General features: G+C 30.8%; 4 protein-coding genes across 5 annotated transcripts; all 4 read left to right on the forward strand.

Moving 5' to 3' along the window:
• The first annotated feature begins 3,357 nt into the window (after nt 1-3,357).
• Nucleotides 3,358-4,441, forward strand: LOC127263392 (uncharacterized). Of its 2 annotated transcripts, none has more exons than XM_051292388.1 (2): nt 3,358-3,456; nt 3,556-4,441. In XM_051292388.1, the coding sequence occupies exon 2, from the start codon at nt 3,571-3,573 to the stop codon at nt 4,414-4,416; it is 846 nt and encodes a 281-aa protein (XP_051148345.1). In that variant the 5' UTR covers nt 3,358-3,456; nt 3,556-3,570; the 3' UTR covers nt 4,417-4,441. The 2 variants fall into 2 exon arrangements, with proteins under 2 accessions (XP_051148345.1, XP_051148344.1); XM_051292387.1 differs by having other exon boundaries at nt 3,373-3,456; nt 3,543-4,441.
• Nucleotides 4,442-7,191: 2,750 nt separating this feature from the next.
• Nucleotides 7,192-12,436, forward strand: LOC127263825 (exocyst complex component EXO70A1-like). The gene is made up of 11 exons (XM_051293062.1): nt 7,192-7,526; nt 7,687-7,782; nt 8,508-8,716; nt 9,409-9,651; nt 10,310-10,448; nt 10,558-10,770; nt 11,031-11,236; nt 11,397-11,594; nt 11,689-11,788; nt 11,893-12,119; nt 12,224-12,436. The coding sequence occupies exons 1-11, from the start codon at nt 7,365-7,367 to the stop codon at nt 12,321-12,323; spliced, it is 1,893 nt and encodes a 630-aa protein (XP_051149019.1). The 5' UTR covers nt 7,192-7,364; the 3' UTR covers nt 12,324-12,436.
• A 25,089-nt stretch (nt 12,437-37,525) lies between these two features.
• LOC127263597 (uncharacterized) lies at nt 37,526-38,335 on the forward strand. Its single transcript, XM_051292701.1, has one exon. The coding sequence runs from the start codon at nt 37,526-37,528 to the stop codon at nt 38,333-38,335; it is 810 nt and encodes a 269-aa protein (XP_051148658.1).
• Nucleotides 38,336-47,584: 9,249 nt separating this feature from the next.
• On the forward strand, nt 47,585-48,467 carry LOC127263759 (NDR1/HIN1-like protein 1). The gene has a single exon (XM_051292961.1). It carries the CDS (start codon nt 47,639-47,641, stop codon nt 48,269-48,271), a length of 633 nt encoding a protein of 210 aa, XP_051148918.1. The 5' UTR covers nt 47,585-47,638; the 3' UTR covers nt 48,272-48,467.
• Nucleotides 48,468-55,464: the final 6,997 nt, after the last annotated feature.

Consider the following 55,464-nt stretch of genomic DNA (forward strand, 5'->3'; position numbering starts at 1 on the left):
AAGATTTTTTTGTATTGGGCTCAGCCCACGACCTTCTAAGACCCAAAGCCCATCTTTGATATATACTCCCTCTTTCCACACATAAAATATATAATTACTTTTGACGCAGTGTTTAAGAAATAATAGTATTTTAATTATAGTAGATAGTCAAAAGTAGTGTAATGACATTTTTGTCCTTACTTTTGGTGTAAAAGTAATGATATGATGTAAAATAAGGGTATTTATATAAAAATAAATGAGGTATTTAATAAAATATTTATTTTGTAATTAAACATTGTAAAATAAAAAAAAATATATATTTTAGTTTGAGAGAATTATATAAATATATTCGAGTATCCAAGCTCAATCCAATGTCCAAATTCAAATTTTCATTTACTACAATTGAACCACAAATTCAATATAAAGTTGAGTGGGGTAGATTGTATTTACAATGCGGAATACTTTCTATTTGTTTTGTCATTTTTTTTTTTATTATTATTTTTTTCATAATGCACACCAACGAAAATATCCTTTTAGTTTTGGGTAAACTATTTTTTTAATCCCGTAATTGGACCCTCTTATCATTTTAGTCCCGTAAATGGAGCATGTTACAAACTAGTCTCATAAGTAAAAAAATTTCGCTGTTTTAGTCCTCCGGCGCCGGAGACGCCCGCGTGGCTCGCCGGATGTGACGTGTCCGCCAAGTCAGCGACACCTGGCGGACACGTGGATTTTTATTTTTTATTTTTCATTTTTTTAAAACTTATTTTTAATTTTATTTGTAATTTTTTTATTTGGTCCAATTAAAAAAATGAAAAAAATAAAATAAATAAAAATAAAATAAAATAAATCCACGTGTCCGCCAGGTGTCGCTGACCTGGCGGGACACCTGGCGGACACATCACCTCCGGCGAGCCACGCGGGCGTCTCCGGCGCCGGAGGACTAAAACAACGAAAATTTTTCACTTACGGGACTAGTTTGCAACAGGCTCCACTTACGAGACTAAAATGATAAAAGGGTCCAATTACGAGACTAAAAAAACAGTTTATCCTTAATTTTTAGTTTGTTTGGTATAATATTTTAAATGAAAATATATATCGAATATGGTATTTTCTTAAAATAAAACTATTAACAAATATTGTGAAACGAAAATAGAAATAAATAGTTTACTTTTTTAAGCGTATATTTTTGTTTGAAATATTTTAGCTAGAAATGATAAACAAAATATATATAATAATAATAATAATAATAATAATAATGATGATGGTAAAAAAAAAAATCAATATCTAAATAAAGATAAATTAGAAAGGTGTATAATCATTCCAAATACGAAAGAAGGTTATGTGTGTTTGTGTTTTGTATTTGTATAGTAATTTGATTTGAGATTTTTTTAAAGAGAATAATTCATTTATTTTTAATATAAAATTAATTTTAAATATAATATAAAAAAAAAATTTTGATTTACTATTTTTGATTTTTTTTTTTTTAATAAATAGTAGAAATTTGTTAAAGTTTTATGATAGAACACACTCATAGTGATAAAAGGAAAAAAGGTTGCTAAAACAACATATTAGGATAAATGTGTTTGTTTTGTATTTTTATTTAGGGTAAATTGTTTTTTAGTCCCGTAACTGAACCCTTTATTATTTTACTCCCGTAAGTGGAGCCTATCGCAAATTAGTGCCATAAGTGGAAAATTTTCGTTGTTTTAGTCCTCCGGCGCCGGAGATGTCCGCGTGGCTTGACGGAAGTGACGTATCTGCCAGGTGTCCCGCCAGGTTAGCGACACTGGACGGACACGTGGATTTATTTATTTATTTTTCATTTTTTTTAATTTTTTTAAAAATTGGACTAAATAAAAAAATAAAAAAATGCAAATAAAATTTAAAAAAATTAAAAATAAGTTTTTAAAAAAATAAAAAAAATAAAAAAATCCACGTGCACGTCACCTCCGGCGAGCCACGCGGTGTCTCCGGCTCCGGAGGACTAAAACAACGAAAAGTTTTTACTTATGAGACTAGTTTGCGACAGGCTTCACTTACGAAACTAAAATGATAAAAGGGGTACAGTTACAAGATTAAAAAACAGTTTACCATTTTATTTAAAATATGAGAAAATACGTTGTTATTTAAAAAATAATACATTTCCGTCCCGAGCGAAAATATATACTTGGATTTTTGCAGTAAATTTAAAATTAATAATATTTTATTAGTTATTAAATGTGTTACGATGACTTTAATATTTTTGCACTTTGTATTATATAACTATGTATAATGATATGTTTGCAATTTATATAAAAATTAAAAAATAATTTGAAATCAATGCGATTTTTTGTACCATAATAAAAATTAATACTACATTTTAGTGAAATATATAAAAATGACAGTTAAAACAAAAAGAGTTAACAAATAAATAAGGAGTGAAAAATGTATGCATTTAAACTATTAGAAGATTATTAAACGTTTATCCTTTTTTTGTCATTTAAATTTAAATTTTTTTTTTGGTCAAAAAACATATTTTTTGTTTCTTTTTCTCTTTGGTAAAAAAATTATATTACTTTTTTTATATTATTTTTTAAAAAATAAAAATTATTATCCACTGTTATTAAATTTATGTCTAAAACATTAAAGCACATATGTTGATAACAGATAAAAGTATTTATTTAAGCTTTTTAAGTTTTACTATTTGAATGTTAAATTTTTCAACAAATATACCCCCTATTGTAACTAAATATTTATTTATTTTTTGAATGTTGAATTTTAAATATTAATATTATATTAATATATAATACAAAGAGAAAAAAAATAAAAATATTTTTATTATAGTATAATACAAATGTAATAATATTTGTATAAAATATTATCCTCTCCGTCTCTACTATCATGCTTCATTTATTGTAGACACGTAAAATTTAGAAGAGGTATAATTAATAAATAATTAAGGATATATTAATTTAATTTAAATTAACATTTTAAAAAATTAAAATGTATAATTATTTTTTTAAAAAATAAAAAATAAAATGAGACATACGAAAATAAAAAAATAACATAATAAAAAAATATAAATATAATAATATTTTATTATAAAATTGAATGACGCAAAAAAAATAATAAATAATTTAAGCGACGAAGGATATATATATTTTCTGTTAATAAATATCTAATCAAATTTTATTTTAATATAAAGTCCAAACTAAATTTTCGAGTACCAAATCAAAAAAAGCGCAACCAAATTAATTGTAAATTGAGTGGGTGCGGCAACCCTTTGAAAGGTCCTAGGACCCGAGAGCCAAAACAATCCAGCGTGTTCACGCGTGGGGCCCACGCGCTGTGAGAGTCCAATGAACTACCAAGAGTTAACACTATTTATTTTATGTTATGTGTGGAACAACTGACAGAGCGCCTTTTGCTTGGGCGCCAAGTTAATCCCAAAAACATCCTCTCGAAGCTACCCCGCAATATCTGCACAATAAACTTGTAAATTTCATCCCAAATTACTTTATTAATTTTCCATATATGTATATATATAAAAATCTGCGTGCTTAAATTGATGCTGTTTCCAGTTTTTTGGTGTAGTTGGCGGTGACTGACATGGAGGAAGAAGGCGGAGGTGCTACGGCGTTTCCGGTGCTGTTCTACGACGGCGAGAGGGAGTTAGACATCGGAGATGTGGAAATTAGTCCGATGTTGGAGTACAAACCTTTTCAGCAAATGCTAAGCCAGAAGATCGGGATCTCACCCAACCAGATTTCCACATATCTCGTCAATCGAGGAAGGAACCACAAATCGGCGTTCGCTGAGGACCGACGGAGGTTTCCGATTACAGGTAAGGTCAACTTTGCGTCAATATGTCGCCAGAGGGGGTGTAGCTTCCTCGTAGTGCTGAAGAGGTCGCGGAAGTCGAGAAATCGAAGGGAGAGGATGCTAAGCGACGCTGAGATCTCCGATTACTCGCCGGAAAACGAGTTTTCTCCGAATCCAGCGATTCCTGTGCCGGCGAATCTGATTCTGCTGCGGAGGAGTCCAGCGGCGCCGTTCTATGACCATATTTCACAGTCAGAGCTCGATGATCTGAACGGTCGTCTACAGCTGCGGGATTTGAACGGTCGTCTGCAGAGTTTGTGGATTCAAAATGAGAAATACCAAAAGGCGATTGCGAAGGAAAACGTGAATTCACCAAATTTCTATTCGAAGACTGGATTCGATTCGAATGCGTATCTCGATTCGTTTCCGGCGATCGAAGACTTGTACCGTGTGGATTCAACAATTCCGGCGACGAAGACTGAAGCAGGGAAGGCTTTCTGCGAAGAGTGCTGGAACAACGCGAAGAACAACAGCGACACGACGTCGTTTCATCACTGCGTTAACGACAAGGTAATTACTCGAATCACTACTAGGCTACCTCCGATTAGTCGGCCGGCCAAACCTCTCGCCTGAATTTCTTTTTCCGGTCAAAAAATCACCGAAATAGGGATTTAATCTGGTGTAGCGCGGTACACCGTAAGCGCGTAGGGATATAGACTAGTAGTACTTACTAGCCTTTAGGCTCTTCATCTACGCCATGGCGTTTGAAATTTGATGGGCAATTTCGTAAATAGACAATTTGTTAGTATATAAGACTCTTAAATAAAGAGCTTTTTTGGATGGGCAAATTCGTAAATTCAGAGTTTGTTGTTTGCAGTTCAAAATTTATTGGCACGCTGTTTGTTTTGCATCACTGTTTCGCTCTATTTCCAACACTATCAAATTCAATACCACATAATTGATTAGTTAAATATATTTTTATTTATATTTATGATTAAAAATTTAGGGTATGTTTGTTGATGATTTTAAATTAAATTATGCATTCTTTAATATTGTATTATCTAGTTAATTAATTTATGTAATATTTGTAATAAAGTGTAATTTTAAATATTTTTTATTTAATAAAATAGTAAAATAAAAATAATTTTTTTTTTATTCTAATTTTTTTATTATTGAGTAAATGTACTATAAATCATTATTATTATTTTTAAACTATTGTAATAATTGAAAATACAATTAGATAACAAAAAGTATAAATGAACTTTAATAATTTAAATTCCATAAACGCAACAAAAAAATGTTGTAATAGTTAGTACCAACAATACATCAAAAAATTTTAATTTGGTTGTTGATAGGGAGGATTGGTATGACATATTAAAATTTATATAATTACGAATTTTTGGTACGATATTTTAATATACTAATCATTTGGTATATCAAATTTACATATAAAAAAATATCGAATTATCAAATAACATGTATATCATAACAAAAAAATGTCAAAAATTCTAAAAATAATTTGGTAAGATATATTACCATATCAAACAATTTCAGTATGATAATGATATATAGTTTGATATTTTCAGTATATACCGAAGTTTAAATTTTTCTGAAATTTTGGTATATACGGAATTTTCGGTATATTTTTTTAACATACCAAATAATTTGATACGATATACAATATGGTTTGGTATTTTCGGTATACTGTACCAAATCATCTTTAACCAAATTCATGTACATTATTAGAATATATTCATTCAGCTCCAACTGAAAGTATATTTTTATTATTATCGTTTGTCCAACTCAAAAATATTAATTTTTATTATAATAAAAAGTAATCAAACACTAATAGCAAAATACAATTAATTTTTACATAAATTACAAAGATGTTGTTACACGTATACATAAAATACAAATGACAAAATATCAAAATTATCATACACTTTCACTAACCAATAAAATATTAGAGTATTATTTCTTAATATACTACAAAAACTCAAATGGATACTTTCATCAAGGACGGAGGAGTAATGTTTTACGCCGACATATCGAAATTTAAAATAATTTTATAATTTTTTAAGAACATTAAAAGTTTAATAATTTTAGTATCAATATATATATATATATCAAATTATTTACATATACTACTATATTGAATACTAAACTATAAAAATTGTACTTCTTTTGTCCGGTGGTAAATTTTTCATTTGACTTTTACATGTAAATTCAAATATAATTTCGAATTTGATTTTTTGGACCTGAGAAAATAGATCTCTAAGCACCGAAATAAACTAAGTAAACAAGGAGGTAAAATTACATAAGCAAATAAAAGTGGTGATCATTAATAAATAAATAAATAATAAGTATTTTTTTATTTAATTATAATATATAAAATTTTATTCTCTTTTAAAATGATATCTATATTTAAAGTGAGCAATAATAAGACAAGTTTCCAAAATCTGATTTGAAGCTGTCACGAAAAAATTGCACTAAATCTAAAAATAGTAGCTTAACCCAACTTGATTTTTAAATTAAATATGATTTTAAAAGTAATTTTATAAATATATTAACAAATGTATTTTGAAAATTTCTTGTCTTGTAAATCAAAAATGAAAAATACGTCTAACAGTTATGGATATGAAAAGTACCAAAAAAAATAAATAAATAAAAAAAATATTCGTAGTATTTATATAAAATATCATCATTTTAAAGTAATATTAAATCAAATACGAGTTTCATTTTATAAAGTAATCTATTAAATATTTTCTCTCTTAACAATCTATCTATTTTTTCATTTTGGTCCGTCCCATAACAAATTATCCATTTTTTTTAAAAGTAATTATACCATCTACCTAATATTACAAATAACATGTTAATTTAATATTTTTATCTTTATTTCTATTTTATCATAACATAATACTAATATTTCTAAAATTTACATGCAAAAAACAAATGGATATATAGATAGATATGAGACGGAGGGAGCATAATTTTTATTATTTTCAAAATTTAAAACTCAAACAACTTCCAAAAGTGACGCATTATACCTTTTATCTTGACACAAAATTTTCATAATAATAAATTTAAAAATTATTAATTGTGAAAAATTCGTATTAGCAGGGGCTTCGATAATGTGGAACTTGCAAAAATATTTTCAAGATAATTATAAATATAAATATATATATATTTTTTTAAGTGTTTTTTCGGTACAAAATTAGCAAAGATAAAATTAGTAAACATGACACAATCGAAAAAAATTTAAATTAAAATTAAAATGAATGTGACAATTAAAAGAAATTTCTATTCCAATTGAGTAAGCATCCGCCGTTTACCTAATCATAGTATCATATTAATACTGTGTCCAGGTCACGCACCGTGCACGTGACAAGATACCGCCCCGCCCAACCGCAGTCTGTAGACGACGACTGGTAACCGTATATATATATAAAGCGACCATTTGCTTCAAGGTCGAAGTCAATTTTCCGTCGCTTAGTCCACATTTTCAGAGCAGAAAATCTTGAGGCGATTCGGAATGATCTCCGCTCCGATACTGTGAATTCCGACGAGATTATCGTTCGGGAATGGAGGAACCAATCGCGGGAATCGAAGCCCTAAGCGAGCGGACCGCGACGTTGAGAGAATCGTTGCAGAAAGTTGAGGCCATTACTAGTAACATGGTGTCGATTCTCGGCTCCTTCGACCACCGCCTCTCCGCTCTCGAGACCGCCATGCGTCCTACACAGGTAGTCAGTCCTTCTTGTGTTTTCCTTTTCGTACTACTTGCTCTCTGTGATTGGTGGATAATGTTAGCATCGCATTGAGTGCATGTGTATTGTTTCGATTTAGTCGAATCGCACAGTTGGTTGTTCAGCTTTGTGAACTTTGCGAGTGGTTTTTGTTTAGATGAAAACGCGTTCAATAAAGAAGGCGCATGAGAATATAGACAAGACGATCAAGGTTGTGGAAGTCATTCTTGGGCAATTCGATCTCGCACGTCAGGTCTCGTTCTTGCTCCTTTTTTTCTTTTCTTCTGCCTTTTCCTTTTCCTTTTTCATTGTTTTCTTGTTTTAAACTAATTATTGCAAATTTTATTTTTGGTTCTTGTGCACAAACATGCGACTTTCTTGCTAAAAGTATTGCTGGATTTAACGTTCAATAATTGAAGTTAAAAACGAAATTGTGTGTTGAGGTACTGCAATAAGGAAAATTCATCGGAATATTTGCAAACCCATAATTAGGAAGGAAACACGCCTGGATGATTCAACAACAGGTCTTTCCCAAAATTTTTCAGTTTTTTATTAATCTAATTGCTATAAGTGTATGCAAATATTACATTAAATAGAATTAATTAATAAAAGAGAGAGCAATTGAACGTGGAGACTCCAGCTTTGTATTTGATTGTCAGCCTGGTTAATCTCAGAGTATGATTTTTGATGAATTGAAATCGCATCATAAAAGTCTATGGTAGTCAATAAGCTTGGAAACTAGCTTATATGCATTGCAGAGACCATCATTGTATCTCAAGTTTTTGTTTCGAAATTCTTGATTATATGCATTCTAGAGATCATGATTCTGTTCACATCATCGATTGGGTAACAAACTAAAGGAAATGCGAGCATACATTTCACATGCTTACTATAATTGACCATGGTGGTACTAGATTAAAGATTATGCATTTTTTGTTTAGTTTGCTCCCAACTGAATACAATTAAAACAACTTTCAGGCAGAGGCTAAGATATTGAGGGGTCCTCATGACGATTTGGAAAGTTACCTTGAAACAGTAGAGGAATTAAAGAGCATTGTCACTTTTTTAAGTGGTGGAAAAAATTCCCTTAAGAGTAGCATTGGGGTGATCAGCCAAGCCAAAAACTTACTTGGAAAGGCAATCATCAAACTTGAAGAAGAGTTTGGACAGCTTGTCACCAGATACAGGTTTGACCATCCACTGAACACAACTACTTAGCTGTTTTTATTTACTTAATATAATTTCAAGAAAAATGGGAAGTCTTATTGTTGTGCCTCTAATCCTTGTAGGTGTATATTGGTGCCTTACTGGTGTAGCCTTTTAACTTCTTGCCTTTGACCAGTATTTCTAAGTATATTTATATATATTTGTGTGCTTTTTTGTATATATCAGCATCCAAACTTGTGCTTCAGCAAACACACCTTTTCGATTTTAAACATGGATCCTGCATTTTTGACCACGCATTGAACTAGTTGATCTATCATGAATTACTATGATTTTAATCCATGTTCAGAATACAGTTGACCAACTTTTTGAAAGAGATGTGGCATGGAAATTAAATGCATACTGAACTCGAATCATTCCCTTTGATTTTTATTGATGTGCTCAATCCTGTATTTGCGATGCTCTGTTTTGCAACTGGTGTGAATTAACAAAAAGATTTATTTGTTACAAAATCCGTGCGCATATCTTAATGCACATATATCCAACTTGTAAAATGTGTGCTTAGATCCATATATAACATGTTAATCAATCAAAAGTGCTAGAGTTGGTTCTATTTAGAATGAAATTTCACTTTCATACTTACATGAAGAGTTTTCCTTCTATGGCTATAAAACTTAAGAACTTATCTGGTAAGCACAGTTGCGTTTATTTTCAGCAAAGCTGCCGAACCTGATCGTCTTTATGATTGCCTGCCAAGCTTTATGAGGCCGTCAATGGGATCATCTCATGCTAGTGAAGCATACACAATAAAAAGATCTGATTACCACAATAGAAGTTCTGAAACACACGTGTTTCAACTACCAGTTCTAATTCCTCCTAGAATTGTGCCTTTGCTGCTAAAGATAGCTCAGCAAATGATTGAGGCTGGTCACCACAACCAGGTCTTTGTTTTGTACAGGTAAGTTTGTGGCCCTTGCATTTAATTTTCATATGATTTTAGATAATGCTGTGGCTTCTATAATTGTGACATTCATATGGAAGTTAGCTCTCAGGAATTGTAGAGGATGACATTTTAGCAAATTTGCTAGCTATCAGATAATTTGGTAAACTCTTCTTTTCAGTTCTCTCATATTATATGCCATGCTCTTCACATTGAATTCTTGAATCCAGAAATATAAGATTATAGTTAGCTAAATTAAAAATTTGCCTCTATACTCTGGAAGTTTTCTTTGTGGATTTTGTAGGTATTCTAGAAAAGTTTTATGACTTATCTAAATAGTCATCCATGTGTGTTGTTCATGATTTGTTATGACTTATGACCATACAAAAAATCAACGCAATTGTTTGGTCTTTCAAAGGCAGTAAAAGTGTATACCTAGGCATCTTAATATCCTTCTGATTTAAATGATGAATGTTTTATGGGGAATTGGGATGCAATATGACACAATCAAACCAAATAATGAGCAAGAAAGCCTTCTTATATGTTGTGTGTGTGTGTGTGTTTTGAGTTGTGATGGCTACTTGGAGACAAGTCTGGACTGGTATGGTTTCTACTTTATAAATCTTGGCTGCAACCTGGTTGATGATGTCACTGTTTTCGTAATCTTTCAATTAAGGGAGGCCCGATTTTCGGCAATGGAGCAAACTCTCACGAAGCTAGGCGTTGAAAGACTTAGTAAAGAGGATGTGCAAAGGATGCAATGGGAAGTTCTAGAGCTGAAGATTAAACTCTGGACACTTAATATGCGAACTTCTGTAAGAATTTAATCATATTTTACATGTTTAGTTTCCATATTATTTATTTATACATTTATTTTTTGAGCTTTTTAATTTCTTAACCTGAACCTATGCTGTCATGGCAAAGTTCAAGGTTCTGTTTCCTGGTGAAAAGAAAGTCTGTGATCAGATTTTCGAGGGTAATGAGGATATTGGAGATAAGTGTTTTGCTGAAGTCACAGCCAATGGTGTAGCTATGCTCTTCAGTTTAGGAGAAGCTGTTTCTAGGAGCAAAAGATTACCTGAGAAGCTGTTTGTTCTTTTGGACATGTATGACATAATGCGAGAGATCCGACCTGAGGTATGGGGTAATTAATCATTTGTAGAAGTAATTCAGCCCCCGCTCTTCAATTGAGATTTTCAGCTTCTTTTCCTTTTCTGTATTTTTTCCTTGTATGGAAATTCTCACTAAAAGTGCTTTGATAAATTCAATAGACACAATAATATCAAATTTAAATCCATGAAGTGTTCAAGTGCATTTGAAAATTGATAAGCACTTCCTGCTACAAGTGTTTTCTTATATTTTACTTTTTTACCCGATTTATCTTATTACATTTGCAGATGGTTTCTTTATTTGGAAGCAATTTATGTCAGGAAGTGCGGGACTCTGCAGCAGCACTCACAAAACGACTTGCTCAGACTGGTCGAGAAATGTTTGTAGACTTTCGCGAGATAATTGAGAAAGATACCTCAAAAACTTCTGCCCTTGATGGAACCACCCACCCTTTAACCACCTATGTCATCAACTATGTGAACTTTCTCGTTGAGTAAGATCGCCTCGACAAACTTCTAAATTTGCTCTTTCCTTGCCTGTGTTGTTCACTTTATGCTTTACTTGAGTTTTTCTTTGCTTATGAGAATTCATGCAATATCAAATTAACTTACTCAGCTGAAGGATCTCTTTCTTTCTTGCTTTGATACTTTCAGGTATCGCCTGACTCTACTGAAACTGTTTAAAGAGTTGCACGATAATAATGCCGAGGAGCAGCTGACAAACATAACGACAAGGATCATTCAGGCTCTGCAGACTAATCTTGAAGGGAAAGCAAAGCAGTATAAAGATCCTGCTTTCTCCCACATATTTCTAATGAATAATATGCATCAGCTTGTTAGAACCGTGCGCAGGTGCGCGATTCTTGTTGTTTATATATAATTATATGCACATGTGCCTTACTGTTCTTGGGATCACGGTAATTTTTCTTCATGTTTTGTCGTCCAGGTCAGATGCAAAAGATTTATTAGGCAACGATTGGGTGCAAATACATCGGCGAGTTGTCCAGCAGCATGCTAATCAGTACAGGAGAGTTGCTTGGGCTAAGGTACATCATCATCATCATTTTTTAAATTCTATTCGACTTTAAGATCATAAAATGATCTTTTGTTCTCTTATGATTGGATTGATAAAAACATGACAATGGTGCAGATTCTGCAATGCCTCACCATTCAGGGCATCCAATCGAGCGGAGATATCAGCAACGTCTCGAAATCAATGGTGAAAGACAGGTTCAAAACCTTCAACATTCTCTTCGAGGAGATGCACCTGAGGCAATCACAGTGGGTAGTTGGCGATTCCGAGCTGCGCGAATCTCTGAGGCTCGCAGTCGCCGAGATCCTACTGCCTGCATACAGATCTTTCCTCAGACGTTTCGGGTACACGCAAAAATATTTAACACCAATGATTAATCGATCTCTATGCACGTTACTATACTAAACATGTAAATGTTTTGAATTATTGCGAGCGATTTGATGAACAGGCCTATGATCCAGAGTGGCAAAAGTCCGCAAAAGTACATCAAATATACTCCGGAAGATCTCGAAAGAATGTTGGGTGAGTTCTTTGAAGGAAGACCTTAGAACTTGAAAATGCATCACTGCAGATATTAACTCTAATATGTGTAGCTTTGTTTCAATATCTGTAAAATTAATAATCATTTTTTTACCTAACATCATGATGAAGGTTTTTCCTTTTATCTGGCTGTTTCACATTCTTTATACTCCCCTGTTTCACGTACCATGTTCACGTTGCCGTTCTGTCCCATATTCCATGTCATTTTTCTTTTTTGGAAATAATTAAACTTTTTAATTTATTATTTTTAATTTTAATTAAACTAATTAGTTATCTTAATCTTAATTTATAATTATTTATATTATAGGATAAACTAATATATTCTTAATTATCTACTACTTATTTTTAATTTGAGTCATGAAAATCCAACCAAATTAATTCCACATTTTATGTATTTATGTTATCATATTTACATTCTTATTCCAAGTATATTTGTTCCTTTTTAGTCTTCACACAAGTTTTCAATTATGTTTTTCCAAAAATATGTATATTCTTTTTGAAATGATTTTCCGAAAATAAAATATACTTTACACTTTATTAAATTTGATTTATTTCATTTTATTTAATTATAGTCATGTTATAAAATAATGTGCATTTTGAAGAGATTCAGAATTTTATTGACTCTATTTATGTATCTTCTTACAAATATAATCGAAAATATTATCAATGTCTAATTCATCACAAAACACATTAAAAATGCCTTTATATATATATATATATATATGTTCAATATATTTATAACACGATCCAACAAAATTTTTATAGTGTTCAAATATAGGTCAAAAATATATTTATTATTGTTCAAACATAGTTCAGTAAAATTCTTTTATAAACCGACTGAATCATTTTATTATGGGCGTGTTTGGCAACTGGTTTGACTAGTCGAATTGATTATTTGTTTGTATTAAAATATTTAGTAAAACAACTGTTTCATATTAGCCGTTTCTACGGAAAATGATAATTAAGAATATTTTTATTTTATTTTTTTCTAATTTAAATACTCGTGTATATATTTATTAGGTTAAGTTTTCATTATATTTATAATTATCGATAAATTTAATTTATTTTTAGTATAATATTTATATAAGGTAATTTTAATATAAAAATAAATTATTAATATTTATATTTTATATTTTGTGTTTATTTTAATAAATTTATATATTTTACAATTAAAATAATTTATATATAAAAATTAATTATTTTAAATTTATATAAGTAAAACTATAATATAATAAAATATTATAATATAATTATAAATAATCCAAATAAATGTAAAATGCATACTAAATTTTTAAGGACAAGAATAAAAAAACTTAAATTGAAAAAGCTATTTGGGTAAATTTCAGAAATTAGCTTTTTGATCCAAAAATTAATTTAAAAAGCTAATTTACCAAAAATCTAAATTAGTTTAGATACAGTTTTATATTGCTGTGTTTGTTTTGCAATTTTTTTTACTATTGTTTTTTTTTTCTCAAATTTATCAATCAAATAATATTTTTTTTCTTTTTTATATTATACTAAAAATTATTTTTACATTCATATTTATTTATATCACATCCAAAAACAACTCAAAATTCAAATTTTTATTATTCATATTAAATATATTTTTTATCTCGTAAAATATTAAATCAAGAAGTAATTATTTAATTTTTTTTCAACCTTCAAACTCCAAAGTTTCTAAACACTTCTGTCTAACTGAGTGCAATAATCCACAAACAAACACATCCAAAAGAAATTGAAAATGGCGGTTTTTTGAAGGATTTTATACCCCCCATCCCCCCGGTTTCGTCCCCACAGCTACAAAAACCCTAACACTACACGCTGTTCTCCTCCTTTCTGACGTCATCAATGGCAGACGCCACCGATCCCACGTGTACTCTCCTCGCCCTCGCCTCTCTCCTTTATAAACCCCCTCTCACTTTCCCTCTCGATCCCCTCACTCCCAATTTCAGCCCCAATTCCAAACCCTAACCAAGCGCCATGAATCCCGCAGCCGCAGAAAGAGCAGAGCAGCCGGCGGTGGTTGCCGACAACCAACAGGTCGGCGATGCGAATCCTCCTCCTGCCCGAGCGAGGGCCGGCCGGCAGCCCAACGGGCTGCCCGATCTGGCGGTGGAGCATCTCCGTCACAACAATCCGCCGGCGCCGGTCTACGCCGACGAGATGCACCGCCGTCAGCCCTGGTGGACGGTCTTCTTCGAGGGACCGAACGCGTGGTTTTACCAGTCGTTCGTCGTCGGAATCCTCTTCTTCGTCCTGATCTCGTCCTTCGCCGTCGTCGGCTGGATGCTCCTCCACCCCGTCTTCCCTCAGTTGCACGTCGCCGACGCCGCGTTGGCCGCCGTCAAATTCTCCGGCACGCGGGCGACGGGGAGTTGCCGCATCACGGTTTTTGTGGACAACAACAATCCCCATCTGACAACCATTTTTGAGAGCATCGAAATCTCGCTGATCTATCCCTCCACCGGAACCCTCCTGTCGGAATCCTACCCATTTCCGTTTGCTCAGGCGGGCCTCAATCGGACAGCCATTAGAGCCAATCTGAGCTTCTCCGGCGTGGATCTTGGAGCCGACGGGGTGAGATCCATGAAGCAGGATATAGATCGAGGGAGCTTGACTCTTGGGGTATGGATTAGGGCAGAGGTTAAGTATCGGTATTGGAAATGGAGGGTTGGATCGATCGCCATGGATGGGTACTGCGGTGGTCTGAGCTTCGAGTTTACTTCCGGCGACGATCACGGGATGTTTTTGAATCCTTATTTACTATGCTACACTTATATATCTGGTTAGTGAGTTTGTATTTGTACTACTATATTTTTGAGAGAGTTTATATCAGGGTTCTGTAAAAAGGTAGGATATATATATAGATTCATAAACTCAAATAATAACAATATAAACTCAAATAATAAAAATTTAATCTAATAATAACGACATAATTTAGATAATTGAAATCGTATTTAAATCATATATTACTTATCTAAAATATCCTAATACATGTATTATGTGTTCAATGGATTGATGGATCCCTCTGGTTGGAGGATGGAGATGGAGATATATGGAGATGAAGATGGAAGTGAAAGGGAAATTTAAGGTTGTAATGTAAGAGTTACGAAGAAGAAGAACTCAAATCATTTGGTGACTGTGTGTTTGTTACTTAGTTTTATTACTTCATTGCTTTGTAATTATTTTGATAATTATATGTGTCGAATTCTAATTCGAAATATGTAATGTAGAAGTGAGGGTTTTTTCTTTTCTCTTTCTCTTTCGTTATCATGAATCTTTTTGAATATGTTTATGGTTGATTTGTTTTGTGAATATTTGAAATATATTAATTAGTTCTAGAGCATTCTTTGTTAATAAAAATATTGGATTTGTATCTTTGTTTTGAAAACAAAAGCATGAAATTAAGGAATAAGGAAGGAAAAATGTGATTTAAAGTAATAATTTAGGGCAGAAAGAAAATCATCCATTATATATTATATATGTACATGAAACTCTTGATGACATCCACTTTGATAGCATAACAAAATTTTATGAATATACACACAAAGGCTGGTAAATAAACCTTTATGCTCAATGATTCATGATAAATTTTAAAAAATAAAATAAAATAAAAATTATCAATCTATGACATATTAGAGAATATGGTTGTGAACTATGTTACAAGCTAGTGTAAATTATTATCCTTCTTTGTACATTTTTTGCTAATAAATAAAGGCTTCTTTTTCATTTAATTCCATTTATTTATATTCGATGCAATTGAGACAAACAATGGATTTTGTGTTGGATATTTTCGTGTGCTTTGAAAATATGATCATTGCCCTATTCGCCACAAATTTAGTTCTGTTAAAGCATTAATAATATTGAATTTATTCCCTTGTCATGACACTGTCTGAATTATTCCCCGAATTATTGCACTTTGTAACGCTTCCTCCTATAATTCTAGAGAAGAACAAAATTCTTTTCACGTGTTACGTTGTCGCTATATGCCTAATCCCATCAGCCTTTATCGATCTATCCACCTATGTTATCATTCTCGAGATTTCCGGATTACAAATAATTATTTGGTTTGGTAAAAACAACTTTTCATATCACCTACTAAAAATATCACTTTTCTCCCTTGAGCTAATTATGTTAACCTTCATGAAAAGTGTTCATTGAGAATCAATAAGCACGATTGATGATCTTCGGATCATATACGGGAATGCTTGTAAGAAGTTGTGAATAATCTTCAAGAAAAGTCATATTACTAAGAGTTTAATTTTGTGTATCAAATGAAAAGGGCCAAAATTCTTTCTAAGGCTCGAACTTGCTCCAACTCAATCGAATAGTGTCATATCTAACATTCCATTTGTTGAAGGGTCTTTATTTCCTTTCTAAATTCTTTGTCATGGGCTCTCTTTAATTTAGAGTTTTTATTTGAACATAACACAAAATTATGATTTGAAGCTAAGTTCTAATTGATTCATGCGATAATGGTTTAATTTCACCATTGAGGTTTTTGGCTTTATTTCTTTAAGATCTACTTCTGATATTGTATTATTCATAAAAAAATTTCCTCTAAGATTGTCACATTAACTATCATTTTTTATTAAACATATTACAAAAAGCAATATTTTCATTCAAAATATTTCTATTATCTTTTATATCAGATCAACATCATTTTTGTTTATCTTTTAACATATAGTTTTAAAGTTTCCGTTTGTGATTTTTTTTCCATATATTGTTTATTCTTGTTTTCAAAAGAAATGACAACAATTCATGAATGCAATTTTTATGGAACTACATTAGAAGTATAGAAAACCAAAAAAGGACCCTCTTCTATGAAGAACAAGGTCTGTTTGGACAACAAAGTTTGTTTGTTTGTTTTTGCTTTTTTTTTTTTGGATTGTGCAAATTTCAAGTAATTGAATTTATACTTAAGAGTTATCGTTTAGAAGGCCAATGTTATATAGAGCTGATTGGATGGCTTAAACTCCGATGTCAAGCGATTCAACGAAAATTTTATATTGTTCAAATATAGGTCAAAGTATATTTATTATTGTTCAAACATAGTTCAATAAATTTCGAATATAATTCAACGAATCATTTTAGAATTATTTTATACAGTTCAATATATTTTGTCTTTTTTTCTTTTTTTTGAATGACGTAAAAATCGGCAGCCGCTATCCGAAAGTACGCATTGGGTAAAACCCGGCCGAACCTAATACCCTGCAAACTAGGCCCAACAGAAAAGTTACACTAAACAAACCATGTGTGGCAGGTAAACTGAGGTCGTCGGGATTTGTACCCATAACCTCAAAGTTCAATATATTTTGTCTTCTTAGTTTAATGGCTTGTGTGTGTTAGTTTCTTCTTTGATTTTATTTTAATTTTTATTTAAAAAAAAAAGAGAAAGAAAGTATCAGTTTGATTATGGCGGTTTTTTTGAAGGATTTTTTACCCTCCCCGGTTTTTTTTAACCCTCCCCCGGTTTCGTCTTCAGAGCTACGGAACCCTAACTCTACCCATTATTTTCCTCCTTTCTGACGTCATCAATGGCAGATGCCATCCATCTCACGTGTACTCTCCTCACCCTCGCTACTCTCCTTTATAAACCCCCCTTCACTTTCCCCCTCTTCTCACTCTACTCTCTCGATCCCCTCACTCCCAATTTCACTCTAATTTCACCGCCAATTCCAAACCCTAACCAATTAGCGCCATGAATCCCGCAGCCGCAGGAAGAGCTGAGCAGCCGGCGGTGGTTGCCGACAACAGACAGGTCGGCGCGGCGAATCCTCCTCCTGCCCGAGCGAGGGCCGGACGGCAGCCCAACGGGATTCCAGATCCGGCCGCGGAGCCGCTCGGTCACAACAATCCGCCGGCGCCGGTTTACGCCGACGAGATGCACCGCCGTCCGCCCTGCTGGACGGTCTTCTTCGAAGGACCGAACGCGTGGATTTATCAGTCGTTCGTTGTCGGAATCCTCTTCTTCCTCCTGATCTCGTCCTTCGTAGTCATCGGCTGGATGCTCCTCCACCCCGCCTTCCCTCGATTGCACGTCGCCGACGCCGCGTTGGCTGCCGTCAAATTCTCCGGCACGCGGGCGACGGGGACCTGCCGGGTCACGGTTTTTGTGGACAACAACAATGCCCATCAGACAACCATTTTTGAGAGCATCGAAATCTCGCTGATCTATCCCTCCACCGGAACCCTCCTGTCGGAATCGTACCCGTTTCCGTTTGCTCAGGCGGGCATCAATCGAACCGCCATTAGAGCCGATCTGAGCTTCTCCGGCGTGGATCTGGGAGCCGACGGGGTGAGATCCATGAAGCAGGATATAGATGGAGGGAGGTTGACTCTTGGGGTGTGGATTAGGGCAGAGATTACATATCGGAACTGGAAATGGAGGGTTGGATCGATTGCCATAGATGGGTACTGCAGTGGCCTGAGCTTCGAGTTTACTTCCGGCGACGATCACGGAATGTTTTTGAATCCTTATTTACTCTGCTACACTTATATATTTCGGAAGTGAACATTTTTTATACTCGTATTTGTATTTGTATTTTGTGTTTGACTCTGGTTGGGGGATGGAGATGGAGATGGAGATGGAAGTGAATGGAAATTTTAATGTTGTAATGTAAGTTATGAAAAAGAACTCAAATCATTTGGTGACTGTGTGTTTGTTTTTTTATTACTTGGTCGCTTCATAATTATTTTGATTATTATATGCATCGAACCCTAATTCGAGATATGTTGAAATGAAAGTTTTTCTTTATAATTTCATGTATTTTTTTTTAATATTGATTTGCTTTGTGAATATTTGAGATACATTAATTCTAGAGCATTCTTTGTAAGATATTTGAAAACAAAAACATGAATTATGGAACAAGGAACTATGTGATTTAAAGTGCAGATTTAGGGGGGAAAACATACATTTTATATATATTTATATATATATATATCCATTACGCAAAAATGTGGTAGTTTTCTTTGTAAGAACATCCATTATATATATATATATTACTTTCATTTTGCATGATGGAAGAAGTACATAAAATCTTGATAAAATTCATTGTGATCCCATTATAAATTTGATGAATATGCACAAAAGGGCATATAGAAAAACTTTCATGTCCAAAGACTAATATATATGTATATATAATTAGCCACAATAAAAAAATCATTTGATAAAATTTATCGATTTATGGATTATTAGTGAATATGGAACTTTGTTATTAGCTAGTGCAAATTCTTATCCTTTATTGTACAATCTTTACTAACAAACGAAGGCTTCTCTTTGCATTTAATTTCATTTATTTGTATACAAGATCCGAGATGCACGTAGTTGAGACAAGCAACGACTTTTTTGTTGGATGTTTTGTCTGTGTTTTGAGAATATGATCATTGTCTAAAAAGCCACAAAATTAGTTACATTAAAACATTGAGGATATCAAATATATTCCCTTGTCACGATGATGTCTGAAGTAACTTGAAACACACTCATTAATTACTTAATCCAATTCTTGAAAAGAACAAAATTATTTCCACATGGTAAGTTGTCGCTATACGCCTAACCTCATCAATGTTTATCGATCTATCCTCTATGTTATCACTCTCCAAATAATTAAACATGTGTTGAAGAAGTAAATGTGTGAGTTCCCTTTGAATTATTATGAAAGATTTGACGAACAAGCTTATGATTCTGCTTGTGCATCTTCAGGCTGTTTGGATCAACCTTCTGCTCTGGATACTGTTAAGACTCATATTCAAGCTTCCAGTTCGACTCTTATGGTGGAGAACGGGGATCAATGGCCTTTGGAACAAAATGGTGAACTGAAGCAGGGGAAAGACTTTTGGACCTATTTGATTTCCTAAATGAAAAGAAAAATGCTCAGATGGCAGTCACTCAAAATGACAAAGGCAAAGGAATTGCTCTGGAAGCTGATGATCTATGAAATGTATTGATTGGGAAAAAAAACAATCTGATCAACCAATTGTGCCAAGAAGTTCCCCATCTTATAAAAATTCTCAGTCCCTTCTCTAGTTCGACTGTGTCGGCAAAAGCATCATATCTTCTTTCATTTTGCGAAGGAGGCTTTGGATTTTTTTCGAATCGCAATAATCTTCTGGGGCTGAAGCTTCGGCAGAGGAGGTAACAGACTCGGATTCGGATTCGGATTCGGATTATTTGGGAGATTTCCCCGGTGCTTCATGATAGCTCGCCTTCCCCGACTCCTGTTGAGAGATTATTGAATATTGTCCCACATTGCTAAATGTCTGGAACTCTCCTACTATATAAGGGTGAAGGGCCACTCTACCTATTACCAGTTGGTTTTAGATTGAAAGCCCAGATCAAAATCATGGGTTTGAATCCTATATGGATTTACTCTTGATCAATCGGTGGTTTGACGTCGTTGATTGTAATTCTTTTTTATGGTATATAAATTTTACTTAAAAAAAACATCTAATATGTATAATTTTATTTAAATTCCTGTAAAATTAATAATCATTTTACAAAATATCATGAGGAGACTTTCCTTTTCTCTGTCTGTCTCACATTCATTATATTTTGTCTCACATTCATTATATTTGCATGCATCAAATGTTAGACTAAGTCACTATAACTACATCACTAATAGGAGTGGGATTATATTTTTTGGGATTTGAATTGAAAATATTAGATTTGAATGTTATATTTAAATAATATTTGATATGATATTTTATTAAAAAAAATTATATATTTTGAAAAATGTCAAATTTAAATAGTAAAAAGTTGACAATTGTAATATTCATTTTTTGTAATGATGTAAATTTTACTACGTATAAGAATAAAAAAAATAATATTTTAGATTTACTGTTTTAATTGAAAATTACAATGTATATTTATAGAATATAATAATATTACTAAAATATTATGAAAATAGAATTTACAATACCAACGGATATAATTATAAAAATATGATTTACAATACAAACAAATGCCTTTATAATAATAATAATAAAATCATATGATAAAGTTTATCAATTTATCACTAAAAATACCTATATGACTAGCTAGTGCAAATTCTTATTCTTTTTTTGTACAATCTTTGCTAATAAATGAGGACTTCTCTTTGCATTTTATTTCATTTATTTGTATATGAGATCGGAGATGAGCGGCACAGTTGAGACAAGCAACGGCTTTTTATTGTGTTTTGAGAATAGGATCACTGTCTTATTCGCCGTAAAGTTGGTTTAATTATGACATTGAGGATATCGAATTTATTCCCTTGTCATAACGACGTCTGAATTATTCTCCGACATTATTGCACATAACATGAAATACACTTATTAATTACTTTCTATAAATTTTGAAATGAACAAAATATTTTCCACATGATAAGCTATCGTTATGCGCCTTAATCTAATCAGACTTTATTAATCTATCCATCTATTTTATCACCCTCCTACTAAACATGTGTTGAAGAAGTAAACTTTTTGAATTTCCTTTTGAATTATTGTGAGAAATTGATGAACAAACCTATGATCCAATTGGTAAAAGTCCATAAAAGTACATCGAGTATACTGCATAAGATCTTGAAAGAATAATGAGGAAGAATTGGAAAGCACACAGTGTAGATAGCTCTAATATATGTAATTTTGTTTCAATTTTTGTAAAAAATAATAATATTTGCATTATTAAATGTTAGACTAAGTTACTAAACTATATCAATGTGTGTGTATTTCTTGGGATTATTAATTGAGAATATTTGGTTTGGGACTAATATTTAAATAATAATTAATGTGATATTTTATTAGAAAAAAATATAATTTTTGAAAAAAGTCGACTCTAAATAGTAAAAAGTGGAATAATATACATTTTTTAAAAATGAAAGTAAATCTTACTACGTATTACAAGAATAAGAGTAAGAAAAAAATATTTTAGGTGTAATGTTTTAACTAAAAATTATAATGTATGTTGATAGAATATAATAATATTACTAAAATATATTGGGTGTGTTTGTTTTGTAAGATCGTTGAAGAAAGAATTTTTTTTATGTGAAATATGTAGAATTGCGTAGAAAATATAAAAATAGTGAATATAGGGCTAGTGTATATATATCATTTACAATACAATACAAAGAAATATGATTGCCAATTGGTAAGTGAAGGATACTTTTTAATTTGAATTATGAAAATCCAAACCAAGTAATTCCACATTTTATGTATTTATGTTATCTTATTTGCATTTTTATTTCAAGCATGTTTGTTTCTATATTTACGTGAAAATATATATTTTGAAACACAATATATGCTCTATTAGATAGAAATTAATTTGACCAAATCAACAAATTCTCTTTCTACAAATCTATAGAAATATTAATGATGTCTATAATAAGTTATAAAATACATACACAAAAATGTCTCTAATTATCGTATCGAAGTTATGATTCAATGAAAACTTTATATTGTTCAAATATAGTTCAAAACATATATTATTGTTCAAACATAGTTCAATAAATTTCTTATATAATTCAACGAATTATTTCATTAATTCTTATATACAGTTGTATATATTTCTTCTTCACAGCTACGAAAACCCTAATTCTACCCTTTCGATCCACTCACTCCCAATTTCATCCCCAATTCCAAACCCTAACCAATTAGCGCCATGAATCCCGCAGCCGCAGAAAGAGCTGAGCAGCCGGCGGTGGTTGCCGACAACCAACAGGTCGGCGTTGCGAATCCTCCTCCTGCCCCAGCGAGGGCCGGCCGGCAGCCCAACGGAATTCCAGATCCGCCGGCGGAACCCTCCTGTCGGAATCCTACCCATTAGACAACCATTTTTTAGAGCATCGAAATCTCGCTGATCTATCCCTCCACCGGAACCCTCCTGTCGGAATCCTACCCATTAGAGCCAATCTGAGCTTCTCCGGCGTGGATCTGGGAGCCGACGGGGTGAGATCCATGAAGCAGGATATAGATGGAGGGAGGTTGAATCTTGGGGTGTGGATTAAGACAGAGGGTAAGTTTCGGAACTGGAAATGGAGGGTTGGATCGATTGCCATGGATGGGTACTGCCGTGGCCTGAGCTTCGAGTTTACTTCCGGCGACGATCACGGAATGTTTTTGAATCCTTATTTACTCTGCAATACTTATATATCTCCGAAATGAACATTTTTTGTACTTGTAATTTGTATTTGTATTATGTATTCGAATTATCTAAAATTTATCAATTTATCACTTATTAGTGAATATTGAACTATGTTACTAGCTAGTGCAAATTCTTACCCTTCTTCGTACAATCTTTGCTAATATACAAAGGTTTCGGTATGCATTTAATTCAATTTATTTGTATCCGAGATCTCAGATACGCGCAATTGAGACAAGCAACAACTTTTTTGTTGAATATTTTGTCAATGTTTTGAGAATATAATCATTGTCTTATTTTCCGTAAAGTTAGATCTATTACAACATCGATGATATTGAAATTTATTACCTTGTTACGCTGATGTCTGAATTATTTCTCGACTTTATTGGATATCTGAATTATTCCCCGACTTTAAGAGATTCAAAATAAGAGATTCATTTTAGAAGAGATTCAAAATTTCATTGAATCAATTATTTATCTACAATACAAATTCTCTTCGTGCAAAAATAAGAAAAATGTTAAAAACACACAAAAATGTCTTTATATATCGAAGTTATGATTTAATGAAAATTTTATATTGTTAAAATATAGTTCAAAAATATATTATTATTGTTCAAACATAGTTTAATAAATTTCTTATACTCCCTTTCTTCCAAATTCAAAATACTATTTGTACTATTTTCGATTATCACTTAAAAAGTTATTCTTCTTTTTTATTTTTTTATTTTTATTTTTTTAAATAATCATATACTATACCAAGGTTAATCTATTCTAGAAACCCGAAAAGTTCCTTTGATTTACTATGAAGAGAGTATAATTTAACGAATCATTTCATGAATTCTTATATACAGTTCCATATATTTCTTCTTAATTCACAGCTATGAAAGCCTTAACTCTACCCATTGTATTCCTCCTTTCTGACGTCATCAATGGCAGACGCCGTCCATCCCACGTGTAATCTCCTCCCCCTCATCACTTTCCTTTATAACCCCCGTCAGTTTCCCCCTCTTCTCACTCTACCCTCTCGATCCCCTCACTCCCAATTTCATCCCCAATTTCAAAACCCTAACCTAGCGCCATGAATCCCGCAGCCGCAGAAAGAGCTGAGCAGCCGGCGGTGGTTGCCGACAACGAACAAGTCGGCGCTGCGAATCCTCCTCCTGCTCGAGCGAGGGTCGGCCGGCAGCCCAACAGAATCCCAGATCCGGCGGCGGAGCCTCTCCGTCTCAACAATCCGCCGGCGCCGGTTTACGCCGACGGGATGGACCGCCGTCGGCCCTGGTGGACGGTCTTCATCGAGGGACCGAACGTGTGGTTTTACCGGTCGTTTGTTGTCGGAATCCTCTTCTTCTGTCTGATCTCGTCCATCGCAGTCACCTGCTGGATGATCCTCCACCCCGCATTCCCTCAATTTCACGTTGCCAACGCCGCGTTGGACGCCGTCAAATTCTCCGGCACGCGGGCGACGGGGATCTGCCGCGTCACTGTTTTTGTGGACAACATCAGTCCCCGTCAGACAACCATTTTTGAGAGCATCGAAATCTCGCTGATCTATCCCTCCACCGGAACCCTCCTGTCGGAATCGTACACGTTTCCGTTTGCTCAGGGGGGCATCAATCGGACCGCCATTAGAGCCAACCTGAGCTTCTCCGGCGTGGATCTGGGAGCCGACGGGATGAGATCCATGAAGCAGGATATAGATCGAGGGAGCTTGACTCTTGGGGTCTGGATTAAGGCAGAACTTAAGTTTCGGAACTGGAAATGGAGGGTTGGATCGATTGCCATGGATGGGTACTGCGGAGGCCTGAGCTTTGAATTTACTTCCGGCGACGATCACGGGATGTTTTTGAATCCTTATTTACTCTGCAACACTTATATATCTCGGAAATGAACATTTTTTGCATTTGTAGTTGTAATTGTATTATGTATTAAAATTATCTAAAATTTATAAGTTTATCGTCTGCTAATATGTGACAGCTTCTCTTAGCAATTAATTCTATTTATTGTATCCGAGATCCGAGATACTTGAATATTTTGTTGCAATTTGAGAATTATATGATCATTGTGTTATTCGCCGCAAAGTTAAATTCATTAAAACATTGTGGATATCGAATTTATTCTCTTGTTACAATGATCTTTGAATTATTCCCCAACTTCATTGCATGTAATATGAAACACGCTTATTAATTACTTTCTACAATTTTTGCAAAGAATAATTTTATTTTTTTTTCCACGTGGTAAGCTATCGCTATGCGCCTAATCTCATCAGCCTTTATTAATCTATCCACCTATGTTATTACCCCAAACTAAATATGTTGAAGAAGTAAATGTTTGAATTTCCTTTTGAATTATTGTGAGAGATTTGATGAATAGGCCTATCATCCAAATTGCAAACGTCGACAAAAGTTCATCGAGTATACTCTAGAAGATCTTGAAAGAATAATGGAGGAGAACTAGAAAACAAAGACCGTAGATAACTCTAATATGTGTAGTTTTGTTTCAATTTCTGTAAAAATTAGTACTCCCTCCGTCCCATAACTAAATATTCATTTGCTTTTTGCATGTAGTTTTAAAAATATTAGTATTATATTTGAATGTAGTAAGAATAACGTTTAAATGACTAAAATAACCTTATTAGGATGTGTAATGTTAGATAGATAGTAAGAATATTTGTAATGTTAGATAGATAGTACAGTTATTAAAAACAATGACTAAAATAACGTTTAAATGACTAAAATAACAAGTTATAAAGATATTTGTGATGTTAGATAGATAGTACAGTTATTAAATGACTAGAATGTAGTAAGAATAACGTTTAAAGGACTAAAATAACAAGTTGTAAAGATATTTGTAATGTTAGATAGATAGTACATTTATTAAAAAAAAATGAATACTTTGTTATATGACAGACTAAAATGGAAAAATAGATACTTTATTATCGGACGGATGGAGTATTCAATTTACCAAATATCATGAGGATGCTAACATTCTTTATATTTGCTTACATTAAATCAAATGTTAGATTAATTAAGTCACTAATCTACATCACCGATAGCAACGGGTGTGTATTTCTTGGGGGTTTGGATTGAGAATATTAGTTTTGAGTATAGTATTTAAGCAATATTTTATAAAAAAAATTATATTTTTTTGAAAAACGTCGAATCTAAATAGTACAAAGTGAAATAATATTCATTCTTATATTTTAAATGAAAGTAAATCTTAATACATATTACGAGAATAAGTAATAAATATTTTAGGCGTACTGTTTTAATTGAAAATTACAACGTATATTCATAGAATGTAATAATATTACTAAAATATTATGAAAATATGATTTATATACAAACAAATATAGTATATCATTTGCTATGTGAAGCATATATTTTAAATCATATAATATAATAATATTTCTACAATATTATGAAAATATGATTTACATACAAACAAATATAATACTCCCTCCATCCCTTAACAATCTATCCATTTTCTTCATTTTCGTTCGTCCCATAACCAATAATCCATTTTATCTTTTTAGTAAATGTACTATCTACCTAACATTACATATACTCTTCCAATTTAAAATATATTACACGTCATTACTTTTATATCATACATAAGGGCAATTTAGTCTTTTTACCTTTACTTCTACAATATTCCAATACAATACTAATATTTTTAAAACTCCGTGCAAAAAGTAAATGAATATATAGATATGAGACGGAGGGAGTATCACTTGGTACGTGAAGCATATTTTTAAATTTGAATAATGAAAATTCAAATTTTGTTAGATGATATGAATGACTTCGAACTCGAGACCTAACATCTGAACATACGCATAATCTATTTATTTATGTACAAATGGAGTCATAAAAAAGATTTAATTTAGGGTGTGTTTGTTTGGGGGATTGGATTGGATTTACAAATCAAACATTTATTTTTCATTTTTTATATTATACTAAAAATCAATTTTACATTTAAAACATCACATCAACACCTATTTATATCACATCATATAACTATTCAAATTCAAAATTTTTACAATTAATGTTTTTAATATAAAATAAATTTGTAATATAATATAAAAATTTAATTGTTTAAATAGATATGTTTAAAGAAAAAAAATATGAATATAAATATGTGAACAAACCCACAAAACAACACTAATATATTTATATTATATCTTATTTGTATTTTTATTCCAAGCATGTTCGTTTTTAGTCTCACACAACTTTTTATTATCTAGAATCTATATTTCCCCGAATATATATATATATATATATATTCAGTCAAGATTGAAAAGAAACAAATATAATGTCTCCAAATAATTTCATATTAAATATAACTAAAGCAATTTTATTACCTTGTAGAAAAAATCTATTTGATTATTTGTTGCCACACACACATATATATATATATGATCTTTGCATTTTAATTTTTGTGCTGACAAAGTTAAATCATGGAATTTGAATAAATCGGTTAAACGAATAACACATATTTCACAGCGTATGTTAATACACTATATAATATTTTTGACAGCATATGATAAAATTTTATGTTAAAAAATATACTTCCTCATCTGTCATATAACAAACTATCAATTTTTTCATTTTGGTCCGTCCCATAACAAAGTATTAATTTTCTTTTTTAGTAATTGTACTGCCTACCTAACATTACAAATACCCCTACAACTTACAATATATTACACAAATGATATTACATTTATATCACACCATACTAATAAGGTTATTTTTTTCATTTCTATATTATTCCTACTATATATCAATATAATACCAATATATCTTAAACTATGTGCAAAAAGCAAATTGATACTTATTTAAGAGACGGAGGGAGTATTATTGATTTAAGTGAAGTGTATGTATATATGTTCAAAACAAAACAATATACTCCCTCCGTCCCGGAACAAGGGTGGCGTTTGCTTTTTCCACGTAGATTTTTTAATATTAGTATTATAATGGATTCTAGTAAAAAAGACGAAAATACCCCTATTACTAATGTGTAATATAAAAGTAATGACATTTGTGTAATATAGTCTAAGTTGGAAGGGTATTTATTATGTTAGGTACGCAGTACAATTACTAAATTAGGAAATGATAACCTTGTTTTGGGACGGACGAAAATGAAAAATGACAACCTTTCAATGGGACGGAGGGAGTATAAATTCTACAGCAAATACTTTTATATAATATTCCCTCCGTCCCACATTGGATGTCTGAATCACTGTAAATACGAGAATTATGATTAGTATAATTAGTAGATAATTAAGAATATATTAGTGAAAATAATTATCCTATAACATAAATAATTATAGATTAAAATTAAGATAACTAATTAGTTTAATTAAAATAAAAAAAATAAATTAAAAAAATTAAAATGAGATTAAAGTGTATAATCATTTTTCAGAAAAGAGGAAAATGACATGGGACATGGGACGGATAGAAATAACAATGTGGATATAGTAGATGAGACGGAGGGAGTACATCGTTTTGTTGTTTAATATTTATACATATACTATCCACTTGTTGATTTTTGAAATGATTTTTAATTATATATATATAACTTGCTATAAATAAAATGATTAAATGTACACTTTATAAAATTTGATATTTTTTTTTATTTCATTTTATTAATTATAGTCATGCTATAAAATAATTTGCATTTAGAAGAGATTCAAGATTTCATTGAATCGAATTATTTATCTAAAATACAAACTCTCTTCCTACAAATACAATAGAAATGTTAACGACTTAACAAAACACATACACAAAAATGTCTTTATAAAACGAAATTACGATTCAACGAAAATATAATATTGTTAAAATATAGTTGAAAAATATATTTATTATTGTTCAAACATAGTTCAATAAATTTCTTACATAATTCAACGAATCATTTCATTAATTCACAGCTACGAAAGCCCTAACTCTACCCATTGTTTTCCTCCCTTCTGACGTCATCAATGGCAGACGCCATCTATCCCACGTGTACTCTCCTCCCCCTCGTCACTCTCCTTTATAACCCCCGCCCCTCAGTTCCCCCTCTTGTCACTCTACCCTTCTCGATCACCTCACTCCCAATTTCATCCCCAATTTCAAACCCTAACCAAGCGCCATGAATCCCGCAGCCGCAGAAAGAGCGGAGCAGCCGGTGGTGGTTGCCGACAACCAACAAGTCGGCGCTGCGAATCCTCCTCCTGCTCGAGCGAGGGTCGGCCGGCAGCCCAACGGAATCCCAGATCCGGCGACGGAGCCTCTCCGTCTCAACAATCCGCCGGCGCCGGTTTACGCCGACGGGATGGACCGCCGTCGGCCATGGTGGACGGTCTTCATCGAGGGACCGAACGTGTGGTTTTACTGGTCGTTTGTTGTCTGAATCCTCTTCTTCTGTCTGATCTTGTCCATCGCAGTCACCTGCTGGATGATCCTCCACCCCGCATTCCCTCAATTTCACGTCGCCAACGCCGCGTTTGACGCCGTCAAATTCTCCGGCACACGGGCGACGGGGATCTGCCGCGTCACTATTTTTGTGGACAACATCAGTCCCTGTCAGACGACCATTTTTGAGAGCATCGAAATCTCGCTGATCTATCCCTCCACCGGAACCCTCCTGTCGGAATCGTACAAGTTTCCGTTTGCTCAGGCGGGCATCAATCGGACCGCCATTAGAGCTAACCTGAGCTTCTCCGGCGTGGATCTGGGAGCCAACGGGATGAGATCCATGAAGCAGGATATAGATCTAGGGAGCTTGACTCTTGGGGTGTGGATTAGGGCAGAGGTTAAGTTTCGGAATTGGAGATGGAGGGTTGGATGGATTGCCATGGATGGGTACTGCGGTGGCCTGAGCTTCGAGTTTACTTCCGGCGACCATCACGGGATGTTTTTGAATCCTTATTTACTCTGCAACACTTATATATCTAGGAAATGAATATTTTTGGTACTTGTATTTGTAATTGAATTATGGATTCAAATTATCTAAAATTTATCAATTTATCACTTATTAATGAATATTGAACTATGTTACTAGCTAGTGCAGATTCTTACCCTTCTTTGTACAATCTTTGCTAATATATAAGGCTTTTCTTTGCATGTAATTATATTTATTTTTATCCGAGATCTGAGATACGTGCATAGACAAGCAACAACTTTTTGTTGAATGTTTTGTCGTGTTTTGAGAACATGATCATTGTCTTATTCGCCCCGCAAAGTTAGATCTATTAAAACATTGAGGATATTAAATTCATTCCCTTGCAAAGAACAAAATATTTTTCACGGAGTAAGCTATCGCTATAAGCCTAATCTCATCAGCCTTTATTAATCTATCCACTTATGTTATCACCCTCGAACTAAACATGTCTTGAAGAAGTAAATGTTTGAATTTCCTTTCGAACTATTATAAGAGATTTGATGAATAGGCCTATGATCCAAATTTGCAAGAGTCTATTTCCCAAAAGCTGTTTTTAGGTAGTTTTGTTCCATTTTTTGTAAAAAGTAATAATCAATTTACCAAATATTATGAGGTTCACATTCTTTATATTTTCGTACATCAAAATGTTAGACTAAGGGTATGTTTCTTTTGATGCATTCGAGAAAAATTTCGTTTAGATTTGGTATTAAAATACTATATAATGAGATATTTTGTAAGACCAAAAAATATATTTTTTTAAAAAATGCAGAATCCAAATAATAAAAACTTTATGGTTTGAGTAAAAGAAATAAACCCAGAGTCACTACCCTAAGTCACTAAACTACATCACTTATAGCAATGGCTGTGTATTTCTTGGGGTTTGAATTAAGAATATTAGTTTTGAGTTTAGTATCTAAAAAATGTTTAATGTGATATTTTATAAAAATATATGTATATTAAAAATGTCAAATTTAAATAGTAGAAAGTGGAATAGTATTCATTTATATTTTTCAAATGAAAATAAATCTTACTACATATTACAGGAATAAGTATGAAATATTTTAGGTGCACTGTGCTAATTGGAAATTAAAATGTATGTTCATAAAATATAATAATATTACTAAAATATTATGAAAATATGATTTGCATACAAATAAATATAATATCGAATTACAATGTATATTCATAGAATATAATAATATTCTTGGAGTTTGAATTAAGAATATTAGTTTTGATTTTAGCATTTAAATAATGTTTAATGTGATATTCTATAAAAATATATATATATATATATTTTTTAAAAAACTTCAAATCTAAACAGTAAAAAGTGGAATAGTATTCATTTTTATTTTTAAATGAAAATAAATCTTATTACATATTGCAGGAATAAGTAAGAAAAATTTTAGGTACACTGTACTAATTGGAAATTAAAATGTATGTTCATATAATATAATAATATTACTAAAATATTATGAAAATATGATTTACATACAAAATAATATAATATCGAATTACAATGTATGTTCATAGAATATAATAATATTACTAAAATATTATGGAAATATGATTTACATACAAACAAATATAATACCATTTGGGTATGTGAAGCATTGAATAATGAAAATCCAAACTAATTATGTGTATTTGTTTGTGGGTTTGGATTTTTTAATAGTAAATATTTGAATTTGAAAAATATTTCATTTTATATAAATATATTTATTTGATATTTTGAATGTATAATAAACATGTATTATAATATACAAAATTATTTATTAGATTGATATTTTTTAAAAAACAAAAGAATCGGAATATAAATATGTGAAAATCTACGAAAGAACACTGATGTATTTATGTTATACTCCGTCCTAATTCAAAATATTATTCCAACCTTCAACGGTCTTTTCTAAATTCATTGATATAGAATAAATCAACACACCTCTAACACCTGCTTACTATTTTTCGTTCCTCTTAATTAAAAGTTTTTTTTATTTTTCTTTTAGTAAAAATAATCATACATTAATACTAAAAAAATTCTTAAATTTTTTATTTAAATTATATATATATCATTACATATACGGTTACTTTATATAAAAATTTAAAAGATCAAAATCTTAAAACTATTTATACATTTCTACTGACCAATAAAATACTAGTATTATTTTTTAATCAAATGCAGTTTTATTCCAAACATGTTTATTCTTTTTCAGTCTCACACCACTTTTCATTGTTTAGAATCTGTATTTCCCAAATATATATATTAAATATATATATATATTTAATAAAATATCACATTAAATATTATGTCCATAAAATATTCAAAGTTTCAAATTCAATCAAGATTGAAAAGAAACAATTTAGTGTCTCCCAAATAAATTTCACATTAAATAACTTAAGTGTGTGTTTGTTTGGGGGATTGGATTTTGAGTTGGGATTTGAATAGTAAAAATTTTGAATTTGAATAGTTATATGATGTAATATAAATGAGTGTTGATGTGATGTTTTAAATGTAAAAAATTAATTTTTAGTATAATATAAAAATAAAAAATAGGTGTTTGATTTGATATTTTTTGAAAAAAAAATATAATAAATACTGTATTTAAAATCAAATCCCCAACCAAACACACCCTAAGTGTGTGTTCCTCCAACCAGAGTGTTTGCATAGTAATTGAGCCTAAAACTGGGCTGGAGAGGTTTGGAGGACAGTCCTTAAAGTGTCTATCTCTTTCTTTTTTTTTTAGTTATTTTTAATCACAAATATAAAAAAATTTATAATAATTATAATTTAATAAAATATATACAATATATATTTCATTTGATAGAGAATAAAACTTTTTATAATATAAATAAATAAAAATTTTGAAATATATATATAGGTATAATATAAATTTATAATCAAATTACAAATTAATATACATTTATATTTTTATTGTCATCAAACAATACACATAAAAAATCTCCAAAGTTAACCCAAACCTAAACACAAAAAAAATAAAATAAATAAATAAATTCAAACTTACCTCAAAATTCAAATAAAAATCAAACTCAAACCCAAATAAAATAGCATGTTATAAAATAGCATGCATTTAGAAGAGATTCAAGATTTTCATTAAATCGATTTATTTATCTATCATACAAATTCTCTTCCTACAAATATGATAGAAATGTTGACGTAGTCACAAAACACAGACACAAAAATGTCTTCATATATCGAAGTAACAATTCAACAAAAATTTTATATTGTTAAAATATAGTTCAAAAACATATTTATTATTGTTCAAACATAGTTCAATAAATTTCTTATGTAATTCAATGAATCATTGCATTAATTCTTATATACAGTTGTATATATTTCTTCTTCACAGCTACGAGAGCCCTAATTCTACACATTGTTTTCCTCCTTTCTGACGTCATCAATGGTAGACTCTATCTATCCCACGTGTACTCACCTCCCCCTCGTCACTCTCCTTTATAACCCCCCCTTCACTTGCCCCCTCTTCTCACTCTACCCTTCTCGATCACCTCACTCCCAATTTCATCCCCAATTCCAAACCCTAACCAAGCGCCAGGAATCCCGCAGCCGCAGAAAGAGCTGAGCAGCCGGCGGTGGTTGCCGACCAACAAGTCGGCGCTGCGAATCCTCCTCCTGCTCGAGCGAGGGCCGGGCGGCAGCCCAACGGAATTCCAAATCCGGCGGTGCAATTCTCCTGTCGGAATCCTACCTATAAGAGCCAATCTGAGATTCTCCGGCGTGGATCTGGGAGCCGACGGGGTGAGATCCATGAAGCAGGATATAGATGGAGGGAGGTTGGATCTTGGGGTGTGGATTAGGGCAGAGGTTAAGTATCGGAATTGGAAATGGAGGGTTCGATCGATCGCCATGGATGGGTACTGCAGTGGTCTGAGCTTCGAGTTTACTTCCGGCGACGATCACGGGATGGTTTTGAATCCTTATTTACTATGCTACACTTATATATCTGGGAAATGAACAATTTTTTGTACTTGTATTGTAATTGTATTTATTTGGTGGATTTGTGTCTTTGTTAGTTTTGTTACTTAATCGCTTCGCAATTATTTTGATTATTATATGCATCGAACCCTAATTTAGAATTGGAGGTATTTTATATATATATATATATATATAATTTTTTTGAATATGGGTATGGATAATTTATTTTGTGAACATTTGAGATACATTAGTTCTAGCTATAGCATTTTTTGTAATTGAGAATATTGGATTTGTATCTTTGTTTTGGAAAACAAATGCATAGAATTAAAGATATGGAATTGACCATGTGATTTAAAGTGCAAACACTAAAAAAAAAATAATATATTTGTAACGGAATTCCGTCCCTAAAGTTCACGTAGCTATCGTAATTCTGTTCCTAATTCCGTCTCTAACGTCATTAGTAACGGAAAAAGTAGATTTAGAGACAAAAAAAATTTTGTTTAAAAAATTATTTTTTCTTGTAGTGAAAGTTTTGGGAAAAAAGTAACATCCATTATATATATACATAAAATCTTGATGAAATCCATTGTAATGGCATAACAAAGTGGATGAATATACACAAAAGGGAAGATAAATAAATCTACATGTTCAAAAATTAACATATATGTATATATAATTAATCATAATAGAAATAATAATGATAATAATAATAAAATCATATGATAAAATTGATCAATGTTCAACGCTTATTAGTGAATATTGAACTATATATGTTACTAGCTAGTGCAAATTATTATTCTTCTTTGTACAATATTTGCTCTCTTTGCATTTAATTCTATTTATTCTATCCGATATCTCTGCTTTTCTGTTGGATGTTTCGTCGTATTTTGAAAATATGATCATTGTTCTATTCGTTATAAAGGTAGTTTCATTAAAACATTGAGGATATCGAATTCATTCCCTTTGATATCTGAATTATTCTCCAATTTTATTATGTGTAATATAAAGCACACATATTAACTACTTTCTACATTTCGTGAAAAGAGCAAAATATTTTCGGGGTGGTATGTTGTTGCTATGCACCTTATCTCATCCGCCTTCATTGATCTATAGTCTTATGTTATCACTCTTCTACTAAACATATGTTGAAGTAAATGTTTGAATTCTCTTTTGAATTATTTTGAGGAATTTGAAGAACAGGTCCATGATCCATATTGGCAAAAGTTCATAAAATTAGTATACTTTAGAAGATCTTGAAAGAAGGATGGGAGAGTTCTTTGATGAAAGACTTTGAACTTGAAAAAACACACACACTACATATATTAACTCTAATATATGTAGTCTGGTGGCTCGAGGGTTTCTTAATGCAGACAAAAATAGACTTTCGAATTTCGAGTTTCGGTAGATTTTTCAACTTAGCCTATATTGGAACTTATATGTCTTGATTGACTAGTTAGCTTTTGATACTGTCTTAGCTTAGTTATATGGTTTAAGACATTGACTTTGTTGTTGTTGTAGTTCTTTAATCAGAACTAAACGTACGAGTTGATCTTAGTCTTTTGACTGGATACCTAGCAAAGAAAAAATAATTCTAATATATTTAGTTTTAATTCATTTTATGTAAAATTAATAGTCATTTTACTTAATACGATGAGGAAGCTCTTTCTTTCAATGAACATAAATCTTACTATCAATTACGGTAATAAGAAAGTAATATTTTAGGTGCACTATTTTAATTGGAAATTAGGACATATGTTATTAGAATATAAACTTATTACCAAAATATTATGACATTATGATTTACAATACAAACAAATATAATTACAATATGGTCTGTGAAGTATGACTTTTTTCACCCAACGATTTTAAATTAAATGGATTGATTTTTTATTTTTATTTTTTTGTTTTATATGAGAAGTTGTGTTAAAAAATATTAAATATTATTATAAATTAAATATTTAAGTTTTTTTATTTTTATAAGGAGTATTTGAATTTTTTTTTTTACTTTTTGATTTTTTATAATGAGTATTTGTAAACCTTTTTTTTTACTATTTTTTTTTTAACTTTTTGTTAAAAATGTTTTGTGTTTTTATTATTTATTTTTTAGGAACTGCAATTCAAAAATAATGTTGGAAGAATATGGCCATATTTTTAATTTGAATAATGAAAATCTAACCCAATTAATTAAACATTTTATTTGCATTCTTATTGCAAGCATTTTTTTTTTTCAATTTTCACACACGTTTTTATTATTTAAACTCAATGTTTCCTAAACTATATTTTTATTTTTACTTTTACAAAACATTACAACAAATATTGTTTAAATAAAAAAAAATTAAAACCTTCAAATCCAATCAAAGATTGAGAACAAACAAACTAATATCTCCCAAATAAATATTATACTTCTTCAGCTGTGCAACATTTGACATCACAGTCTTGAATTCACCCAACACTACAAAGCCATTTTGAGGATAAAATTGATATTTTTGGCTTTGTTCACTTGGTTATATTATTTTAAGTTTGAATATTTGATTTTTTTTATTTTTTAATTAATATTTGAATTTTTTTTTTTTTTACTCTTTTGTTTTCTATAAAATATTTTGTATTATTATTTTTGGAAATCGTAATTAAAAAATGGTGTTGAAGAAAACTGTGGTCGTGTGTTTTTGTGGATTTTACCGCATGTTTTTACTATTCAAATTTTTTTTTTCTCCAAAAATATCACTATCAAACAAAAGAACATAACAATTTAATGGTTTGTGTGTGTTTCTTCTTAGATTTCTTCTTAGATTTATTTTTTTTTTTATTTCAAAAATAATAAAAAATTGTAAAACCCACAAAAAACACCAATTTAATGGTTTGTGTGTGTTTCTTCTTAGATTTAATTTTTTAATTACAAAAAAAAAAAAAAAAAAAAAAAGAAGAAGAAGAAGAGAGAGAAAAGGAGAGAAAATATCCAGTGTGATTATGGCGGTTTTTAAAGGATTTTGTACCCTCCCCGGTTTCGTCTTCACAGCTACGAAAACCCTAAGTCTACCCACTGTTTTGCCTTCTTTCTGACGTCATCAATGGCAGACGCCATCCATCCCACGTGTACTCTCCTCCATTCGCCACTCTCCTTTATAACCCCCTCCCCTCCCCCCATCACTTTCCCCCTCTTCTCACTCTACCCACTCGATCCCCTCACTCTCAATTTTAGCCCCAATTCCAAACCCTAACAAATTAGCGCCATGAATCCCGCAGCCGCAGAAACAGCTGAGCCGCCGGTGGTGGTTGCCGACAACCAACAGGTCGGCGCTGCGAATCCTCCTCCCGCCCGAGCGAGGGCCGGCCGGCAGCCCAACGGAATTCCGGATCCGGCGGCGGAGCCTCTCCGTCTCAACAATCCGCCTGCGCCGGTCTACGCCGACGAGATGCACCGCCGTCTGCCCTGCTGGATGGTCTTCTTCGAGGGACCGAACGCTTGGTTTTACCGGTCCTTCCTCGTCGGAATCCTCTTCTTCCTTCTGATCTCGTCCTTCGCCCTCATCGGCTGGATGCTCCTCCACCCCGTCTTCCCTCAATTTCACGTCGCCGACGCCGCGTTGGCCGCCGTCAAATTCTCCGGCACGCGGGCGACGGGGACCTGCCGCGTCACGGTTTTCGTGGACAACACCAGTCCCCATCTGACAACCATTTTTGAGAGCATCGAAATCTCGCTGATCTATCCCTCCACCCGAACCATCCTGTCGGAAACCTACGCGTTTCCGTTTGCTCAGGCGGGCCCCAATCGGACCACCATTAGAGCCAATCTGAGCTTCTCCGGCGTGGATCTGGGAGCCGACGGGGTGAGATCCATGAAGCAGGATATAGATCGAGGGAGCTTGACTCTTGGGGTCTGGATTAGGGCAGAGGTTAAGTTTCGGAACTGGAAATGGAGGGTTGGATCGATTGCCATGGATGGGTACTGCAGTGGCCTCAGCTTCCAGTTTACTTCCGGCGACGATCACGGGATGTTTTTGAATCCTTATTTACTCTGCTACACTTACATATCTCGGTAATGAACATTTTTTGTAATTGTATTTTTTATTTGTAGTAAGTGATTGATGGATCCCTCTCTGATTTGGGAATGGTGATGGAGATGGAGATGGAGATGGAGATGGAAATTTTAATGTTGTAATGTAAGTTATGAAGAAGAATTCAAATTATTTGATGGTTTTGTGTGTTTGTTTGTTTTATTACTTCATCCTTTTGCAATTCTTTTTATTGTCATATGCATCAAACCCTAATTCGAGATATGTCGAAATGACGGGGTTTTTTTATCAAAAATTTATTTTGAATATGGATATGGTTGATTTATATTATGAATATTTGAAATTGAGAATATTGGATTTATATGTAATTTGTTTTGAAGACAAAAGAATGAAATTAAGGAATAAGGAAGGAAAAATGTGATTTAAAGTGCAAATTTAAGGGGGGGGGGGGGGGGGGTGGGGAAGAAAAAGGAAAAAAGCTTTCATTCTATATATGTACAGAAAATCTTGTGGACATTCAATGTATGGACATAACAAATGCAATGAATATACACAAAAGGATAGTTAAATAAATCTTCATGTTCAATGATTAATTATATATTTATCAAGTGATAAAATTTATCGATGTATGGATTATTAGTGAATATGGTTGTGAAATTTGTTACTTGCTTCTGCAAATTTTTATGATTCTTTGTACAATCTTTACTAATAAATAAAGGTCTTTCTTTGTATTTAATTCTATTTATTTGTATCCAAGATCCAAGATACTTGTGCAGTTGAGACAAACAACGGATTCTTAGTTGGATGTTTTGTCGTGTTTTGAGACTATGATCATTGTCTTATTCGCCACAAAGTCAGTTCCACTAAATCTGCCGATGTCTAAATTATTTTTGAATTTTATTGCGCGTAACAAAAAAACACAATAATTAATTACTTTCTATAATTCTTGAGAAAAACAAAATTGTTTCCACGTGGTAAGTTGCCGCTATATGTCTAATCTAATCCGTCTTTATTGATCTATTCTTTTATTTTATTACCCTCAAGATTTTGGGATTACAATGAGTTTTTTGTTTTCTTTTTTGTGAAACAACTTTCCTTATCACCTATTTGAAATGTCCATCATCTCCCTTAATCTTATTATGTTAACCTTAATGAAAAGTGTTTATTGAGAATTAAATAAGTATGTGGATGAAGTTCCGATTATTGAAATGAGATTTCAAGTTGTCAAAATATACAGAATTGTATTATTAAGAGTTTTGTGTATCAAATGAAAGGTGCCAAAATTCTTGCTAAGGCTCGAACTTGTTCCAATTCAATCAAATAGTATCATAGTATTGAACAATCCATTTGTCGAAGGATCTTTGTATGCTTCCTAACTTCTTTGTCACGACCATCTCTTTAAATTAGGGTTTTATTTGAACATAACATGAAATTGCATGTGATATGAAGCTAAGGTCTAATTGTTTCTTGAGAATAATGGTTAAGTTTCATGTACGAAGTTGTGATATTATTCATAAAAAATTTCTTTAAAACTTATCAAATTAAATACATATTTTACGAAAAATTATTTTTTTTATTCAAAATATTTTCAAATATCTTTTTATATTTTATCAACATCATTTCAATTCAAGATTTTATTATTCTAAAATTATTATTATTCTTACAATTTGGTTCTCCATGTAAGCACCGATACACATGCACCCACCTAAGATCGTCACTGTTTGATCTACAAATGCTTGGACTTTTCTTGCCAAACATTTAGTACAAATGAATTATTTAATTAGCTAATATTAAGTATCAAGTTCCATTATTTATTTATCTAGGTATCTTATATATATCATCATCATTAATTGATTTTGAGAAATAATAATATAATTTACACAAGTTAAATTCCTAGAATCGATTAAACAAATTATTAACATCTCTTCTGTAGAGCATCTGAAAGTTTACTGTGGCTGCACGAGCTTCGACCATCTTCTTCTTTTAATATTGTCTTTCGATTCGATCAATCTTAAACTCTCCTTACATAAACTCATAATGTACTACTTTTGGTACATCAAATGCTTAACAACATATGTAAATAACAACTGTATTATGTAGTTCAAGGTTGTGTGGTAGCCATAATTTGGCTTTGTGCAAGAAAATGTCAAAATGTATTTTGGTTTGTGCTTTTAATCTAACTTTGGCAACATTTAATTTACTTAAAATTATTTTTTATCGTGAATAAATTCACACCTAAAACATATGATCAATTATTGAATAATTTTTTTTTTTTTATCTAAAATATTATATCCAAATCCATTGAAAAATAAAAAATAAAATTAAAAAGACCATATAACATAGAAAACAATCTTGGCCCATTATGAGCTAAAATTTCATAAATGTATTCATTTATGGGCTAAATTAGACTATTTCAGGTACCTATTGGAGCAAGAGGATTTTGGGCTTATGGCCCATTGAACCCAAAAATTACTGTTAGTGGGTTGGGCCAATCTTTTTTTTTTGGTTGTTAAATTACATGGTCCTTGTTAAATTTAGTAGGCAAAGTATATATATATATATTAAAATATGGCCTTGAATCTGAATATTTTAAATGAAAATACATAAAATAGGCATACCCTTTAAATGATGGCAATAATCATGCACAAAATTGAAGCCAAAAATTGCAATACAAGCAATGAGGGCAATTCAAATAATGATATTGTCACTTTGGAAAATGATTGAAACAACAAAATGAGGTCCCATTATAGTTTGTACTCTTAAATGCCACTTGATTCCAGCTCCCTTTTATTTTTATTGCATTATGAATATAATAATTTACTTTTGTTAAATAAAAAATATTACTAATATTTTATGTGGGAACTATATTTACTAAATTAAAAAATATATATATATTGAATGTGGATAATTCAAAATTATAAATTGATACTTTAATTGTGTGCAGAGAAGTCTTATTTTATATAGATAAAAAAATAAAATAAAATAAGATCCTTTCTCCCTTTTCTACAGCCAACAATTCTCCATATTACAATATGCATTTCTTTCCTTTATTCCACTCCACTTTTTGTCATTATGCCCCTTTTTCGTTTTAGGTCAGATTCTTATCAAACCCCCCCCCCCCCCACCCCATTTTCAAAAACTACAAAGGTTGTTTGTTTGTGTTTTTAATTTTCTTTTAGTATCATACAATTTATTAAATATATATGTTGTATAAATAATATTACATCACATATATATTTTTAATCTAATAAATTCAAATTTTATTTTATTAATGAAAAATAAAATTCAAAGTAATTTAAAACACAAAAACCTTCAAGATTTTAAAATTCCCATCACCAATATAATATTCTATAAGAGTAAATTTTATAAAGAATTGTATCACCAGCATGGTAAATAAATTTAAAGAAAACTCAAAGGTTTTGTTCCCACTGATTTATGTTTTCTTCATGTTTTTTTAAATAATTTACACAATTTTTTATAAGAATATATATATTTTTTAGCTGTATATTATCTCAAATAATTATTTAAATACAAAATAAACATATCCAAAAGAACAAAGCCATACCCTTTTAGAATATTTCCCTTTTTCTTTCTCGACATATACACTTATATATAACAATTGTTGTTGTACTTGTACTAGTTAAGGTTGTTTTTAATCACTACTTGTTTGAAAGGCAATAATGAAACTGAAAATTGCAGTGGGAGGTTTAAGGTTGTCCCAAACTCCAGAGATGATATGCTCTGTGCATGTTGTAGGGACTGACCTGTACAGAAAGCCCAGATTAGAATTATCATCTTGTCAGAGAAGAATAAAGATAAATGGGCTTTTAGGGATCTGTACCCACGCCCACCCCACCCCACCCCATGTGATTCTTGATGGCTCCATTCAAGTCAATCTGAGCCTTCACTGTGTAGATCTACGGCTTGGATGTCACCTGGAGTTCAACTCCTGGGCTCTTCCAAGAATTGCTGGTTGGGGATATTGAGAGGAATTCTTGAATCTTGATATCCCTTTTCTGAACCTCATTCACTCACTCTTACAGTGACTTTAGAACATTCCTTGTCCTTTTTATTTTATTTTATTTAAATTATTTTGCCCTTTGATTCTTTTGCAAAAGTTTTGTGGAGATTCCAATCCCACTTGAGCACAATTTTTTTTACATGAGTTTTGATTTTGAATTGATCAATGGTTTGGTGAAAAAGCAGACAAGTTTAACAAACAAAGTTGGGATGAAAGTTGATGTTAGTTGAGAGAGATTTTTGCCTCTCTCTCTCTCTAGCTCTCTCTCTCTCTCAATCACAATGTGGAAATCTTAATACTTACTTTTGTGATAGTCACTTGTCAACTAACCCTTTTAAGCATTCATAAAAATCTTGTTCAGTTACATGATACCTATATATTTTTCCACCACTAATTATATGCATATATATATATATATATATATAGAGAGAGAGAGAGAGAGGTATATCGACAAACACAAACTAATGGTGAGTTCTTTTTGTGTTTAGAATATTTTGATTTTAGTTATTTCTTTTGTAGAGATAATAGTTGGATGAGATATTCTATATAAAAATATAATTTTGTATATATATAAAGACAAACAAACACATCATCCTAATTCATTCTTAGTATAATTGAGTAAGGATTAGATTCAACTCGTTATTATTATTGTTGTTGGAGAGAAGATGTCAATTGGAAGCTAAGTTTATTACGAGAATAAATAAAATAAAGTATTGTTAAGATAATAATATATATTTATAAAAATTATAATAAACGGTGAAATATTATAATACAAATATTGTAAATGAGATTATTATTCTATTTTCTCACATAAAGGAGGTATCTTAGATATCTATTATGACTTTTATGTATTTAGATATATATTGCAAGTTTTGGCACTTTCATCAACAATAATATTATATCATGTTACGGAAATTTCAGGAAATCAAGATGAGATAACAAAGACAAAACAACACAAGAATTTGATAATCCAGTTCGATCACGAGATCTACCTCTGGGGGCGCTGCCAAGTTAGGAATTTTACTATAAAGTACGCAGGCACATGTTAAAGTGAGAATACATAGATGTTTATAGTCTAAACCTATGCCAATAATATCCAAATTAGAAATCTAAATCATATCACTAGATTTTAGGATATAATCAGGCTTTATATCCCAACGATCTCCCACTTGAAGATTGATTGCATCTTCCACTTCAACATTTTACTTTATCAGCAACGACGGCGCCAAGTCTCCTTGTTCACTCATCGAGGCCACTTGAGGTTGAACACAACCTTAATTCATCTAAGGTCACCACCTTAGACTGTATTTCAGTATTCCTCATAAATTGGCTCACTACTCCCACTGCATGTACTTTCCACCTCTTAAAGGTATCAAAAATATCATATTTACGCTTAAGGAAATATATTCATACCTCCTTTGTAATGTCGTCAATGACCGCGGTGTAGTACTGTGAGCCTCCAAGGGTCGATAGAAAAGCTGGTTCCCGCAGGTCCGTATGAACTAACTCCAACTTTATCTTTCTCAGGTCTCTCTCACCCTTTGAGAACGTCACTTTTCGTTGCTTTCCAAAGATACAGTCCTCGCATATTCCAACATCGACGGACTTGAGACCTGACAATCTTCCCTTCAAAGCTCCTCTATCTCCTTCTCGCTCATGTGTCCGAGACGAGAATGCCATAAATTTGTGTCATTATTTATGGCCACGGAACTGATTCCGTATTCCATACTTTTTGTCATGTAGAGAGTTTATCTTTTCTCAATTGGGCCAGCACAATGGATCCTTAGTTTAAAAAACTGTCGAGTAACCTGCCTCATCCAATTGTTCAACAGAAATCAGATTCTGTTTCAGACCCAAAACATGGCTCACGTCATTCAATCTCCACTCCCCACCATTTTCTGTTCTGATTCGAATCATTCCTTTACTTACAATTTTCAGTGTCTCATCATCTGCAAGACAAACAACACCAAAATTACCTGTGGTATAAGATTTCATGATTCCCGAATCACTGCATGAGTGGAATGATGCTCTTGAGTTCAAGATCCATGACTTCATTGGACTGTTAACGCTCAGAATCAGCACATCGGACAACATCCACCTGAATTTGCATCTCCCTTGTCCTTGTTCTTCAGCTTCAACTTTGACCATTCTTGATCTTCACCATTTCCTTTTGCCTCAAGTCTAAATTCAGTCGAGACATTCTCCCAAAGGGTTAGTCGAACTGCACTCATTGCTTTCTTGTCGATCTCCTTGTATTCGGCTTCATCCATATCTTCGTGTTTCTCCTTCAATACCGCATCTAGATCTTTACCACACATATAATCTTTATTTGCATATTTCATAAATCGAAGTTCATACCATCGAATACCTTGACAACATGACGATCACCCATCTTGACTCCTACAAACAAACCAAAGGTTCACTTGATATGAGAGCACATCTCTGATATCTTCTCCGCTGCGTTTGCCGAAACTCTTATCCTTCTCTGCCTACCTTGCACCGCTTATGACAAATGACCCGTTGCCTGACCTATCAGTCGGGACCGACCCAACACTGTCAGTAGACTTTCGACACAAGGGATTCCCACAGCCACAATCAATATCCGATGCCTCCCAGTCCATCTTTCCAACGAACCAGGCTCTGATACCACTTGTTACAAAAATTTCATGAAATCAAGATGAAATAACAAACGCAAAATAACACAAGAATTTGGTAATCCAATTCGATTACGAAGAAATCAAGATGAAATAACAAACACAAAATAACACAAGAATTTGGTAACCCAATTCGATCACGAGGGGCACTGTCAAGTCAGGAATTTTACTATAAAGTATGCAGACTCATGTTAAAGTGAGAATAAATAGATATTTATAGTCTAAACCTATGTCAATAATATCCAATATATCTAAATCATATCATTAGATTTTAGGATATAATCAGACTTTCATATCCCAACATATCAAATATTTATTTTTTCTATACAGAAAAAATCACATTAAAAATTTGATATTTTACTACTTTCAGGTGTGTTTGTTTGGGGGTTAGATTTTGAGTTGGGATTTGAATAATAAAAATTTTGAATTTGAATAGTTGTATGATGTGATATAAATAGGTGTTGATGTGCTGTTTTGAATGTAAAACTGATTTTTAGTATAATATAAAAAATGAAAAACAGGTGTTTGATTTGATATTTTGGGGAAAAAATTTTGGATGAATAGTAGGATTTTATCAAAATTCTACAAACGAACACACCCTTATTAAAAAAAAAAAAAAAAAGAATTCCAAAATCATATATATTAACCGAGCCTATATCTTATGCATACACTACTAATTTAATTATACTTATTTCTTATTATGGACAATTTATTTAACATGATAACTAAATCATTCATGAAATGGATCTAAAAAATGAAAATAGTATTAAAATTACCATATACGTTCATCACTAGTAATTCATTGATTCTTTGAAATTATCCATCTATTTCAAAATTTCCTTGATTTTAAAAGAGAAATATGTGTTTAATGGGATGTTTATATTATAAAATAATATATTTTTATTTAAAGAAATATAAAGACAACATAATAAAAAATTGAAATCAGACTAACAAAATGTTATAAAATAATAATACTCCCTCCGTTCCGCTACAAGTTTAATAATAATAATAATAATAATAATAATAATAATAATAATCCAATTGTTTAATTTGATTCAATCGAAATTGCCTGTGATTCAAAGTTAATCTTGAATTACTCAATCATTAATTAATAATACATTTATATACTCTTTTTATTTGTACTCCTTATATCATAAATTAAAAATAAACTCACTCTTTTTTTATCATAAAAAAAAAAAAAAAAAAGATATGTATGTTTTTTAAAGTAAAAAAATCATACTCCCTCCGTTTCAAAAGAATTGTCTTGTTTTTTCATTTTTGTCCGTCTCAAATTAATTGTCATATTTCCTTATTTAGTAATCGTGGTATCTAATTTATATTCATATTTTTCCAAACTACCCCTAATTATTACTCTAATATACTTTTTAAAAACCTTCAAAAAGTAAAATATTTTAGTCTTTTACATTGTATTTTATATCCACTTTCAATTAAATACTATTATTCTTAATTCCCGTGCCAACTCCCAACAAGACGCTTCTTCTGGGACGGAGAGAGTATTTTTTTTACCCATTTTTAACTATTTTTTTTTTCTATATAAAACCAAAAATACATTCTACATTTATCCAGACCAAATGAGTCTATCTCTTTTTTTTATTATTTTTTAATAACGTTTGAATTCACAGCCACTATCCGAAATTGCGAACAGCTAACCAAACGAAAACGAGTCTATCTTTATATAATGAAGAGTATTCCGCCTTGCATCATTTTCAAACATCAATTATTTGTTCAATGTATTTAGTTTTTATTTTGTATATTTTTTTGTTTCAATATTTGTAAATGAAATAATTTTAAATAATTTTTATTAAAAATAAATATATGGAACAATATGACTTTAATTATAAAATAAATCAAAACCAAATAACACCTAAAATACAATAGCACCAATATTTTATATTAAATAATTATATTTGTAATGTATGACTTTAATTAAATCAATATACATTTAAATGGATCACATATGCTATAAGTTGATCAACATATATATATCATCATATTTATAATAAAACATATATTATACTCTCTCAGTCCCACATAATTTGTCTGTCCTACGTAATTTGTCATTTTTTTTTTGAAAATTTGATTATACATTTTAATTATATTTTAAATTTTAAAATTTAAAATTTTTTTAATCTTAATTAAATTATTTAGTTATCTTAATCTTAATTTATAATTATTTTTACTAATATATTTCACAATTACTTACTAATTATACTTTATCGTATATACAGTAACACGTTCATCTTATCTAGGAGGAAGGGAGTATTACAACTCATTACATTTATAATACAACGTATATTATATTATAACTCAACATATATTATCTTATAACACATCATATACTGATATATATATACATATATTGATCACTCGTCTAACATACACTGATTTGGTCAAATCAATACCATACTAATTTCATACACTAGATTTATCTTTTCTTAACATCCATCCTAGGATGAAATTAATCCTTAATACAAACTATGTGAATTATGTGTATTTATACTTCATTTTTAATTATGGATTCTTTGGTGGGTACCCCACCCCACCCTTTTTATAGAAAGCACCTATATATCACCACCCCTCCAAACCCCTAATCTCCCCAGCATCCTTCACAAACCAAAATCAATCTTCTTCCACATGTCGGAAAAGGTCTGCGACCACCACCAAGACGACCGCCGGAAAATCCTCCGGCGGCTATGCGGCGTCATTCTGGTGGCCGGATTCCTCCTCCTCCTCGTCATCCTCCTCATCTGGGCCATCCTCCAGCCCAAAAACCCCCGCTTCGTCCTCCAAGACGCCACCATCTTCTCCCTCAACGTCACCGCCCCTAACGTCATCTCCACCACCGTCCAAGTCTCCATCAACTCCCGCAACCCTAACTCCAGAGTTGGCATCTACTACGACCGCCTCACCGTCTTCGCCGCCTACCGGAATCAGCAAATCACCTACTACTCCGCCATCCCGCCGGTCTACCAGGGCCACAACGACGTCAACGTCTGGTCGCCGTTTATCTACGGCAATAACGTCCCCGTCGCGCCGTACAACGGCGTCGCCCTCGCGCAGGATAAGTCCGACGGCGCCATTTCTCTCGTCGTCAAAATCTCCGGCCGCGTCCGGTGGAAGGTCGGCGCGTTCATCTCCGGCCGCTACCACCTCCACGTCACGTGCCCCGCCTACATCCCCATCGGAAACAGCCGCAACACCGGAATCGTCGTCGGGAATAACGCCGTTAAGTACCAGCTCTCGCAAACCTGCTCCGTTAATGTCTGATCGGCCGCCGGCGCCGCCGCCGGCGATTATTAATTGTAAATTTTGCTGGATGGAGAGAATAAGTTAATTAAAGAGAAATATATTGTAATATTTGAAATTTACTGATGGTGTAACATCTATATATGCATTTAATTTTGCAATATTAATTCTATATGTGCAATAATTTTCGAGTGAAATTAAAATGTAATTTTTATTACATATTAATATAGAGTGAAATTTAATTGTAATTGTAATTGTAATGATTAATTGCGTCTTGAAATTGTGGGTAGTGATGAGCTGTTTGTGACTTTACGTAAAGACCATTGCTACCAAAAAATTAGCAACCCATGTGACTGTCATTGGCTACTTTTAACTACTACGAATTATAAAAATTCAATAGATAGATATAAATACATAAATAACAACTTTTATTTAATTGATCTTATATAGAATATTTAATTAAAACTCTACGCAATTAAAAAGAAGAAAAAATAATAATAATACATATATACATTAACATTGGTAGTAATTAAATAAGTTATCAAATTTAAAAAAAAAAAAAAAAGTCTAAGAGAAACACACCAATATAATAATCATCTTTACGTAGAAATGAAGGGATTTGTAAGCTCTAATAATTGTATCAAATTATTTCAATATTTGTAATTTATAGTAATAATTAATTTTATAAATTAATATGTATATATATATATATAATAGACACACGTGTAAAGGGGAGGGGGGTAGGGGCTGGTTGATGGGTGACGTGGGCCCGTATTTCCTCACATGGGGTTTGTTGGGAGGGTAGTTTTCACTCTCACTCGTATAACAATCACACTCCCACCCTCGTCTAAATTTGTGCTCATTTGATTGGGCACGAATTTTAATAAAAATGAATAGTAATGATTATTTTTTTATAGTAAAAAAAATATAAAAATGTAATAATTTTTTACAAAGAAACGAGAATATTTTTTAACGACAACCCAAAAAGAAAAATAAACATAGATTTGAATCACGGGGGAGAGGACGTATTATTAAATTGTGTTTTGCTCCTAGTTTTTATTATTTAATTAATAATACAATTTTTATCTATAATTGTAATAAAAATATATTATTTTTATTAAATATCATATTAAATTATTATATAAATTCAAAACACAATACAACTTACATTTTTTTGCGTGTGTTTTAGTTTTTGCGCTTTTTTTTATAAAATTATTTTTTTAAGTGAAATGGTTAATAGATGAGATTTCTTTTTTTTAAATTATTTATTACAAAAACTAAACATTTTATTTTATTTTTTTATTTTTTTTATTTTTTCATACAGGCCATCCAATTTATGAATTATATCAAATCTACCACCATAATTGTTTTCAATATATTATTGGGCTTCAAGACAGCCCATCTAAATTCATAATGGGCCGTCTTTTCACATCTCAATTGGGCTTTACGCATTATATTCATATAGGTATTTAACTGTGACTGTTTGAGATTGAGCTTCTAGCTTTTTAGTTTCAAATTTTTTATTTCCCAATTATTGTGATTTTTATAAAAATATAATTTATTTATTTTATAAAATATTATATTCAAATCACATCGAGCAATACTCATTCCTTAGGCTTAGATAATAAATAAAATTAAAGAAAACAACATATTATAACTAAAACTCAAATGATCATAAAATTGTACTTCCTTTTCAACTAATTAATATCCAATGATCATATAACAGCCAATCCATCAAGAATAATGCATGTTTGACAAATGGGCCATAATGAATGGGTTGGCCCATAATAAAAGCCCAATACTATTTGTGTAATTGTGTGACAGTTTTATAATTCCAAATTAAATAAATTTCAGATCTGATTATCTAAACTTAGAAAATAATAATAATAATAAATGTTGGGTCCCGATAGACCTAACCTATTTATTTAGGGTCGGGTCGAATCGGATCATATTGTGTACTTAAGACCAAATACTAAAAGCTTGAATCTAATTCAGATCCAATTAATATATTAATAATATAGCAATTACATATATTAAAAATATTAGTTTATAATAATATAATTATATTAAAAATATTTTTTGAGTTTTATTTATTTATTAGTTTATTATACTTCCTCCATCTCATCTATTATGGACGTATTACTGTAAATACGAGAATTTAAGAAAAAGTGTAATTAGTAAATAATTAAGAACTGTATTAGTAAAAATAATTATTGTATAATAAAAATAATTGTAAATTAAGATTAAGATAACTAAATAGTTTAATTAAAATTAAAAAAATTTAAAAATTTAAAATTTAAAATGATATTAAAGTATAATTATATTTCCAAAAAAAATGAATAAATTATGTGGGACAGATGAAAATAGGAAATAGAGACAAATTATGAAAGAGGGAGGAGGGGGGGGCGTATTATTTTTAAATAAAAATATAAAATTTAATATATGTTGAGTTCGAGTTCAATTTTAAAAATTGTAAAAATATTTCGACCCTTTCGATTCTGGGCATAATTGGGTTCGATTCGAATCTTAAATCCAATCATATGTATTCAGGCCGAATCTCGGATCCGATTGATCTGATCCATCGCCATCTCTTGTGATCCAAATGTCTATTTTGAAGAAAAATTCAAGATCATATATATATATATATATTATATGCATGTAAATATGTAATGTAAGTATGCATGCAATAAAGGGTGGGAAAAGGGGTGCATGAATTAAAGTGGTCTTTTCAATAATATTGCACGAGGACTGCAAAAAAGCAAACAGCTTTGTGTTAAAAGGGCTGTCCACTTTCTGCATTAATTTATTTTTTTATATTAATACTAATAATATTATTAATAATAATTAAGTTTAATTAATTAATTAATTAGTGGTGTGGTGATGCATGATCGATGATCGATGATAGATGAAGATGAAGAAGATGGAGTGAATGTGAGTGTTAGTGTCTTCCACCAATTTCTTCTTTTGAGGGAAGTTTTTAAGATTCCATTTCATATGGGATGTTTCTCATTCAATATTAATTATATATATATATATATACATGCACAGTGACGGAACCAGCAGTAAAAGTCCGGAGGACAAAATCGATTTTTTTTATCGATTCAATATTATTTTTTTTATTCACAGTACATCCTGCAAAAAAAAATGAAAAATTTAAATGTTTAGAAAAAAATTCAACAAAATTACATAAAATTTAATATTTTTTTACTATAAAAAAATGTAAAGACTAAAAGTATAAATCAACAAACGGATAAAAATTTTATAATTTTTTGCATTACAAAATAAAAAAAATTAGGAGGGTCAAATTATTTTAAAATACATATATTTTGAGAGTTGGGGGTTAAGCCCCCGTGTAGTTTCGCCTCTCTACATGCATATATATTCAATAAATTATTACTCCCTCCGTCCCGGATAATTTGACTAGACACTGGAATTTAGGAGGGGTATAATTAGTAAATAATTAAAAATGTATTAGTGAAAATAATTATCGTATAATAAAAATAATTATAGATTAAGATTAAGATAATTGATTACTATAATTAAAATTAAAAAAAATTAAAAATTAAATTTTTAAAAATAAGATTAAAGTGTATAATTATTTTTCAAAAAAAGAAAGTGACAAAATAAATTGGACGAACGGAAATAGAAAGATGGACATGAGAAGTGGGACGAATAGAGTAATATATATTACTAAATTATTAATTTCTATATATTAATCCTCAATCTAATTCTATATAATATATATATATATATATCTTAATATGTGTTGGTTTTCACATGGCTTCAAAAGATTCCTAAATATTTTACAGATCAAATTTTCAATATATATATATATATATAGTGTGTGTTGTTGAAAGGTGACATAAAAAGCATGCAAATAAGGTTAATCCACTAATATTAAACAAAAGTAGAGCATATATTATGCATCACTTTTTTCTTTTTTCTTTTTTTCTTTTTTTATTTTTTCGAATTATTGAAAATGAATATAATACAATATATAATTCAAGAATTATAAATTCAAGTGTGACATCCTCACAATGTTTCGACTTACTTGACTAATCCATGCATATTTGATTGATTTCCTTTACCAACTTCTTGTCAATTGTTTCTTGAGAATGGGTCATTTGTTGAAATTAATTTTCACCACATGTATTGAATATTTCGAAATTTAATATCTTAATTTTTACTATTAAAATTGTTTAATTTATATATTTAAAGATAATTATATTTCAAGCCATTGAGCCCAAGTGCTAAGAATTTAAATTCACCATATATAGAATTTTTTAATTGGCAATACAAAATAGAAATAGTTCTTTCTGAGTTGACGAAATGAGTATTTTTATTTTTATAAAATATTATATTCAAATACTAATTTTTAAATTAAAACTCAAATTTAAACACAAACTATACAATAATACAATACAATGACAACAAAATTTGTCATAATGCAAATAAAATAAAAAATAAAAAAAAATCTTTAAAAAAATCTAACATTTATATTTTGCATGAAAAATAATTAATGGTCTGTCTACAAAATATATTGAACAATATTTTTCAATAATACTCTAAGTTCTTTTCTTTTTTTCAAGCAAAAAATAACATTATATTTAATTCATACAGTTCTTTATATAAATATATTATTTTTCTCATAAAATATCATATAAAAATATTATTTAAATTAACACTCAAATAAAAAATTCAAATTCAAATCAAAATCAACCAAATATTACATTTTAATATATGATGTAATCAATTTATTTATTTTATATATTATATTCAAATATATATATATATTAAAAATCTTTCCTTGATAGATTTCAATAATTAGTGTTTCTTAATTGTGTAACATCAACTTTTTTCTTTCATGGCTTAGAGATAAGTTTTTTTAATTCATTTTTCCAAAACAAGAGTTTAATTGACGATGGTATTTGATTCAAATAACATCGAAAAATATTGAATTCAATGATTGATCAAAATACTTTACAAAGAAATATATATATATATATACTTATTATGAAAATAAAACATATATTCGATTTTATTATGTTAGCAAGATTAGTGATATATTAATTATTACTCCCTCTGTCCCACATAATTTTTCCCTATTTTTTATTTTTGTCTGTCTCACATAATTTGTCCTTTCCTTTTTTGGAAAATTAATTATACATTTTAATCATATTTTAAATTTTAAAATTTAATTTTTTTTAATCTTAATTAAACTATTTTATTATCTTAATCTTAATCTATAATTATTTTTACTAAATAATAATAATAATTTTTACTAATATACTTCTTAATTACTTACTAATTATAGTTTACGTCAGTACGTAAAAACACCCATATTACATGGGACGGAGGGAGTAGTTTGATAAAAACCCTTGTTCTTCGACTTTATAGGGATAAGACTGGCCATTAAAAGTAGTGCTTCCTTTTGAATTTTCTTATAGAAAATTTTGTTTTATTTTTATTAATTTATTTTTTGCTTTATTAGTTTAATTTTTACTATTATATATATATATATAGCTTTAATGTTCTAAAGCAGAAAAGAGATGTTCCAACTTTGCACATCCATTACGTTATGAATCGTTCACACCTTATTTAGCTATGTTTTGTATTTATTTTTTTATTATTTTTTTAGGGAATAATATAATGAAGCAATATTTATTAGTTATTTCTGGTTATATATACAATATTATATTGAAATAATAATCTTTAAAAAAAAATGATGTAGTTTTTATTGGTCACTTGTCTATTGACGTATTTATTGGTATTTGTTTTAATTTTTTTTTTTTAAAAAAAAAATTAAATTGGTATTGATCAAACATTTAGTTACAACACATATTTATAATATATTTTATTTGTAGTAATTTAATATAAAATTTGGGCTATATTCACTTGGATTAGAAGTTTGTGAGCTTGACAAAACTGGAGGAATATTAGCAATCAAGATTGTGCAAATTAGACTATTTTATTACAAATCTAAATTGATAAATAACAAAATATTCCCTTAATTTTTATTACATAAAATAATTTATCGAGTCATTTGCAGTTCATGCATACTTTACACTTTTATATTAACCGACAACTATATGACAGTCGATTATTTTATTTTATTTTATTTTATTTTTTTAAGGGAGGACGAGGTAATGGTCATGAACCCTCATGTTCCAGCTAGTTATTGATCTCAAAATTCAAGATTAAAAAAAAAAAAAAAAAAAAAAAAAAAAAAAAACCCATAACCTTATATTTTAGGGTTTTTTATTTTTATTTTGATGTTCTATAAGTTCATAAAATTATTAATGAATATCATATTTAATTCAATTTTCCATGTATATATACAAGTTACAGTGCCGAACGTGGTAAATAGTATATCTTACTGTAGCAAATGATCTTAGTACAGAACAAACATCGTATGTATTAATATAACATAAATATAATGTAAAAATTTAAAACATGTAACATACTATTATAGAACATATGATAAATTCTATATATCACATTTAAATATGAACATATAATGCATGCAATACTCGTATCTTATAAAGCATCCATGTAGTATGTTCGCGATTTTGATCATCACCATTACCTTAACACTATAAAAAAATGTCCTACTTCTAGAATAAAAACTAAATATTTAGTGTAATAGTTTGATATTAATTATATATAGTAATTTGAATACGGGAGAGAATAAAATCTTTTTTCTTCTATTTTTTATAATTTTCAATAAAAACAAAAAATACTTATAATTTTTAATAAAAATATATTACTCCATCCGTGCCGGATATTTTGTCCGCTCTACTGCATATATGGAAATTTAGGAGGAGTATAATTAGTAAATAATTAAAAATGTATTAGTAAAAATAATTGTTGCATAATAAAAATAATTATAGATTAAGATAATTGATTATTATAATTAAAATTAAGAAAATTATAAATTACAACTTTTAAAAATAAGATTAAAGCGTATAATTCTTTTCCCAAAAAATAAAAGTGACAAAATAAGTGGAATGGACGAAAATGGGAAGATGGACATGAGATGTGGGACGGAGGGAGTATTATTTTTTTACGAAATATTATAAAATATAATAGAATTTATTTCACTAACATCATCACAATCCTCAATAACCAAAAAATTAACAAAAGCCTCAAATTCTAAAACACAAAAAACAATCATAATTTTAGAACACAAAATATATGCAAGTGAAATAGATTGC

Source organism: Andrographis paniculata, unplaced genomic scaffold, assembly GCF_009805555.1.
Source record: "Andrographis paniculata isolate CXL003 unplaced genomic scaffold, ASM980555v1 Contig69END, whole genome shotgun sequence".
Taxonomy (NCBI): domain Eukaryota; kingdom Viridiplantae; phylum Streptophyta; class Magnoliopsida; order Lamiales; family Acanthaceae; genus Andrographis; species Andrographis paniculata.

What these genes read in the sequence shown, in the direction of transcription:
- LOC127263759 (XM_051292961.1), top strand. Translation starts at nt 47,639, where the DNA reads ATGTCGGAAAAGGTCTGCGACCACCACCAAGACGACCGCCGGAAAATC.
- LOC127263597 (XM_051292701.1), top strand. Translation starts at nt 37,526, where the DNA reads ATGAATCCCGCAGCCGCAGAAACAGCTGAGCCGCCGGTGGTGGTTGCC.
- LOC127263392 (XM_051292388.1), top strand. Translation starts at nt 3,571, where the DNA reads ATGGAGGAAGAAGGCGGAGGTGCTACGGCGTTTCCGGTGCTGTTCTAC.
- LOC127263825 (XM_051293062.1), top strand. Translation starts at nt 7,365, where the DNA reads ATGGAGGAACCAATCGCGGGAATCGAAGCCCTAAGCGAGCGGACCGCG. An exon ending in AATTCGATCTCGCACGTCAG is followed by an intron (nt 7,783 to 8,507) that starts GTCTCGTTCTTG and finishes AACAACTTTCAG; the next exon opens with GCAGAGGCTAAGATATTGAG. An exon ending in CACTTAATATGCGAACTTCT is followed by an intron (nt 10,449 to 10,557) that starts GTAAGAATTTAA and finishes GTCATGGCAAAG; the next exon opens with TTCAAGGTTCTGTTTCCTGG.